The sequence below is a fragment of the Brassica napus genome, chromosome C3, assembly GCF_020379485.1.
Source record: "Brassica napus cultivar Da-Ae chromosome C3, Da-Ae, whole genome shotgun sequence".
NCBI classification, from domain to species: domain Eukaryota; kingdom Viridiplantae; phylum Streptophyta; class Magnoliopsida; order Brassicales; family Brassicaceae; genus Brassica; species Brassica napus.
In genome coordinates, this window is record NC_063446.1 from 54,239,804 (window position 1) to 54,311,892 (window position 72,089).

The 72,089-nt window shown below is 37.3% G+C and overlaps 2 protein-coding genes and 3 non-coding genes across 7 annotated transcripts; 4 read left to right on the plus strand and 1 right to left on the minus strand.

Annotated features, from left to right (window-relative positions):
- The first annotated feature begins 12,314 nt into the window (after nucleotides 1-12,314).
- LOC106451078 (transcription factor TCP14-like) lies at nucleotides 12,315-14,404 on the plus strand. Its single transcript, XM_013892938.3, has one exon. The coding sequence runs from the start codon at nucleotides 12,671-12,673 to the stop codon at nucleotides 14,090-14,092; it is 1,422 nt and encodes a 473-aa protein (XP_013748392.1). The 5' UTR covers nucleotides 12,315-12,670; the 3' UTR covers nucleotides 14,093-14,404.
- A 9,992-nt stretch (nucleotides 14,405-24,396) lies between these two features.
- On the plus strand, nucleotides 24,397-24,503 carry LOC125584811. The gene has a single exon (XR_007321719.1). It is a non-coding gene; the product is annotated as a small nucleolar RNA R71 (small nucleolar RNA).
- A 2,250-nt stretch (nucleotides 24,504-26,753) lies between these two features.
- On the plus strand, nucleotides 26,754-26,860 carry LOC125584688. Its single transcript, XR_007321598.1, has one exon. It is a non-coding gene; the product is annotated as a small nucleolar RNA R71 (small nucleolar RNA).
- Nucleotides 26,861-43,712: 16,852 nt separating this feature from the next.
- Nucleotides 43,713-46,100, minus strand: LOC106356105 (phosphatidate cytidylyltransferase, mitochondrial). Of its 3 annotated transcripts, none has more exons than XM_013795937.3 (11): nucleotides 45,971-46,100; nucleotides 45,625-45,746; nucleotides 45,492-45,548; nucleotides 45,343-45,405; nucleotides 45,202-45,270; nucleotides 44,933-45,025; nucleotides 44,759-44,863; nucleotides 44,605-44,682; nucleotides 44,361-44,480; nucleotides 44,159-44,264; nucleotides 43,713-44,086 (listed from the first exon to the last, which is right to left on the minus strand). In XM_013795937.3, the coding sequence occupies exons 2-11, from the start codon at nucleotides 45,730-45,732 to the stop codon at nucleotides 43,896-43,898; spliced, it is 990 nt and encodes a 329-aa protein (XP_013651391.1). In that variant the 5' UTR covers nucleotides 45,733-45,746; nucleotides 45,971-46,100; the 3' UTR covers nucleotides 43,713-43,895. The 3 variants fall into 3 exon arrangements, with proteins under 3 accessions (XP_013651391.1, XP_022553984.1, XP_048606742.1); XM_022698263.2 differs by having other exon boundaries at nucleotides 45,625-45,879; nucleotides 45,971-46,054; XM_048750785.1 differs by lacking the exon at nucleotides 45,971-46,100 and having other exon boundaries at nucleotides 45,625-45,939.
- A 13,128-nt stretch (nucleotides 46,101-59,228) lies between these two features.
- On the plus strand, nucleotides 59,229-59,335 carry LOC125584784. Its single transcript, XR_007321692.1, has one exon. It is a non-coding gene; the product is annotated as a small nucleolar RNA R71 (small nucleolar RNA).
- The last annotated feature ends 12,754 nt before the right edge of the window (nucleotides 59,336-72,089 follow it).

The window sequence follows — 72,089 nt, forward strand, 5'->3', positions numbered from 1 at the left end:
ATTTAAACTTAGTTTGATTCAAAATTTTAAAATTTGATAAAATTAAAAGAAAATATCTAACATCCGGAAACATAATAATATCCATAATATAAAACATTCAAAATACAAATTAATTAAAACCGAAAAAAACTAAGTGTTAAGGTTTATTTCGTCGAAGAGGTCGGAACTATGCTCATCCGCACGTCGCTCTAAATCCGCCTGCTCTTCCGGAGTGCGCTCGGGGATAAAGGTCGGACATAGAGACTGCCACCTAGAGGCAAGAGCCGGGTTAACGTTTGGGTTTGTCTCTATCATCATATCGAACATATTTGCCATAACCGCAAATTTGTCCCTGTGGTCGGCTATGGCTTCTTTGGCAGCTGTCAAATCCCTACCGAGAGAAGATTCTTCTTCCATTCTTGCAGCGTGTTCAGCTATCGCCCTCGGGACATCGTTCACAGACCCGATCCCGACAATACATCCCCTTTTCTTCGGGGCAAACTTCAATTAATAAATAGATATTAATTAGTACATATGTAAAACTAAGTAAAAGAATAAAAAATGTAAATAAACATATATTTAAAAGATCGAATTTTTTACCTACTCAAAAATTTTGTCTTGTTCGACGGTGGACAGCTGGACCGGTGCACCTTCCGGATTTTGTTGCGACAACTGAGTCTGGACCTCCTTGATCCAAGCCTCAACAGTGTTGTAGATCCTCTCTGCTCGAGGATGCGAAAAGGTGCCATCAGAATGCTGGTGTGTCGTCTTGTAAAGTCGGGCCAGAGATGGTGGTGCTCTTTCTTGGGCAGCCTGTATAAAAAAAATTTAAATTAAACTCACGCATTCAATAAATAATTAATTAATATATATTTAATAAAAATTAAGAAAAATCGAAGACTTACAATTTTTAGTGCCCTCCCAGTGTGTGGAATCTGTCCGAAAGTATGAGGTACTGGCAAGTTACCGTCATCATCGCGGGTCAACCAAACCGTAGAGCAAGTGAGAGACCTTTGAACTGACTTAGGAAAATTCCAATAAGCCGTCAAGCCCTTCCAACTGAGGTAGGCTTCTTTTGCGTCGTCCCCCAAAACCCTCCACTTCTCCTTCCAATCACCAACAATGTTCTTAGGCGAGCCATCGCCATTTTGTAGAACTCTGCCTTCACCGTTTCGTTGACTGCAATGGACCAATTCCAATTTTGCTACAAAAAATCATTAATAAAAAAATTGAATTGAATAAATTATTATATTTAAAATAAACAATAAACAAATTATATTCAAAACTAATCGCGAAGCACTTGAACCAAGTCCTCCGAACGTGGTCAGGTGTAAGAGACCAGTTCGGATGCGCTTACCGGAAGTTTGCCCTGATGATATCTTCAACGCTCTATCCCACACAATTGTCCGTCAAAAACCTACAAAATTTGAAAGAATACATATATTTAGACCAATATGTATAATTAGTATATTTAAATGCAATTAAAACTTTAATATATTAAAAATTACCAGTAAGTGTTGGGTGGTCGATCTGGATTGATGATCGGTAAACCTTCTCGTCCTGGCATCTGGAGAAGGTCTTCCACTGTATATCTTGCATATGGTGCATTCGGTGGCACCATCAAATCTGGATGAACATCTGCAGGAGCCGGAGCAGCTGCAGGAGCCGGAGCAGCTTCGGGAGCAGTGGACTGCTGCTGAGGATGGTGTGGAGGATAATGCTGCTCATACCGAGACTGCTGTGGAGGCTCATCGTACTGGGGAAAGAATTGAGCAGGGTCATCAAACTGCGGATAGTAAGCTTCAGGGTCATATGCATGTGGAGGCACATATGGAGCAGTAGGAACTTGGCTCTCAGGGACATTCTCTTGGCCGGATGCAGTGCTGGAAGTAGAAGCTGATGGATCTGGCTGTGGGAGAAAGGTACTCGTGTAAGAGTTTTTAGGCGGAAGGTTCCTAAGTCTCTGTCTACCGGCAGCCATAGCAATATCTTCACTCTGAAAAATAAAACCAAAAAAATAGATGGTTATAAACAATTCAAATTTTTTATATAAAAATAATCTTATAATTCGATCATAATCTAACTCCATCCTAATCTACTTCTATCCTAAACTAATTCCAAACCTAATCTAATCACCTAACTAACCACCTAAAACTAAAAAAAAAAAAATTACCTAGAGAGAGATGGAAAGTCGTTGTTAGAGATAAGGGAATGAGCAACCAAATAGCTTCGCGAGGTCTGTGTATATATAGAGTTTTGGTGTTAGTCGTAAATGAGTTGTAAATTTACGACCAATGAGAGACTAGCAGTCGTAAAGTAGTCGTAACTTTATGACTAATGGGGGACTAAATGCTATTACGACCAATTAGGAACTAATTAATTTTTCCATTTACGACCAGCGAGAGACTAGAAATCGTAAAAGAGACGTAAATTTACGACTAATGTGGGAAGAAAGAACTTTACGACCAACTAGGGACGAAGTACTTAACGACCAATTAGGGACTACCGTTGTAATATTTGAAAAAAAAAAAGATACTGGAATCACAGGTGGGAAGAAACAAGGCGAGACCTACGTAAATCTAGCCTTGTCTCCGCCCACATGTGTTCCAGTATCTTTCTTCTCCTTTTTTTTCAAATCTTTCTAATTTGAGAAGCAAACTGGTGAGTAATTATCTCTGATTTGAGAAGCAAATTGGTGAGTTTATCTTTGATTTGAGAAGCAAACTGGTAAGTATTTATAGGAAATTTCGTAAAGTTTTACGACCAATTAGCTTCGTCTCATTTTAGGTTAGTCGTAAATGAGTCGTATATTACGGCTAATTAGCTTCGATTCATTTTAGATTAGTCGTAACTGAGTCGTATTTTACGACTAATTAGCTTCGATGTATTTTATATTAGTCGTAACTTAGTCGTACCTAACGACTAATTAGCCTCGATACATTTGAGATTCCTCGTAACTGAATCGTATCTTACGACTAATTAGCTTCGGTTTTTGTTTATACCCTAAAACCGAAACCCCAAACCCCAAACCCCAAAACACAAACATCATAAATTTTATACACTTCTAAACCCCAAACCACAAACATCCTAATTGAGCAAACATGATCGGATAAGTTATATATATATTATTTGTAATACAAAGAGTTTAATAATACAATAAAACACAAACACTGTAACATAATCAAACTCGATCACTCATCATCAGAAACATCATCCACTTCATCATTTTCTTCAAATTCATCTTCGTGGGCTTCATTTGTTGCATCGTCTGGAAGTTCTTCATATCCCTGGTTGTGTGGATCAACAAGTAAGATATCATTTGTAGCTTGCTCAGGTACTTCTACTTTATTTACGACATCTTCTTGTAAAGGCGGTTGTTCATCAGTCAAGACTCGGCCCCGAGGTGTAACTTTTATAGCGGCTAACCAAGATATTCCAGATTGTCTGATCCTCGGATATGGAATAAAACAAACTTTGTCAGCTTGAGATGCCAATATGTAGGGTTTAAATTTGTTGTACCTCCGTGTAGCATTTATATCAACAACTCCAAACTTGCTATACCGAACACCTCTATTGACGGTGGGGTCAAACCAGTCACATTTGAAGAGAACGCATTTCAGCTTCACCAGGCCGGGGAACTCCACTTCGATGATCTCTTGTAAGATTCCATAGAAATCAGTTTCACCTTTCACACATACTCCATAGTTCATTGTTGCTCGCCGACTTCCATATTCGTAAGTGTGCAAAGTGTAGCCTCGTGTGAAATACATAGATGATGTGCTGACCTTAGCGACCTGACCTTGTATCATTCCGTGAAACCACTGAGGATAGAATGAATCATCATAATCAACATATATATATAAATATATAACTTCATTAATTATATAATAATATATAACTTTAATTAATTATATTGTGATGTATATATACCTGTGTTTTCAACCACTTCTCAAAATGTTGGTCTTTCCTTTCGTTGAGATCATTGGTTGATATCCCTGGTATAGCTTCTTCGACTTGGGTAACGAAATCGCTGTTTTATGCCAATATATATGATCATTAAAGAGTACTATATATATGTGTTGTAAAATGTAACGGCCAAATTAATTTTAATTACCTTTCAAATGACTCAATCTCCTTGCAGTTAAGGAGTATATATGTGTGGGCACTGTGAGCGTCATCTGTACTCGACCACCAAACTTCTTTCAGTTTCCCACATACGTTCAACCTGACAGAATATGTATGGAACATCTTCAACAATATATGTCGGCATAACACCACCATCATCATATCTGCTCGTAGTCATTTCCGTGTTCGGACTTGGGACCCAAAATAGTACGACGTGAAGTGAGATGTTTCATTATTCAAACTCCCAGCAACTATTGAACCTTCCACCCTAGCCAGATTTTTTGCTTTCCCTTTCAAATATTTCATGGCTCGCTTGTAAGGATACATCCATCCATAATGAACAGGTCCACGAAGCAATGCCTCGTACGGAAGGTGGACAACTAAATGTTCCATGACGTCAAAAAATGACGGAGGAAATTTTTTTTCCAAGCTGCACATCAAAATCGGGATATTCTCATCAAGTTGTCTGATGACATATACAGTTAAGGTGCGTGCGCTAAGATCTCTGAAAAAATTTCCGATGCCTACAAATGTACAAGCCAACGTAAGATACTTTTTATAAGTTTTTTTCCAACAAGAAGTAATAATAAAAACTTTATTTGTTACCTGCAAGTGCCTCGTGAACATTTTTTATATACAACTCCGCAAATGCAAATGATAGAAGTCGTTGCATAAACACATGACAGTCATGACTCTTCATCCCTGAAAACTTATGTCCCTGCTGATCAACACATCTTGATAGATTTGAAACATATCCATCAGAAAATGGGAACCGAAATTTTCCCATCGTTTCTAATACGCAGCTCAATCCTAGAACATAATGCATGCAAACCCAACCTTGAGTTCTTGTTATCTTTTGTCTTCCCGGGGACGTTCAACAATGTATTGATGATGTTGTCAAAGAAGTTCTTCTCTATATGCATCACATCAAGATTGTGGCGTAGAAGTAGATTTTTTCAGTATGGAAGTTCCCAAAAATATACTCTTCTTGTGCCAATTATGTTGTGTTCCGTAACCAGCATACATATTTGCAGTAGTATGCCAATTACCCCCTTTCTTGACTGTGTCTTGTCCACCATAGTAATCAATATCCTTCTCTATTTTCTCTCCAGATAAATATGGTGGAGCGGTGTCTCGTACAACCCTTTTTGACCGAAAAAATTTCTTGTTCCTTCGGTACGGATGGTTAATGGGAATAAATCTCCGATGATAATCAAACCAGGACGTCTTCCTACCATACTTCAGCTGAAATGCGTATGTGCTTCCCATACAATAAGGACAAGATAGCCTCCCATGCGTCGTCCAACCTGACAACATCCCGTATGCAGGAAAGTCACTAATGGTCCATAAAAGAACTGCTCGCATTGTAAAGTTTGTTCTCGTTGAACAATCATATGTCTGCACGCCTGTTGATCATAATTCCTTCAATTCTTCTATCAAAGGCTGTAGAAAAACATCAAGGGACCTCTTCGGATGCTTTGGCCCAGGTATCAATATACTCATAAAAGCAATTTCTTTTCCATACACATCTCTGGTGGAAGGTTGTATGGCGTCAAGAAGACTGGCCAAAGCGAATATTGTCTTCCAGACATTCCAAATGGACTAAAACCATATGTGCAGAGCCCAAGATAAACGTTGCGGGGAGGGGGGGGGGTTGCTTGCAAAATTAGGGTACACTGAATTCAAGTGTTTCCGCGCTTTTGCATCAGAGGGATGATTGATCTCGCCTTCTTTCTGAGTATGTTCTGCATGCCATCTCATCACTGCTGCCGTCTTTTCAGATTGATATAATCTCTTCAATCTATCCTTAATAGGTAAGTACCACATCCGCTGGTACGGCACCTTATTCCGCCCACGTCCTTGCGGTTTATATCGTGGCTTCTTGCAAAATTTACACTCTAACAATTCTGCATTTTCTCCCCAGTATATCATACAGTTGTCTATACACACATCAATCATCTCCGAAGGTAAGCCAAGGCTATGAACCAGTTTCTGAATCTCATAATAAGATTCAGCACACAGATTATCAGCACACAAATTATCTTCAGGCAAATAATCTTTAAACAACTGAGCCCATGCATCCATACAAACTTCAGGTAAGTTATGATCAGTTTTGATATTCATCATCCTAGCTGCCAATGATAATTTAGAAAGACCTTCTCTACAACCCTCATAAATTGGCTCATTAGCTGCTGCTAACATTTCATAAAATCTTTTTGCATCCAAGTTAGGCCCCTCTACATTTTCTACCTCCTCTATTACTGATCTTGTTTCACGAAATGTATATGTAACCATATCATGCATCATATCATGATCTAGCATATGATCCTCTTGAAGGTTACAACTTTCAGAAGGCAAATGTGGTTCATCTCTGTTACGAACATTTTCAACCTGATTACTACTACTAGCTTCATTCCTATTATCACATTCTCCGTGGCTAAACCAGATATAGTAATGTGGAGTAAATCCTCTATTTACTATATGTTTTCAAACCGTTTCATTAGCAGTAAACTTGGTATTGTTGCATTTAGGACAGAGACAAAACATTTTACCCGTTTCCAGTGTGAAAGACATCTGTCCGGCCTGGTACATGAACATCTCTGCTTCGTTGAGAAATTCTTCTGTTACTCTTCCCCTTGAATCTTTATGCGCATACATCCAACTCCGAAGCTCATAGATATTTCTAGGCATTTTTTTTTACTCTTTTTCGTTTTTTTTGTGCATCTTAAGAATGAGGGAGAAGATCATATTTATGGGGAAATTTCGATTTTTGTAGGTAACAATGTTACAACGAAATTATGTTTGATAATAACTTAACCACCAATGTGCAACTACGTTTCTTGTAAATTGGTCGTTAATCAGATGGTAGATCTTCGATGTCATTTAGTCGCAAATTTACGACTACCTGAAAGTGTAGTCGTAAATGCGAAGTTAATTTACGACCAATTTATGACTAACCCGATTAGTAGCAAAATTACGTCTAAGTTACGACGAACTTTACCATAGTCGTAATTTAGACGTAAAATCGAAGTTAATTTACGACTACACATTTGTAGTCGTAAATCGTAGTCGTTACTCCCACGTTCTCTTGTAATGTGTGTGTTTTATAAGATATGTTTCTTTTTAACCTCCTTGCATGTCTAAGAGTTATGGCTCGTTGAAGTAGTATAGCGACCCAGAGGCTTACTTTTCACGGGGATCGTCCTTTTGTCACCTATGAAAGGACAATATTTATAGATTTTATTAGGTATGGATATGGATGTCAGGTCATCCGACCCCAAAGTTAGTGGCTGTAGATGTAATACTGGTCAACTACACTATGTTTAGACAAGTTCCTGATTTTTTTTCCGACATGCTTATGCATTTAAAGCATGACTTCATACGGCTTAGTGGTCAGTAGCGTGTATTGGTTTCTACATATCCGCATGCGACGGTAACCCTCCATAGTCCGTAGATGAGATTAAAGGTTGAGCCATATCTATCCCATAGGAAAACTCACGTTTCGAGAAATTCCAAGTGGGAAAGCTCATACTCGCTCCTAATTCTTGATGTGAGGAAGCCTGCATGGAAGGAATTACCCATCCACATGCTTGTCAGTGTTGCATCTGTATTCGTCTGTTTCTGAAAAAGAGGAAAGTCACCTCTAACATAGTTTAATAATATACTTATACATCTTTCAAGGAAAAAAAACATAGTTTAACTATACTTATATATATATATATATATATGCTCTAAAAATGAATGAATAGTAAATTCAGAAAACGAATTTTGAATATTGTGGTTGCGTAATTTTTGTATAAAAATATGTTCAATTAGTGCAGTTGTAATCATTAATTCCTACAACATTTAAATCATATATCAACAATGAATACATATCCGCATTTTTTATCAAGAATACGAAATTATCCTTAAACATATAGTAACTGATTCATTTTAAGTTAATTTTTTTATTAATTAAATAAAGTATAGCAAAACAAAAGCTATTGCGATACTAAACAAATTAAACAAACAAAGAAACTGAAGAAACATAGGTGGACGAGTCATAAAATGTATCAATTGTTTGGGAAAATTTATGATATTATGAATTATAAGAGTACGTACATCGTTTGAGAAACTCACATAAGTATTGGATAGATAAAATTAATAGTTTAAACTTAAACTAGATTTTGACCCGCGCTTTCCAAGCGCGGGTTTATTTTTGAAATCAAATAATTATTTTTTGAAATCAAATAAATTATTTTAAAATAAATTTCTATATAAAGAGTGTACATGTCTGATACGACACCAAAATTTAACTATATTTCATAAATAACCGAGAAGATCATTTTTCTTTATAACCAAAAACTGAAACCAAACCTAAAATCAAATGGGTATCTGAATTTTTGAAATACAGATATATACCGAGAAAAAATAATTAATTTAATTTCTAATTACATTTACTTTGCTACTAAACAAAACCAAAATCCGAAATAACCTAACTGAAACCAAACTAATCTTTGTAAATACATGAACGGTTTCAAAATTTCTAGAAACAAAAAACCAAAATACCCTAACCAAAATTGAATATTGAGGACTAATAATGCATCTACATTTAAACGGTGCGAAGAAAGCTTTTTTTCAAATTATTTAACTCTTTTTAGTAGGATTACATACGTAGTTTATATACGAATTAAAATATAATCAATGTTTCATATCCAATCCAGATCTATGGTCACGAACCGGAAAACCCGTTAGCTATATATAAATTATAGAATGACTTATTTCATTCATGTAGCATTCTGTCAGATGTTCTACCAACTGATATGTTTCTATAAAAATTGGATTTAATTAAAACTTATTAATTAAAATCAGATAAACCCTAAAAATCCACCACTAACTCATGAACATACACTGGTTATCTCACTAAAAACCCAGAAATTTGATATGTTTTTAAAAGAAAATTAATTAAACTTCTTATATACTTTATATAAGTAAGTAAATGCATTGTATTTATGTTATGTATTTTAATATCAATACTATTACAGTCTTAATGTAGATATTTTTTTTTTTTGTTTAAATGTGTACAATGAGTCTAGGTTTACTAATAAAATTAAATTCGTGATTGCTGGAATGATTTTCAATAGTCATGTTTTGGTTTTATAATTTATCATTCACATTCTTGTATTGGGATTAATAAGGGACGTGATGGTAAGAAATGTTTTAATAAATTTGAACTAAGAATTATCGGGTGATGGTAAGAAGTGTTTTAATATATTTGAACTAATTAGAATTATCCGGGCTGTATCAAATGATGTTGAGTTTAAATGAGATTATTTAAATTAGATAGACTATAGAACAGTTAGAGAAATATAGGGTAAGACCAAAATATTGTTAGTTAATGATAGGGTGTAACAACCTTAAATAAGTAGATTTTTCAAGACTACTTCCCTTTTAATAGAATAGATTAAAATGAACTAATTATGAAGTGTCATGTGTTATGAGAGTATCTCCTAAAAATTTTTGTTAAGTTCTTAAACTATATCTTTTACTCTTTCTTCTTTCTCTTTTCAGTTTTAAAATTTTTGATGTTTTTTTTGAGAAAGAGCTTAAATTTTTTTTGATGTTTGATATTATTTTTAGATATTACTAGTTGCTCTAACATCGTCTGAGAGAATCTCCAATTCATTGTTATTTTCACCTCTATAATAACATTTAGAAGTGAAATTTCTCCAACCCACATATATTTCTTCCTCTATAATAGAGATATTTCTCTTTATTTGTAGAGAAAGAAATAACATTCCTCTATTTTTTACTCTATATTTTAGAGATTATTATTATAAGAAAAATATATTGGAACATGTATCAACTTTTGTTATAGAATTTTTCTATTTTATAAGTGAAAATAGCAGAATACATTGGAAATGGTGTGAGATTGATGTTAGGAACATTAAAGATGACCGATTGACCTCCCTCTCAGTATCATACATTTAGTTAATGAAACATGTCCAGCCTGTTTTGTACAATAAGCTAAGATATGTTAACATCAAAGGTACCAATCAATTTCTTTGTATTAATATAAAATGTTTCACAAAAATGAAACACATTTCTTTGAAATCCAAATCCTCAATTGATTTTCTTGTCTTTATGCCGTTGTACTTGTCTATCCAATTAAAACAATAACACGTAACTATAACAAAAGTTTAGTTTAACATTTTCAAATTTAAGATAGTTTTTAACTTAGCTAAGAATAAGAAATGGTCTAACTATTTGATTCCACCTACAGTGATCCCTTTCCCGTATTTTGGGTACATAGAGTATTTATCAAAGACAGATTGTCGTAGCACTAAGAGTTTTGCATTTGGATTCACCTCCGTCTATAGTATCCCGATGTATTTTATTCATTGATATTCAAATAATATATATCGTTTATAGAGAAATAATTATAATTTACACGACGCTAAATAATATTATTTAATTTAGACTAACCAGTTGTGTTTTTGTCATTTTACATTTATGCATATAATCAATCTATTTGATCCCGTCTTAGGTGGGCGTAGACTTCAGTCTACAATAGCTAACTAAGAGTACAAACCAATTGATTAGTGAATTAGTTAAGTAATAAACTAAAGGAAGTAATTATTCAAGGTTGAGGCGCCCTAGCTGTGCCAGGTTTTTGTTTTGTTATTAAACCCTAACCAAAAATATTAATTAAGATCCCATTAGACGAAAGCAAGTACCATCATCATCATATATAATCATTCATATTTATCACAGATTTTTGTACAAATAATAATTATAAGAGATGGAATCCCAAAGCTATCATCATCCACATTGATCTACGATACTTTTGATTCATTAGGTCTCCTTTTTAGTTTTTATATTGTTAACTAATGTAAAATAAATTGTAATTTATAGTGCTATATTTTGTTTAAACAGTTGAAATTATTTGCAAACGGAATACAGTAGAACCTCTATAAATTAATAATGTTATTACTACACCAAAACTATAATTTTTTTAATTAATTTATAGAAATATTAATTTATCGATATATTAATTGAACCAAAAACTCAATTTGAGACTATAAAATTATATTATTTTATAGAAATTTTTAGTGTATATTAATTTATAGACTATTAATTTAAAGAGGTTATATTGTATTTAATAATACAAAACGTCAAAAGAGTTTTATAATATGCATGTAAAACAAAACTATACCATTTCTTCGAATAATACCACATATATAGTTGACAATTCCAGCGAGGACCTGAATAAACATATTATTTGTATATATAGCAGTAATATAATTTTGAAGGATCTAATATTAAATATTATTTGTATATTCCAGCGAGGACCTGAATAAACATATCATTTATATACTTACATTTTAAAAATATTAAAACTCTGCATTCTGAAAACACGATTCAGCTTTTGCTAGTGGTGTTTACGTTTAGGTCATTGTATTGGAGATTTGATCTTTGATTAAAGTACCAAAGAGAATAAACTTGGTTAAACATTAATTAATATTTAAACATATGATGAATATGAATAATTATGATAATGTATTTCCGGCAAAAGTAGCAGGGGAAGAATGATTACGTGAATGATGTGGGACCCAATGTTTTGAAATATATTTCTAAATATTTGACCAAAGGAGGAGTTTTTAAGAGGAGTGTGGGGCCCATTACCTTCGCGTCGACCTCTTCATTGTCTTTATGGAATGAATGATAAAAGAGGACACCTCACGTGGACTCTGCAGCCACAACGACTCTCTCCAACCATATCTTTCATACACTATTATTATTATCAGAATTAATTCATATTTTCTGTATTTGATTTTTACTTATATATAGTAGTAAAGATTCTTATATATGTATATGTACAATTTTATCTCATTTATTAACGCAACGTTCTGATTTTCCCCTTTTAACTAGTCGTGAAAAAGTGTTTTCCTTGTACGGTGAATATTGTTGTCCACTTTTTTACGGTGTGGCTCTTATCTATTCATTTTAATTATTATACTGTGCATAGAAGTAACATAAAATGGAAAATAATTATATTAAATCGTATTATTTTCTATTTTTGTGATGTAATAATGACAATTTTTTTCTTAACTCTTAACGAATTGATTTGACATACAAGCTGGAAACTGACGTTGAAAGTTTCAAAGCTAGGGTTAGATTCAAACTATATTTGCTAATTACTTGAATCCATCGATCAGTCCATTTGCGTTGATAAAATGATACTTTTGTTTTCTTCAACTATTAAATGATACTCCCATTGTTGACGTTTCTCTTCTTATGTGTTTCTTTTAAATATTTTTATCTTATATAAAGAAGTGACGAACAATTTTTTTTGCTGCAAAAAAAATAAATAAATATGCAATGAGAGTTTTTTATTTTTATTTTAGTTCTTTATTTTATTTAAAAAATGTTTTGTAAAGCTCACCCATATAATTTCCACTCATGATCTTTGTTTCTTTAAGCTTTTCTTCACATTCCATATCTCTCTCTCTCTCTCTCTTATCCTCTCCTTCTCACTCAATTCCTTGGAACGTCTTTTCTATTATTTTCCTCACTTATATAATATATGCAAAAGCCATCATCTACTCTCTTAAATGTCATAATGGACGGCGGAGACAACGTTGGGGGAGGAGATGATCACAACCGTCACCTTCACCACCACCATCACCGGCCAACTTTCCCTTTCCAACTCCTCGGAAAGCGAGACCCCGACGACAACAATCAACAACAACAACAACAACCTTCCCCCTCTTCCTCATCTCTCTTCTCCCTCCACCAACACCAACAGTTATCCCAAACGCAACCCCAACCCCAGCAAAAGCCACAACCGCAGAAAGACTTGCAGGTAACGCAAGAGGAAACAGCGGTGGTCGTAGCTAAAAAGCCGCCGCTAAAACGAGCGTCGACGAAAGATAGACACACGAAAGTAGACGGAAGAGGAAGGAGGATAAGGATGCCGGCGTTGTGCGCAGCTAGGGTTTTCCAGCTCACAAGAGAGCTCGGCCATAAATCCGACGGTGAAACCATCGAGTGGCTTCTTCAACAAGCTGAGCCCTCAGTCATCGCCGCCACCGGAACAGGAACTATCCCGGCGAACTTCACTTCTCTCAACATCTCTCTCCGTTCTTCAGGCTCTTCCATGTCTCTCCCTTCTCATTACCGTAACGCAGCTTCCACTTTTAGCCCTAACAACATCTTCACTCCATCGTTACTTCAACAGCAACAGCAAAGAAGTGGTGGTGGTGGGTTTCTTCATCCTCACCATCATCTACAAGGACGTGCAACGACTTCGTCTCTCTTTCCTGGTATTGATAACTTCACCCCAACGACCTCGTTTTTGAACTTCCATAATCCGACAAAGCAAGAAGGAGATCAAGATTCGGAAGAGTTAAGTCCAGACAAGAAACGAAGACTCCAAACGACGTCGGATTTACATCATCAACATGATCAAATCGGTCCCCATACGCTTCAGTCTAGCAACAGTGGTTCTGCCGCTACAACCGCGCAAATACCAGGAAACTTCTGGATGGTTTCGGCTGCGGCGGGCGCAGGTGGTAATAATAACCAAACAGGAGGAGGAGGTTCTGTTGGTAGCGGTGGAGGCAGTGGCTGTGGAGAGCCTGTTTGGACGTTTCCGTCGATTAACACTGCCGCTGCTGCCTTATACAGAAGTAGCGTTTCGGGTGTTTCAGGCAGTGCGGTTTCAAGCGGTTTACATTTTATGAATTTTGCAGCGCCAATGGCATTTCTTACTGGACAACAGCTAGCAACCAGTAGTAATCATGAGATCAATGAAGATAATAATAATGAAGGAGGAAGAAGTGACGGTGGTGATCATCATAATACACAGAGACATCATCATCATCAACGACAACAACAACATCATCGTAATATTCTATCCGGTTTAAATCAGTACGGACAGCAACTTTCCGGCGAATCTCAGGCTAGTGATTCACTTCGAGGCGGTGAGGAAGATCCACAAGATTAAAAACACACACAAAGAAAACAAAACAACTAATCGTGGATGACCCGGCGGCGCCAGTGGTGGAGACGGCGTTCGGCGGCTGTGTAATACTTTTGTTTTGCCGTTATTTTTTATTTTTTACTTTCTGTATTACTCTTTTTTTTGCTAAGTTAAAAACAAAAATACGTGAGAACGTGAGATTTTTTTAGTTTGATTATTTTTACTTTGATTTAAATTTGAGTTTTTCTTGTGAGTGAGTGATTGATTAAATAGTACACGAGATTTTCTCTGTCAGGTTTTTTGGATTTTGAGGAGAATATGACACTTTTTTTATCATTATTGCTTTTAATGGTTTTATTTTTACTGTTAGTGTCACTGTCTCGATTCTCAATCATTATCCACAAGAAAATTAATCATGCATAAAAATAATTTAATTGTTCGCCTAATTACTTTGCTTACTCTCTCCGGTCTCCAATGAAACATTAATTTATAAATCAAAGTTTAACATTTTCATAAATTTGTCAGTAACTTAACGTTTTTAATGTAAAACAATATTGCCAAATTTTGAGAAATTATGATATCGAGGAACAAGATGGGCCTCTCTCTTGTCTTGGCCCACCAATCTCTCTCATTTGGCCCTTGAGGTTGCTGTTTTAAAGCGAATAGAAAACAGCAAAGTGTCTCGTTTGTTTTACATGGTCGAACAAAAACGATACACAAAACATAAAAATATCTCGTTTGATCGTATATGCTAGGAAACATATTAAATGTTTTAAGTATATGATTCATCTCTATTATTAAAAGAGAAGTACCCATTAAAAATACTCCTAAATTTTTTAACTTATTTACAATTCCATGCCGCTGAGAATTAAATTAAACTACCTATTTTAATGCTTGTTTTTCCCAGTTAAATTAATGAGTTTTCTTTAATCAAATTTAAACTTAATGTCATTAAATAAATATACATATTTTAATGCTTGTCTTTTCCAGTTAAATTAATGAGTTTCCTTAATCAAATTTAAACTTAATGTCATTAAATTAACCTAAAAATATATCATATTTAACGTAGCTTATTACGTACGAGTACGACCCAATAATAAACTTGAATTTTATTTTTACGAAAACGTGAATCACTTGACTTATGTAATATTTAAAATATATTAACTACAATATAACAAATGAATATAACCTACCTATACTTTAGTTTGAAATGATCATGTTCAAGTTTTATATAGTCAACTTACATCATGCATCGATCGATGTACAATATCCAAACCACCTATAGTTTTCGTTTTCTTTATAGGATGTATCAACCAACCAATCATCCCATTGATTTTCTAAGCTTTATTAAAAAAAATCAATAAATACAAACTCAAAATCCAATATCTTCTATTAATCAAAACATAATATCTTCAATGTCGTATCTTTAATGTACCTATTAATTATAGAAATTGTAACCATAATTACACTAATTATAAGAATAGATTTGATTCTAACCAATTGATCTATTACTTCGGTAATTGATTTGCTTGCAGAAGAGGAAACAATAAATTTAAAATTTATAAGAATATAAAGATATAGAGATTCCAACCAATTGCCTATATTTGCATATGATTTCCGCATAATAAGCTTCAAATTGAACATTGAAAAAGATGGAGAGGTTTTTTTTAATCTTTTACCGACACAAACTTAAACAAAACGAAGAGTTAAATGTAATTTTTTTTTGTTACACTTCCCGGAAAAAAACGGTTACAACATGAGTTTTCATAATATGGCCTTTTAACATATTAATGTTATGAACATTTAATAATTAGCTTGACGAAAAACAAAGACTATAAATAATTTATTATTAATAAAATTATGAAATTATTTACAATTTGATGACTAATTCATCGCCCTTTTTTATATGTTAAATTTTTCATAGAAGTTTAAAAATTATTTTATTTTCTTTAAACATGTATAACTAATTTATAATCTTTCATGCCATACTAAGTCATAATATAATATTTCTTTATATTTTACATTAATAACCATTGTTTTTATATATCGTCTACAATTATCTAATTACGTCTATTTGTTCAATTTTTTATATGATATCGAATATTCATCGTAAATAGATGGTTTAAGATGCGAAAAAAATTATTTACCTGATGAATATAATACATCAAATATTACAAATACATCTCTATTATTAAAAGAGAAGTACCCATTAAAAATACCCCTAAGTTTTTTAACTTATTTACACTTCCATGCCACTGAGAATTAAATTAAACTATCTATTTTAATGCTTGTCTTTTCCAGTTAAATTAATGAGTTTTCCTTAATCAAATTTAAACTTAATGTCATTAAATAAACCTACATATTTTAATGCTTGTGTTTTCCAGTTAAATTAATGAGTTTTCCTTAATCAAATTTAAACTTAATGTCATTAAATTAACCTAAAAATATATCATATTTAACGTAGCTTATTACGTACGAGTACAGCGCAATAATGAACTTGAATTTTATTTTTACGAAAACGTGAATCACTTGACTTATGTAATATTTAAAATATATTAACTACAATATAACAAATGCATATAACCTACCTATACTTTAGTTTGAAATGATCATGTTCAAGTTTTATATAGTCAACTTACATCATGCATCGATCGATGTACAATATTCAAACCACCTATAGTTTTCGTTTTCTTTATAGGATGTATCAACCAACCAATCATCCCATTGATTTTCTAAGCTTTATAAAAAAACAAATCAATAAATACAAATTCAAAATCCAATATCTTCTATTAATCAAAACAGAATATCTTCAATGTTGTACCTATTAAATATAGAAATTGTAACCATAATTACAATAATTATAAGAATAGATTTGATTCCAACCAATTGATCTATTACTTCGGTAATTGATTTGCTTGCAGAAGAGAAAACAATAAATTTAAAATTTATAAGAATATAAAGATATAGAGATTCCAACCAATTGCCTATATTTGCATATGATTTCCGCATAATAAACTTCAAATTGAACATTGAAAAAGATAGAGAAGTTTTTTTTAATCTTTACCGACACAAACTTAAACAAAACGAAGAGTTAAATGTAAATTTTTTTTATTACACTTCCCAGAAAAAAACGGTTACAACATGGACTTTCATAATATGACCTTTTAACATATTAATGTTATGAACATTTAATAATTATCTTGACGAAAAACAAAGACTATAAATAATTTATTATTAATAAAATTATGAAATTATTTACAATTTGATGACTAATTCATCGCCTTTTTTTTATATGTTAAATTTTTCATAGAAGTTTAAAAATTATTTATTTTTTTTAAACATGTATAACTAATTTATAATCTTTTATGCCATACTAAGTCATAATATAATATTTCTTCATATTTTACATTAATAACCATTGTTTTTATATATCGTCTACAATTATCTAATTATGTCTATTTGTTCAATTTTTTATATGATATCGAATATTCATCGTAAATAGATTGTTTAAGATGCCAAAAAAATTATTTAGTTGGTGAATATAATACATCAAATATTATAAATACATTATTTAGTTAAATAAATAACCCAAAACCGAAAATTCAAATCCGCGCTGGCGCGCGGATCAGAGTATAGTTTTATCTTTAATTCTTTGTCGTTTGTCCCCACTGAAAAATCGATCTGCTTTTTTATATATGATGTTCAGATATTCAAATCAAGACTAGGTTAAACTATGTATCCGAACTTAGCTCTGATCTTGTTTGAAAGACTTGTTCGACGTAAAATATGGTCTTTGTCTTTAGCAAACGTTACAACTTATAAAGAAAGAGTGACTGTTTCAGACATTCTTTTGCGCTCTTGCTTACCTTCAAAACGTAACATTTTTACTCATAACTTACTTTGCGAACAGATTATAAATTATAAGTAGTCATAATCAAGAAAAATAAATTTTGGATTGTTAGAATATTAATTAGAATTTATTCTGTAAATCTATTCTCTTGGATTTAAAGATTTATTCGCAAGAGCCTAAAATTTACAGAAAAATGGAGACAAGGAAATTTAAATAAATGTGAATTTGTATTATTGCAGGCTTATACAATATATAATTGAATTGTATAATAAAAACATTTATAAAAATTCAATAAGTAGAGAGAGAGAAAAATATTGATTGTGGTGGTGACACGAGAACTGTAGTGTTGTAAGGAGTGTAGGACCAAAACGTTTTCAGGTGCAGTGATTGTCGTGTGGACCCCAATCCATCTGATTATTCCTCCGTAACCAACGTCCATTTTTTTTTTTCGCAACGAAACCAACTCCAATGAAACTATAAAATATCAAATTTGGTATAATTTTTTGTTTAGTTTGGTATAATTTGTTTTCTAAAGAAACTCCAAAAATTACATAACTATATCAAATTTGGTATTTTATGAAGTGTTACACCAAATATTAAATAATTTTTAATATTTTAACTATAGTTACATCAATATTATTATTTAGTTTAAATTTATAGCTAAAAGTAAATAAGCACACTTTTTATATATTTCATGATTATTTTCAAATTAATAAACATTAAAATATTAGTTATTTATATTTTAAATAATATAAATAAATTGATATTATCTATAATATCAAACTGTAACCAAATAAAAATGATTTATTATGTACTTCTCATTTTAAAATGTATAATTTTTTCTATTTCAACTGATATTTTATATAAAATAAATAAATAGATATAAATTAACCAAAAAATTAAATAAACACTGAAAATATAGAATTACAAAATTTTACCAATTAAACATAAAATAAAAATGTAATAAAAGATAACTAGTCAATAACAAATAACTAATGTATTAAAATTAATAATATATAATATTATATTTTCTGTAGTGGGTGTAGAGAAAAATAAAATTAATATCAAAATACTAAATTTGATATTATTTCATCAGTAAATTTGATATTATGGTTGGAATTTACCTCACGAAAAATCTTTTTTTTTCTGGCTTCATCTTACAATAATTCTAATACCATGTACAATGACTATCATATTAAAAGCACTTCCAATAAATGTTTTAGTATTGGGATTCTAATATATATGTATATATAAATACTAGTATTTAATTATGGATATCTAAATTTTAGGGGGAGCGAAACCCGAATTACTTGAAAGTAAATACTTTGGATTGAGTTTACTGTAAAATTTAGATATCCATAATTAAATATTAATATTTATATACATACATATATATGTATTTTTGGAATTCAAATGCTAGAAACCCCCATAGGGAATGCTCTAACACCATTCTTTTAAACTTTTAGCTATCCACATCGTTTTTTCTTTCTTCCACTTAATAATTCAACAATTATTTAACTTTTTAACTTACAATAGATAATATTGTTAATTTTAATTCAACACCATCATTTTTATCTTATATAAGTATTACTCCATCCGTTGCAAAAATATGATTATTCTAGAGAAAAAAATTGTTTCAAAAAGTTACATATTTTATATTTCTAATACAATTTTTGCCAGTTAATAATGGGCATAGCAACCTGAGCTTCAGGAACTTGTTGTATTGAGGAATCAACATGAAAGCATCGATGATGGGCATAGCAACCTGAGCTTCACTCATTTGCTTCTCAAACAAAGTCTTGTACTTCTCTAGCAGCTGCCTCTTGAATCTACCAGAGAATGGTAGTTTGGGTTCATAGGGAGAAGGAACAAAAGAATTCTCACTTGCTGGAGCAAGAACTTCACCATCTTTCACTGTTTTCTTCTCTTCCCCAACCTTTCCTTTACCTTTGGCTTCCACAATCTTCTCCAAGATTTCATCATTGATTTTCTCATCAACAATCACCACTTCATCATCTAAGTTGATGGCCACCTCCTCACCTAGTTTCTCAGCCTCCCTGGTGAGGGTTATAGGAGGTAATTGCTTACCACTCCTAAGGGTGATAGCTTTGGCCTCCTTGGGGTTTTGGTCAGATTTTCCAAGTAGAGATCCTTGCTGGCGAGTCTGGTGAGTGTTCATGGAAGCAAACTAATTCTCTAAATTCTTGACTGTAGAAGCAAGATGTGAGAACTTGTTGTTGAGCTCATTGTAGCTCCCATCAATCTTGGAATGAAGGTTCTTCAACTCATAACCAACATGCTTCTCACTTCTAGTCTAAGACTCCAAGATTTGTTTCAGCAGGGTGTCAGTGCTGCTCTCTTGAGGAGCAGAGAAACCAGATGAGGGGTTTTGCTGAGGTTGATAGCTGCCTTGCTGGTTGTTTCTAGGAGGATAACCACTCTGTTGGTTGTTGGGGTAGGATTTCTGTTGGAAGTTGTTGTACTGAGAGTTGGGCTCTTTTTTGTACCAGCTACCATTGTTGTTGATGAAACACAACTCTTCCTGACCTTCCAAACTCTCAACCTCATTGATATTACATGTATACGCACACCAATTAACCTAATGTGCACACTACCGCAATCGAATGGTATGTCGATGTAGCACTTTAGGATCGAATCCACAGAGACCAACTATTACACTTTATCTTTATGGGATCAATATCAAGCTAAAACAATATGAGGGTTTAAAGATTTGAGGGTTTCGTGAGAAACAAGTAACAAGATTAATTAAAGTATTCAGATAACTAAAATGCTAGCCTAGGGTGGTTTGATCGGGTCTTAAGCAAGTGTGAGCCAAACAATTATTCAAGTTTAATTAAGAGCAAGTCTAGAACTCGGATCACTCAAGTAGAACAGTCCACTGTCGTGGTACTGCTCCCTATGCTGATCGATCTTGATACCTAAACTCTCGTTTGGATCAAGATGCGACAGCAAGCAATAGAGGTCAAGTCCGATATGTTCACAAAACACCCTAACATCTACTTTCGCTGGTTAGGGATGCAATGCTCAGTCAAGTTATGTCTAGCAACCTATAACACTTTTGATGAATAGATTAAACCTAGAATCAGGCACTAAGTGGTTAACTTGATGCAAGCCTTAAGAACAACAGTGAATGAAGACAATCGATTTATAACTTATTTATGTCAAGCTCACGGATCTAACACCCTAACACCCTAGACTACGCAAGCTGACTACTCAGCCATAGCTACAGAGAACACACAGATAACAGATGAAGAAAACATGCTGAATCAATAAAATAAAAGAGATAGGGTTCAGGATTCTTCTCAAGAGTGTAGAGATCCTTCTCCCTTTACAATAAGCAAATCCAACAATGGAGTTTTCGGGTCTGGTTCCTCTCTGTAAACTAGCGTAGAATGATAAAGAGAAACAGAAAATATGATATATCAAAGCCACAGGCGGCTGGGAGAGAAAATATGGATAATTAGGGAAAATCCCGTAATGATTGTAGTTTCCTTAAAAATCTCTGCCGCTGGAACACTCACTCGGAACAGTCACTCGGGTTGCTCCGCTATCTGACTGTTCTGCGTGAAAACCACCAATTTGCATTGTTTTCTGCCTCTTTTGTTCCAGCTGGTCCATCTCCCATCCAATGCAACTCCAGACATGTAATGACTCCAAAAGGACTAGAAAGACTCGATAAAGACTTGAAAACCAATTTAAAAGCATATATACAAGATGTATAAAACACCATATATCAATTCCCCCAGACTTAGATCCTTGTTTGTCCTCAAACAATGTCAAGTATCAAGAACAGGGAGAAAAGTTTGAAAGTGTGGGAACTCTCCTATTCTCAGCAACCATACTTTAACCACGGATCTCTGAACCATACAAGCAGTAAAACTAGGACAACACACCCTTACCGGAACCCCACTGACTGCTGTTCAAAAATCGGCTCCATAATCTTCATCTCAAACCTGAAAAAGCAACACTATCGAGACAGAACTCTCTACATTCATTTAAGAGTAGCGTGAGCTTCTCATCACAGGCATCATTCAGGGTAGACGGTCTAGGTGGGGAACAGGCTATTTAATGGTGGATTTAAAAGTGTTTAGGGGCTACCATTTCATTGAAGAGGATGCAGGATATCACACAAAATGACAAGAGAGGATAGATCCATTGATGTCCACAGCCTCTACTCGTTTTTGCTCTATTTGGTGCGACTGTTCTGATGACGGAACAGGCAACTGATTGTTCTGTGTTCCACTTTCCTTTTGGTACCCACTCCTTTGCTCGATCTTTCCAGTGGCTCATATTTCTTTGATCTCATCCCCTTCTCCATCACCTTATTTTGGGTTTTTTTTTTTTTTTTTTTTTTTTTTTTTGGGTTGAGATACTTACCTGAGTGGAGCAGGCGCTCCATGAAAATTCTGGGTGTTCTATCGTCAGATGATCGCCTGGAACAACCGCTCTTTTCAGGGGGTAGGTTGTTCCGTTTCTGCAACCCAGAATTTTTGAAGTATCTCAGATTTTTTTTTTGCTTTTTGACCTGAGACTCAATAAACTAAAACGAAAATAAGTAAACAAAAACAAAACCAAGTTATATTTACACGTACCAGTGGGTTGCCTCCCACCAAGCGCTTGGTTTAAGTCTCTAGCTTTACTTGGTGACTGGGATCAGTCGGGTTGAGCAGGAGGACTTGTTCCAAAACAAGCTCCACAATCAGACATGTTCAACTTCAAAACTCTGCTCAGCAACCCTTTCACAGCAGCTTCTCCTTTCTCTTTCAGCTCATGTGTGAGCATTACTCTGACTTTAGAGAAAGGTTGAAAGGTACCCTTGCACTTTACCTCATACTCAATGGATTTCTCATCACGCAAGCGAGGTATCAAAGTCGTCATAGGATCACCCTTGACCCTTTTCTTATGAACTTTCTGTTTCACCCTTGAATTCTCTCTGAATTTAGTAGGATCAGTGTTAGGATCTTCATCAGATAACAGTCTGCTCTCACCCTTATCACCATGCTCCTTCTCTGGAACAACCTTCAGCTTTTCTACATCAAACACTGAGATGCGAGAGGCGTGTGATGAGGAAGATCTGGTGGGTACAGCCTTGTAGAAAACTTTCTTGTTGATGTTGGAGAAGCAGACTCTCTTGTTGGACATATCGATGGTTGCTCCAACAGTAGCCATGAATGTCCTTCCAAATATCAAAGGCATCTCATGATCCTTGTTCATCTCAACAACTTGAAACTCAGCAGGAACAATGCATTCCCCTACTTGAACATGAAGGTTGCGGATGGTTCCATATGGGACTGCTCTAGAAGAGTTTGCAAAGGTCAGGGTCAGCTGAGAGCGCTCAACATCAGCAATACCCAAATCGTCTACAATAGCCTTTGAGACGAGATTCACACAAGAACCAGAGTCACAAAAAGCATCCTTGAAGGTTGTTTCTGCGATGGAACATGGGAAAACAAACTTTCCAGGATCATCAACCTTAGGCAATACCTTCAGTGCTGGTGTAGACAGAGCTTTGGCATAGAGGACCTTGATCTCCTCTTGAGTCTCTCTACAGTTTCTAAAAAACTTGAGCAATGGACGAATCTGCAGAGCATCTTCAAATGCAAGTTCTTTAGGAAGCCTTCTCACCATCTTGTTAAAACCTATCAGCTGCTCTTCACTAATGGGATCCATCAGATGTCTAGGTGGAATTGGATAGGGAACCTTGGGAACATAGACTCGAGATGGTGGAGTCTCAGCAGGTTCGCTAGGAGTAGCCACTCCAGAGCTAGCAGACTGCTCTGCTCTCTCTTCTGCGCCTGGAGCAGTCTCAGCGAACAGCTGCTCTATTGCATTACAGTGCTCAGTCCTAGGATTTTTATCTGTTCTTTCAGGGAGCGTCTCTTGTTGCCTCTTGACACTCTCAACTGTTTGAGCAAGCTGAACATCGATCTTTCTTATATGGATCTCAAGATTGTCATACTTGTTATTCAGCTTAGTGAACATGTTGCCCATCTTGGTGTCTATTTCCGTGGTTACCTGATTCAACGCCTTGGCCTGAACCTGCTGACCCTGCAACAGCTGTTGCATCATCACACCTAGACCCTTCAGCTCATCTGGTTGACTGTTCCCGTTAGCTGGAACAGCTTGCTGATTGCTCTGCGGTTGTCGCTTGTTCTGGTTCTGAATATGCCCGGCCGTAGCTTGCTCCATGTTGAAGACGTGCCTTTGGTTGTTTTTCAGTAGCTGATCAACCTTGGCAGTCAGCTCATCTATTTTCTGGGTGTCAGAACTGTTCCCTTTCTTGGAGCAATCACTCTCCTCTTTCTTATTAGCTGAGCTAGCAGCCATGTTCTCAATCAGCTTAAACGCTCCATCAGTGGTTTGAGTCATGAAGTCTCCATTGCTCGCAGAGTTTAGAGCACCTTGGTATTTCCAGTCCACTCCATCATAGAAAATGTCCAGGAGGTAATCATCATCAAATCCATGGTGAGGACATTCTCTGCGATAGTCATTGAAGCGCTCCCATGTGTCGCAGAAAGGCTCATCAGTGAGCTGTCTGAATGAGGTGATCTTGTTCCTCAATGCAGCTGTTCTTGCCTTAGAGTAGAAATGGCTGAGGAACGCTGATCGGACTTGTTCCCATGAAGTGAGAGAGCCGGTAGGGAGAGAGTTCAACCACCGTGCAGCTTTTCCATCAAGAGAGAATGGGAATAACATGCACGTGATGTAGTCTGGTGGAACACCATTCACGCGAGTGAAACTGCAGACTTTTTCGAAGCTCTCAATATGCTCCATTGGAATTTCTGTAGAGAGACCAGAGAACACCTTTCTCTGTACTAGACCGATCAAAGTAGGCTTGATCTCGAAGTCCTGCCTGGTGCAGAGTGGAGGAACAATGGCAGAGCGCGTAGTAGGGATGTTGCAAGGAATGTTTCTCTGCCCGATTGGAACAGTCTGCGCTTGTTGTTCCTGCCGCGCGAGAGCAGCCTGTTCAGCAGCATCCTGCTGAGCTTGGATGGTCTGCTGCATTTGTTGCATCTGCTGCTGCATGAGTGCCATAGCCGCAGTGAGATCATCCTGATTGGCATGATCACCCATAGTGGTGTCGGTTTGCCTTGGTTGTTGACGATTTGTTCTTTCTAACCTTGCTAGCTCCTGGTTGGTAAATGTAACTAACTCTCCTTGTGCGTTTCTCCGAGTATGTCTACTGGTAATGCACTTGAAAAATTAGCTGCAACAAAAATGATAGAGCAAGTTAGAGGTCTTAGACTAAATAAATAACCAAAAAATAAAGGTAAAAAGATGGTCTCCGGCAACGGCGCCAAATCGATATTATGTGTATACGCACACCAATTAACCTAATGTGCACAATACCACAATCGAATGGTATGTCGATGTAGCACTTTAGGATCGAATCCACAGAGACCAACTATTACACTTTATCTTTATGGGATCAATATCAAACTAAAAAAATATGGGAGTTTAAAGATTTGAGGGTTTCGTGAGAAACAAGTAACAAGATTAATTAAAGTATTCAGATAACTAAAATGCTAGCCTAGGGTGGTTTGATCGGGTGTTAAGCAAGTGTGAGCCAAACAATTATTCAAGTTTAATTAAGAGCAAGTCTAGAACTCGGATCACTCAAGTAGAACAGTCCACTGTCGTGGTACTGCTCCCTATGCTGATCGATCCTGATACCTAAACTCTCGTTTGGATCAAGATGCGACAGCAAGCAATAGAGGTCAAGTCCGATATGTTCACAAAACACCCTAACATCTACTTTCGGTGGTTAGGGATGCAATGCTCATTCAAGTTATGTCTAGCAACCTATAACACTTTTGATGAATAGATTAAACCTAGAATCAGGCACTAAGTGGTTAACCTGATGCAAGCCTTAAGAACAACAGTGAATGAAGACAATCGATTTATAACTTATTTATGTCAAGCTCACGGATCTAACACCCTAACACCCTAGACTAAGCAAGCTGACTACTCAGCCATAACTACATAGAACACAGAGATAACAGATGAAGAAAACATGCTGAATCAATAAAATAAAAGAGATAGGGTTCAGGATTCTTCTCAAGAGTGTAGAGATCCTTCTCCCTTTACAATAAGCAAATCCAACAATGGAGTTCTCAGGTCTGGTTCCTCTCTGTAAACTAGCGTAGAATGATAAAGAGAAACAGAAAATATGATATATCAAAGCCACAGGCGGCTGGGAGAGAAAATAGGGATAATTAGGGCAAATCACGTAATGATTGTAGTTTCCTTAAAAATCTCTGCCGCTGGAACACTCACTCGGAACAGTCACTCGGGTTGCTCCACTATCTGACTGTTCTGCGTGAAAACCACCAAATTGCATTGTTTTCTGCCTCTTTTGTTCCAGCTGGTCCATCTCCCATCCAATGCAACTCCAGACCTGTAATGACTCCAAAAGGACTAGAAAGACTCGATAAAGACTTGAAAACCAATTTAAAAGCATATATACAAGATGCATAAAACACCATATATCACTCATGGACAACAGGTGGATCGTCCTGCTTGGAGTTACCAACAAACTTCAGCTGCTCTTGGGTGGCTTTTTCAGCAATGAGTAGGTCGATCTTGTCTTCCAGAGCTTTGATCTCTTTCCTCGTCCGCTTATCATCACCCCTACTGCCTCTGTCGTGATCTGCACTGTAGACAGCATCACTCTTCACCATGTTGTCAACCAACTCTTCTGCATCATCTTCAGTTCTTCCCAAGAAGAACCCATTGCTAGTTGTATCCAATCTGGCTCTGTACTTAGGAAGGACACCTCTGTTGAAGGTACTGAGCAAGCTCTCCTTAGAGAAACCATGATGTGGGCATTTGGTTTGATAGCTTTTGAATCTCTCCCAGGCTTCACTGAATCCTTCCAAGTTCTTCTGTTGGAAACTGGAGATCTCATTTCTCAGCTTAGCAGTTCTTGAGGATGAGAAGAATTTCTCCAAGAATGCTCTCTTGCACTCATCCCAAGTAGTGATAGAGTCGCTGGGTAGAGACTTCTCCCACTGACGTGCCTTATCCCCCAAAGAGAAAGGGAATAGCTTGAGCTTTAAGGCATCTTCAGACACACCGATGGTTTTTGACAACCCACGGTAGCTGTTGAACTTGTCCAAGTGATCGAATGGGTCCTCTAAAGCCAAGCCATGATATTTGTTGTTCTCGATCACGTTGAGGAGTCCTGACTTGACCTCAAAGTTGTTTGCTGCCATAGCCGGTGCTCGGATTCTCAGTCTATGACCATGAATGTTGGGCCGGTCATAAGTACCAATGGGTCGAGCTGCCCGCGGTTGGTGTTCTGCCCCTTGCGGTTGATCTTCCATATCAATATTGAATCTCTGCAAGTGGGCTTGTTGTTCTTCTTCTCTTCTAGCTCTAGCACACTCCCTCTCGAAAGCTCTGATTTCTGCTACTATTGGAACTAGGTTTGATGGATCCCTGCTCCTTAAGTTCATACACCTGAAAGTGAAAGGTAGGTGAAGAAGAAGAATCAGTAACAAAACAAAATTAAAATGACTTAGTCTCAAGCAAGTGACTAAGTCTCAATATTTAAATATACTCAGAATTTGGCAACGGCGCCAATTTGATGTTAGGAGTTTTCAAGCTCCTAAGACAAATGTTGTAGTATAGTGAATGTCGAACCAGTTCTGAGGGAATTCGAAGCAATGAGAATGAAAGTACTCACTTAATCTAAGTGCAACCATTGATTTAAGAGGTTTCTAAACTAATGATTAATGATAAATGAAATGACTTTCTTTACTAAGGGAAAAGAGAACTCACGGGCCTAGGGATTAGACCTTGGGTGATCAAGTTTCGAACTAAAGATGGCAAACGATCAATCAAACTATCAACCTTAAGCGTAGACACAATCTTAAACAAACTCTATGTCTAGATGAATGTTCATTTACTAACATATCTCAAACATCAAATGTCTTTGGTTGAATAATATGAAAGCAATCATTACTAACAAGTCTATTGGCTATCTTAACACCTTTAACAACAAATGTCTTTGGTAAAGTATGTTAAAAGCTTAGGAGAGTTGTCTCAGGCATTTCATCAAACACCTTGTGGGTGGGAAATGCCTAAAGATCAACTTTTGAGTGGCCAACTCAGAAGATGCATTTTGAATACTCTACTAGCAAGGAACAAGAATGATCTACACTAAAACATCCTAGAACTAACCTAATCACCCTTGATCTCCCTAACCCATGAATTCAAAAGGTGATTACTCACTAATCTCCATGATTCCTCTTAAACCCATATTGGATTTCAGATTAATCATGTAAAGAAATAAATAAGAAATCAACAAGAACACAAGATGAAAGCAATCAAATCTGAATCAAAAGAGGTTTTACTAGTTGCTCTTCCGAAAAAGATTGTCTCCTTCGTGTCTTACAAAAGTACTTAAAAGCATAGGTTTTCAGAAGTAAAAGCGTGCATAATGAAATGACCAAAAGGCCCTTGAGTAGAAATGAATTCGAGCAAACAGAAGGCGCGCAACGACCTACAGTAGTCGCTCCGAGAGGTCGCTCCAGGCTTCGGGAGCGACCTGGAGGGGTCGCTGCGAGACGTCGCCCTGGGTCGCTCTTCGCGAGCGACCTCGCTGTGTCGCTCCGGTCACGTCGCTCAGGGTGATGGAGACGCGAGTGACCTCGCTGTGTCGCTCCGGGTGATGGAGGCGCGAGCGACCTCGCTGTGTCGCTCCAGGTCGCGTCGCTCCGGGTGATGGAGACGCGAGCGACCTCGCTGTGTCGCTCCGGTCAAGTCGCTCTGAGATGTGTGTCACGGCGACTTCATGTAGTCGCTCCAGGCAGTGCTCGTCCAAAAATCATTCTAATCACCTCCCTTGAGCTCCAAATGTACCCAAATGTCTTCAGGAACTCCATGTGGTACTCCAATACCTAATAGAGACATATGTATGCAAAATGTAACCTAAACATGGTAAAATCCTAATCTATATGATGAAAATGCACATGAATAAATGGATAAAACAATGTGAATATGCAAGATATCAATATTTCAGTTTGAGTAATTTGGACTAAAGATATCATAATTTTTTTAACAACCAATAAAAACATATCATTAAGTTTCTATCAATATCATATAATCTCACAATTTGACATGTGGCAAAGTTGAGCCAATTTCATCCTTTTTAATCTGTTGAAAATATTTAACAAAGTTTAATACACCTGTATTATCACAAAATCCAACAGCTTTATTGTAGCATCTAAACAGCTGAAATTTCTTTTTCACAATCCCATTGCTTATGATGTAAGGTGAATAACATGAGATTCATCACTCCATATAAAGCTTAAGGTAATTTTTTGTTACCAGAAAATTCTGAACCAAAACTTGTAAGTTTTTAAGCCAAAAACACCATTATATATTTTGTCACAAACATTACTAGCTAGCTAGAGATTTGTTTTGTCTCTGTAAATTTATAAATTTTTAACATTGTCCTTATGAAATAGAAAAAATACATCTAATTTTTTTTCCTTTTATTAATCTAGAGTATCCAGCACAAGCATGGGCATTATCATCAACACCGTCAAGCTCTCAAACTTTCCCTATCTCGAGTATCTACACCATCATGGACTATTTTTTTGGAGGAAGAATAGTAGTATTGAGCCAGAAGATGATAAATACCTTTATCCTTAGATAATCTGGTACATTTGGAAAGCTAGGAATGATAAATTTTTCAGAGGAATAGACAGGGACCCACTGGAGCTAGTCAGATATGTAGAGAGTGAGTGTCAAGCATGGCACAATGCAAAAGATACTATACTTGTTCCTCCACATACACAAATTGTTGAAGAAATACAAAGCCTTAAGCTTGGGTAATATTTGCATGGTGGATGGTTCATGGACCTCCACAAATCAATTTTAGTTTGGAAGGATAGCATGGGAAATATCAACTAATGGGGACACAGAACTTAAGGAGGCGAGAGACAGCACTACACTCGGAACTGGAAGCGCTAAGATGGGCAATGAAAAGCATGCTACAACATTCGACCTGTCAGAGATTTGAGACAGATTGCAAGGACCTGATTGTTAACGGACCCACAAGCTTGGCCAAACTTTTCAACTGAACTAGATGGCATTCAAATTCTCCAGATGTGTTCTCCGGACTTTAAGATCAGCTACTTCCCAAGGGCGCAAAATGAAATTGCTGATTCGCTAGCTAGGAATGCTCGTTCTTTTCATAGATCTCTTTGTTTTGTTGGTTGTTCTATTCCGGTGTGTTTACCCAGACCACCTCAAGTTTGTGTAATAAAATAGCCGTTTGTTGAAAAAAATAAAAAAAAATCTAGAGTATCCAGCAAGCCAAGACTAAACCGAATAACTCTTGGGAGTTTGTTCATTGGCATAAGATAGATCTGGTTGCTCGCAATGAGAATTTGATACCTATATAGTTTTGCCACACAAACGGATAAATCTAAGTTAGATAAGTTTCAAACCCAGACTGCTTACAACAATTGTTTACCGCATTTCTAAACTCACCGTATCACTCGACCACGTTTGGGTGCTTTCCACATCTAATGTTTATACTGGTGATTTGATTAACATATTGCAATATTTTTAAAAATTTACATTTGTATTTAAGCAGATGTATAATATAAAACATATTTGCTCAATCTCATTTATGTTTATTTGCTAAGAAGTTGATACCATGTATCTATACGGATCAACCAACTACAAATTGATAGTAAGTTGCAGTCAATATATTTGTTTTGTTACTATTTATGCTCCAAATGATAATATATAAAACTGCATTTCACTTTAGTTAACAATAACAATTTTTTTAGAGAGAATTAGATCAATATACATAATTGGTGGTCAAATTAGCAATCTACACATGATTTGACATATGTGTAAATTTCTCTGTCTTTCTTACCTTAAATTTCCAAAAATGTCATTCTTTACACATTTTTACACTCTATTTCTTCTTATACATTCTTACACTATCTTTTTTCTTACTTACTATTTCTTCTTACACGCTCTTTCCTTTTAAAATTTCATACTTTCTTTCTTCCTAATTCTCACATTCTCTTTCCTCTTTCATATTTTTTCCCACAACTCTTACTTTTATGTTACACTCTCCTTCGTCTTATTCTCTTTCTTTTTCCTCCAACAAAATAAGTAAAACAAAAAAAATGTAAAATTTGATAAAATTGAACATGACTATTATCGTGTAAAAGTAAATAACAACTAACATAAAATGTTAACAAAATATGTATTAGCTAACAAACAATGTATCATCTAACAAAACATGTATCTGTTACTTACAATTATTTTATAACAAACTTATGTACCAGAGGAGAGTCCAAGGATGAGCACAGATTTCCTCAACACGGGAAGTATCAACATAGACCAGACGATGATCTAGGACAACCATTTAACTACATAGATAACAAATTTTTTTTAAAAAAATTACTACACCGATAATGAATTATTTATCAGATAAATCTCATTTACCAAAGAACAATTAACTCATAAATGATGTATCAACCAATTTTCCAGCTACCAAATCAAGTTTCAAATATTGTACAAACCGACAAATAATTTATTAAATCATTAATGAGTTATACAAACAATGCATCAATTAACAACAAGTCTTTGGTAACATCATACACAAATTTATCAATTTTTTGATACTGAAGTATGTATCAGTTAACAAAACATGTAACAAGAAACAAATCATTTATCATATAAAAAACTATTTTTCAAATAACATATTAACTCACTTATCAAACCATTTATAAAGTACACAATTCATATATCAATTAACTACAAGTATTTTGTAAGATCATACATACCATTTTATCATTTATTTGTTATGCAACTATGTATCTGCTAACATAACATGTACCATATAACGAATCATTTATCATATAACAAATCATTTTGCGAGAAAAATGTATCAAGTCAAAACCACGTTTCAACTAATTTATCAGCTAAAAATCATATGTGAAACAAATGTGTAAATTGAAAAACCATTTATCAAAATATTTATCAGCTAATAAATTATATATAAATTAATAATAAATATTTTAAAACATTTTACTTACTTCAACCTTTTGTCGTCTAGATAAATTTGTGTTGGAGGTATTTCCCTTTTCCACATGAATTTCTTTTCATTTGAAAGAGGCTCTAGTCTCCATATCTGCCCAACACAACACTTTTAAAATAGAATTTTGAGAAACTTGATTCCAATATAAAGATAGTATTTTACCAAACAACTCTGGTGTTGGTGTTGGAGATAATTAAAATACAAAGTGAATTGAGTTTAGAATGAAAGAAACTGAAATAATAATTGGAAACTAAAGTTAAGGAAAATGAAATGCATATCGTGTTTGTGAGAGAAAAGGAAAGAAAACTAGAAAAAGATGAAAAAGAGCTAAGAGAAATGATGAGAAAGAGCTAAAAATAATAATTTTTCTGACAAAAAGCTTACACATCTTACACACCTACACATTTTACACATCTTACGCACCTACATAAAATTATTGGATTAGATCGGTAGGGCAAAATTGGAACTGAAATTATTTTCTGTTGATGAAAGGATGATCGCAAATATAATGTATCTTTAAGGCTATGTACGCCAAATTAACTCTTTTTTTACATATATTTATATATTTTTATTAATAGTACAATCGTGCCGCAATTACTTTTTATATTACAGTTTAAAGCCTTACTATTTTATTTATCCTCAATTTAGTTTTTTTTCATATATAAATTTCTCTTTTGATGTGACCAAAAGTTTATTTTATTTTTTTTGAAAAAGGGCTAAAAAAGTTTATATTTGATATTTTATAATACTTATGGGTTTTAGATGTGTGACCATATAAAGTGTAAATGTGGAAACTTGTTCCTATTGAGTACGTGAATGTACAATATATACAGAGTACAACTTATGATTAGGTCTAAGATATTTACATAAGAAGTCCCTATAGTCTTTATCTCTTACATGCCCCCTCAAGATGGAGGCAGGTGTGTGACTCCAATCTTGGACGATAGCTCCGTGAATTTCAGTCGTGATAGAGGCTTGGTCAAAGCGTCAGCAAGTTGATCCTTTGTGGAGATGTGACTGACTCGTAGGATGCCGGACTGGACTTTGTCCCGGATGAAGTGGTAGTAGCTGTGACCAAGCTAGATGTTTCATACGCGAGTGGAAGATAGGGTTGGCGGAGAGGTAAGTAGCTCCCACATTGTCGCAATACACCACTGGAACAGTAGGTAATGGAATTCCAAGATCAGTGAAGAGGGAGCAGACCCAACGGAGTTCAGAAGCAGTGTTAGCAACAACTCGATATTCTGCTTCTGTTGATGACCTCGAAACACCTTTTGTTTCTTGGAAGACTAGGAGATAGGATTGTTGCCAATGTAGACAATGTAGGCATTGGTAGAGACGAAGTCATCTGAGTCTCCTGCCTAGTCAGCATCAGAGTAAGCATGGAGAGTCAATGGCCAACCCCGGCGAATAAGAATTCGATGTGTTGTCGTGCATGCTAGATAACGCATCACTCGCTTGACTGCTTGCCAGTGAAGCTCAGTTGGTTGATGCATGAACTGGGATAAGAGATTGACTGCAAAGGCAACATCCGGTAGGATTAGGGAGACGTGCGCCGGCGTTTAGTGAGAGTTTGGGTGTCGGGGACATAGGCGTTGAGGCCAGCTTCGCATGCAGCATTTTTGTTTTCTCAAGCAGTTCAGTGATGTACTGTCGCTGCATGAGATGCAAGCCAGACTTTTTCTGAGTAGCCTCGATGCCGAGGAAGTACCGAAGTTCTCGAAGATCCTTGATGGAGAAACGCGATGCGAGACAGGAGACGCAGGTCTGAATAATTTTAGCAGAGCTCCCGGTGATGAGCATATCAACAACGTAAACCAGAACGTAGGCACAGTCAGGACCAGCTCGCAGCGTAAATAGAGAGGTATCAGCGGTGCTATTAGCGAAGCCAAGGCCAAGCAAATGGTTGCGGAGCATCCTGATACCAAGCTCGCGGGGCTTGACAGAGGCCGTACAACGCTTTCTTTAATTTGCAGACATATTGTGGCCTGTCCTGATCAACAAAGCCTTGAGGTTGGGCTACATAAACTTCATCATGTAGGGTGCCTTGGAGGAATGCGTTGTTGACGTCGAGCTATCGAATAGGCCATGATTTGTTGACTGCAACATTCAGTACATAACGTATCGTAGTGGCTTTGATGACAGGACTGAAAGTCTCGGTGAAGTTGTGTCCTTGACGTTGGTGGAAGCCTTTGGCGACGAACCTAGCTTTGTACCTATCAATCTCACCATTTGGTAAATATTTGATAGTAAATACCCATTTTCCGCCGACGATATTCTACCAAGTCTCCGGTGGTACAAGAACATACGTACCATTTTTAATAATATCATTGATCTCATCGCACATAGCCTGTCTCCAGCGAGGATCTTTAAGGGCCTCTGCAACAGAAGTGGGAATTTTTGGTTTGGTGGTGGCAATAGAAGCCGTGAGGGTAAGCTTTTGAGTTGGTTTCTTGATTTGATTTTTTGCACGAGTTCTCATCGGGTGTATATTTTGAGGAGGTGGGGGTTGAGGTTGGACAGGTTGAGAGGGTGGAGAAGGAGCGGGTGGAGGTGAAGGAGCGGGTAGAGGAGAAGTAGTTTCCGGTGTGGGAGTTTGATTCACGGGTGAAGGACCAGCAATGGTGGTGTAGTTTGTGTTGCAGAGACCTGTGGAGAAGGTGAAACAAAGTTGTTTGAAGAGTTCATACATGTCACTGGAGATGAAGGACCAGAGCATGTAGGCAACTCTGAAGGAGCTATACGAGGTGGTGTTATCGGTATAGGTGTGGCCATAGGGAAGGGTTGTGGTGTGGATTCGTCGGTTTGGGTTGGTTGGCGGGAGGGAGTAGGGATGGAGAAGGGGAACTCTGTTTCCACGAAGTGAACGTGTCTTGATGTGTAGACGCGTCCTGTGTCTTTGTGTAGACAGAGATATGCGCTTTGAGTTTGCGAGTAACCAATAAAGACGCAACGTAGAGATGGTGATTGGAGCTTGTGTTTGTTGTAAGGATGGAGCCAGGGGAAGCATAGACAACCGTAGACTCGAAGTTTGTTGTAGTTGGGCTGCTGATTGAAAAGTTTGCGGTAAGGGGAGTCACCATTGAGCACCGGCGTTGTCATGCGGTAAATAAGGTATGTGGCCATGGAAAGGGCATAGCTCAAGTAGGTTTTGGGCATCGATGACTTGGTGAGTAAGGTAGGACCAGTTTCTACGATATGGCAGTGTTTGCGCTCAGAGATTCCATTGAGTTGAGGTGTATGCGGAGGAGTGGTGTAGTGAGCGATTCTGTGGGTAGTGAGGAAGGGTTGGAGGGCTATGTACTCGCCACCATTATCCGAGTAGAGAGTTCCAATTCTCTGCTTCAGTTTGTTTTCAACCATGGAGGTAAATGCAATGAAGGTCTCTTTGACTTGGGATTTTAGTTTGAAAGGGTAGAGCCAGGTGTATCGAGTATAGTGATCGACGATAACAAGATAGTATTTGTAGTTATCTATCGATACGATAGGTGAGGTCCAAACATCACTGTAAAGGTATTCAAGAGGGTATGAAGAGGAGATAGTATTTGTATAAAAGGGAAGTTGATGACTTTTATTAAGCAAACAATCGGTGCAGGAAACATGTTCTTTGAAAGAGTTTGAAACTGGTAAAGAAAAATTTGCAACAAGAGATTTTAACACAGCAAGGGACGGATGGCCAAGTCTCTAGTGCCATGAGTTGAGGGATTTTTTGGGTGTAGGTGAGGCGAACTAGGTGGAGGCGAGATGAGGTGAAACTGGCCACTCGTATAGCTCATTCCTAGTCTTGCCTTAGAGAAACGGGGTTCCCGTGCTGAGGTCCTTCACCTGAAAATGAGCAGGAAAGAATTCAACAGACACTTTTTTAGTGTTGCAAAGCCGGTAAACTGAGATTAAGTTCTTTTTGACATCAGGAACACATAGAACTTCAGTAAGGGCTAAGTGACGTAAAGGAGTAGTAAGAGTAGTAAAGACAGAGTGAGTTATGTTCAAACCAGAACCATCTGCGATGGTGACGTCTTCACCACCTTGGTAAGGCTGATGCATGGCCAAGTTGTTGAGGTCTTAAGTGAGATGATGTGTGGCGTCACTGTCAAGGAGCCAGTTGGCTGCATTGTAAGGCGCTGGAGCTGTGACCATATTGGCACGAGGCTGCCATGGTGCGTAGGAAGACGAAGACGAGGCCATTGAGTTCTGGTAGTCGGGTGAAGGTTGCTGGAGTTGCGGGCACCGGCGAGCACTGTGGCCAAAAACAGAGCAAATTTGACACTTACCTTGGTAGCCACGCGGAGTGTGTTGCTGATTACGTGGAGTGAAGTGTTGCTGTTGTTGCCATGTCTGTTGGGAGCCACGGTTGTTGTTGCAACGATTGTTGTAGGAGTTGTTGTTGGCTCAATGAGTGACGGCATTCGCAGTGACAGGGACTGATGGCACAGCAGTTGAAATCTGGATCGTAGCCTCTCTGTTTCGGAGTTTTTCATGAACTTCAGAGAGAGATGGTGCTAGATCGCGACCCTCGATCTGATCAACAACAGTTTTGTATTCTTCGGGTAGACCAGCAAGGATAAACTCAATTTGATCCTCATGATCATATGGTTTACCGAGGAGTGCGAGGTGATCGAAGCGGGTTGTGAGTCCTTGGAAGTACTCATCCATGGATTTGTTGCCCTTGGTCCAGTCCTTGATTTGTTGTTTGATTTGTTTGACATGACCGTGGCTTGGCTTTGCGTATGTCTCAGACAGAAGATACCAGATCTCGGCGGAGGTTTGAGCGGTTGACAAGATGGGCTGGATCGTGGTGGTGATCGCGCCTAGGAGGACACTGAAGATGAGACTGTCTTGTCTCTTCCAGAGCGAGTAGGCCGGGTTTGAGACAGTGCTTCCGTCGGCTGTGATGGTAGGCGACAGAGGAGGAATATATCCATCGAGGTATGACACAAGATCATAACCATAGAGAAGAAAAGTGACTTGGTGGCTCCACATCAAGAAGTTGGAAGTAGTGAGTTTGGTAACATTTGTCATATTGACATTGAGTATGGTGGAGTTTTCAGTGATGGTAATGGTTTCGTTTGATGTTGCTGGAGAAGACGACATCTTTGTCGTGAAAAATTTTTTGAAAAAGAGCTTGGGCGGCTGAAGGTTTTTAGGTCTAGGTATCGTATTGCTCTGATATCATGTAAATGTGGAAACTTGATCCTATTGAACACATGAATGTACAATATATACAGAGTATAACTTATGATTAGGTCTAAGATATTTACATAAGAAGTCCCTATAGTCTATTAAGTCTAAGATATGTAAAGTCCCTGTAGTGTTTATCTCTTGCATAAAGTTATGTTACTACAATAAAAATCACAGACTTTAAAATAATTGTAAAACTAAATGATTAATTTCCGAACCATTTCTGTCAAAAATTTTGAGCCATAAGAATAAATAATATATATACCAATATATCTTGTAATTATCTTCAATCGAATCCCACTCAACAAGTCAACTGATTTTTAGAACAGAGATTCAAACAGTTAAAATAGTATTGTTGAGGTAAGTTCTAGAGCACATGGGTTTAGATTCGAAAACCATCGTACGGAAACGTTAAAAATTGGTCCCCGCAGTAAAAACGACAATAAAGAAGCAAAAGTACGATTAAAAGTGTAAACCTTCAACTAGTCACGGGGTCAAATGAAATCCAAGTGTTTGTCTGTTTTTGAAATATGAATATTTGAAACGAATATATAATTATAAACTATACATACAAATATTTGCCTTACACATTCTTAAAAAGATGAGTATTATTTTTATTTTGATTTCATGATTTCAATTTTTGAGCCAGATCGGATACCCAAATGCTTGAATACTTGGCTACCAAGCCTACCATTAATCCCTTCCTAATTTCACTGCGAAAAAAAAAAGAAAAAGTTATGGAAAGAATTAGATCAGCATAAATCACAATCCATGTTAAGATTGTATTAATTACCCTTTAACACTATACATGAGTCTTATATATACAAAGCTCATAGGTCATCCCATAACTATACATTCCTAAAACAGAGGAACTCAAATCATAGAAGATATTCTCGAGATATATGGGATATCTCTTACACGCTCCCTCAAGATAGAGGCGGTGAAACCACTCCAATCTTGTCTCTTAGCTCCACGAATCTTGACCGTGGTAGCGGTTTAGTTAGCGCATCAGCCAGTTGGTCGCGAGTATGAATATGAGCAACCGATAGCGCGCCATGTTGAACCTGATTCCTCACAAAATGATAATCGAAGGCTATGTGTTTCATGCGCGAGTGAAACACAGGATTTGCACAGAGGAATGTGGCACCTACATTGTCACAAAAGATTACTGGGGCAGATGGTAGAGATACGCCAAGTTCAGAGAGTACACTGCATATCCAGTTTATTTCAGAAGTCGCATTCGCCACAGCTCGATACTCAGCTTCGGTGGAAGATCTCGCAACACCATTTTGTTTCCTTGAGGACCAAGAAACAGGGTGTTTGCCAAGGTAGATGATGTATGAGTTGGTGGAGACGTAATCATCGGAGTCACCAGCCCAGTCCGAGTCTGAGTATGCCCGAAGAACCATGTTGTTATGTGCAGAGAAGAAGATGTCGTGCGTTGGTGTGCCAGCTAGGTACCGGAGTATTCTTTTTGCAGCCTGCCAGTGATCTTCCGTGGGCATGTGCATGAACTGTGAGAGTTTGTTGACCGCGAAGGCAATGTCGAGGCGGGTAAATTGAAGGTACTGAAGACTTCCTATCAGTCGACGATACTTTGTCGCGTCAGAGAGAGTAGTGCCTGAGCGGAGATGCAGTTTCGGTGAAGAGGCCATCGGGGATGTAACAGGTTTGGCATTCATCATGTCGTATCGTTGCAGAAGGTCTAGTATGTACTTCCTTTGATTGAGATGAAGACCACTTGCAGACCTATGTGCCTCAATATCAAGAAAGTAGTTTAGATCTTCTGGGTCTTTGATTGAGAACCTTTCGGCTATCAGTCCCAAAAACCGTTTGATGCCTTCAGCAGAGTTGCCGGTGACTAGGATATCATCAACGTAGATAAGAACATAGAGGGACTGATTTCCCGAGCAAAGGATGAACAGAGAAGTGTCCGCTAATGAGTTGCGAAACCCCAGGCTGAGTAGAAAGGTGCGTAGTTCTACATACCAAGCTCGCGGTGCTTGTTTAAGACCATACACTGCTTTGTGGAGGCGCCAGACATGATCCGGTTTGTCAACATCAACGTAGCCTGGGGGTTGATCCATGTATACCTCATCAGTTAACGTCCCTTGCAAGAAAGCATTGTTGACGTCTAGCTGCTTTATAGGCCATGAATTGCTGACGGCAATATCCAGGACAAGACGCAGTGTAGTAGCCTTGATCACAGGGCTGAAGGTCTGAACATAGCCTCGACCAAACTGTTGATTGTATCCCTTTGAAACTAGGCGCGATTTGCAACAGCGGTGAGTGCCGTTGGCATGATACTTATTCGTATAAAGCCATCTGCAACCAACAACACTTTGGTGAGGTTGTCGCGGTACAAGCTCGAATGTACCATTGCGTGTAAAGGCATCAATTTCAGTTGACATCGACCCTCTCCATTGTTTGTCTTTCAAAGCTTGAGCTACGGTTCGTGGTTCAGCAGAAGCAGATGAGGAGAGAGCTGCGGAATAGTTGTAGCGAGGATTAGGTCGTGTGATCTGATTCTTCCTGCGAGAGACCATGGGATGGTTATTTTCAGGTTGCGGAGCTGCAGCAGGGGCAGGAGGAGCTGCAGCAGGGGCAGGAGGCGGTTGAGATGATGATGTTGTGGACGCATCAGAGGTGGCACCTGGTATAAGATCTGCACTCACACTATCACTGTTAGTAATACTAGGCAAAGAATTTGAAGAATTAACCTGTTCCGTCGAGTGAGAATCAGAACTCGAGGTGCCCGTTTGCTCCATGAGTGACGGTTGTGGTGTGGTTTGAGGTGGGTTCGGTGGGTGAGGAGTGAAAGGAATCGTGGTTACGAGAGGCGTTGGGTATGAAGAGGAGGTTGGTGGTGGTTGTGTACTTTGAGGAGAAGGTGTGGTCTTTTTGAAAGGAAAAACATGCTCATCAAACCGGACATGGCGAGACACATAAATGCGACCAGTGTTCTGTTGAAGACAAAGATATGCGCTTTGTGTCTGAGAGTATCCGATGAAGGCACAGGAAGTAGATCGATCCTCAAGCTTGTGACTCGTATACGGCCGTAGCCAAGGGAAGCAGAGGCTCCCGAAGACGCAAGTCTTATTGTAGTTTGGGTGATTCCCGAAAATCTTATGTATCGGAGTATCCATGTGAAGGACTGGAGTTGGTTGACGATTGATGAGGTAAGTGGCTGTTGAGAACGCATAGGACCAGTATGTTTTTGGCATGTGGGCGTGGGTGAGTAAGGTGAGACCGGTCTCGACGATATGCCGGTGCTTTCGTTCAGAGACCCTGTTGTGTTCGGGAGTGTGCGGAGGAGAGGTGAGATGTGAGATGCCTGCTTCAGTTAGGAGTTGACGGAGAGCAATAAATTCCCCGCCGTTATCTGAGTACAGCGTGCCTATCTTTGTCGAGAATTGGTTTTCCACTATAGGTTTGAACCCTGTGAAAGTTTCCTTGACTTGTGACTTCAGTTTGAGAGGATATAGCCAGGTGTAGCGGCTGTAATGATCCACAAGAACAAGGTAATACTTAAAGCCATCAACTGAGATTATCGGAGAACTCCATAAGTCTGTGAATATATATTGTAGGGGTCGGGAGGAAAGAATAGAGCTTTGGTGAAAAGGCAATTTATGAGTTTTATTGATGGCACAATCTGAACACAAAGTAGTTTGAGATACAGATTGAGTAAAAGGTAAAGAGAATTTTGAAATAATAGTTTTAAGAATAGAAGCAGACGGATGTCCTAGGCGGTAATGCCAATCAGACAGTTTGTTTTTGGGTGCAGGAGAAGTAAAGAAGGCTTGAAGGGTTGGCTGGCCACTCATAGAGCTCATCCTTGGTCTTGCCTTGGATTAACGGGCCCCCGAGCTGAGATCCTTCACCTGAAAGGATGCAGGAAAAAATTCAACAGATACTTGGCTAGCATTACATAAGCGATAGACTGAAATGAGATTTTTTTTAATATTTGGCACACAGAGAACATTGTTCAGAGATAAGTTTCTTGTAGCTGAGGGCAGAGTAATAGAACCAGAGTGTGTTATGGCGAGACCAGAGCCATCTCCTATCAGCACAGAGTCATACCCATAGTATGGTTGAGTGAGCGACATGTTGTGGAGATCACTAGTTAGGTGGTGTGTCGCACCTGAATCCATAAGCCATGCTGTAGAGGGGTGTGGAGCCGAGAGAGCAAGGTTAGCTCGTGGCTGCCAGGGACGGAAGGGAGAAGTGCTGACGTTGTTGTATTGAAGTTGAGACGTCTGTGGCATCTGGGGACAACGCCTGGCACTGTGACCGAAGACACTACAAATTTGGCAGCGACCTTGGTATCCTTTCGACGGCTTGTACTCCTGCTTCTGGAACTGGTTTGGCTTGTTGTTGTTATTGTTGTTCCAGTTGGAGTTGTTGCCTCGTTGTTGATGTGGCTTTGAGCGAGTTGTCGCCATGTTCGCTGTAACTGGAACCACCGGGTTGACAGAAGGAGTGGAGGTCGCCAATATCTTTGCTTCCTTGTTGATCAGCTTCTCATGGATCTCGACGATAGAAGGCGAGATCTCACGACCCTCGACTTGATCAGTGACTGTTTTATACTCTTCGGGCAGACCATCAACAATGAATTCAATCTTATCCTCAAGATCTAGAGGCTTGCCAAGGAGAGCCAACTGATCAAACCTTGTAGTAAGACCACGCATGTAGTCGTCAATGGTCTTGTCTCCTTTGGTGTAGTGCTTGAGTTGGAGACGAAGCTGTTGGATATGACCTCGAGTTGGCGTGGCGTAGGTGGTGCTGAGTGACTTCCAGACATCGTTAGATGTCTTGGTGTTGGTTACCATTGCTTGAATCGATGGAGGCAAGGTACCAATCAGGGCACTGTAGATGAGGCGGTCTTGACGACGCCACTTGGTGAAGGCTGGATTCACAGTAGTTTCGTCATTGACGGTGATGGTTTCTTCCGGTGCCGGCGTGGATCCGTCAAGATGTCCTACGAGGTCGTAACCATCGAGGAGAGCAGTGACTTGGAGATTCCAGGTCATGAAGTTTGTTGTCGTGAGCTTAGTGATATTCACCATATTGATGTTGAGTAGATTCTGGTTGTTTTGAACAGTTTCGGCAAGAGGAGCGGCCATTGTTAAAGCTTAACGAAGGAGACGAAGTTTGAAGGTGGCGGCCGAGAGAAAAAAAAAAAAAAAAAAATTCTAGGGTAATCTTATGCTTTTGATACCATGTTAAGATTGTATTAATTACCCTTTAACACTATACATGAGGACTTATATATACAAAGCTCATAGGTCATCCCATAACTATACATTCCTAAAACAGAGGAACTCAAATCATAGAAGATATTCTCGAGATATATGGGATATCTCTTACAATCCATACCAACAAATAACAATCCATATTAACTTAAGATGGTATAGTGAAACATAAACCAACATAAACATTTCTTTCGTTCAAAAAAAAACCCAACATAATATTCGTTGTATAACCTGAAAAATTCATTTAAGCAAAAAAAAAAAACCCTGAAAATTCCAAACGAAATATAACGAGGCAAACTGAAATACATGTATCAAAAAGTTTATTGGAAAAGAAAATTTCGATTAAAATGTTCTTAACTCCAAAATTAATCTTGTACACACTTCTTTTGATCGCCTTTTTGGTCTTTAACCGCTTCTTTCTATCTTTAGGACCTTTCAGTATAATCTCCAGCTTTCGCATGAGCTTCAAATCTCTTTCAAACCTTTCTTACTTAGTCTTCAAGGTAAGGTCTAAAGTGTACAGCTCTTCCAATCCTTTTCATTATCTACATTGATCATGCCATAGGCTTGGGATGAAGTTCTTCAAACTAGCGAGTATCGCAAATCATATAAATCAAATCATAACACAAGCAGCTGAATTCCTTGCATGTCTTTATAGTTAATTGGTATGTTTTTTTTGTCAGCCAATTATAAATACCAATGAAGTTAATTGGTATGTAATCAAATTAAATCATGATTTAAATCCAATGTATATAATCTTGAATTGGTTTAAGTATATTGGTTTTTGAATCATATGCACATAGGAATATATAATCGAATCATTAATTGTGATTGCCACATGTATAAAAGTTCTTGTAGTGTTTGTAATTGAACGTTGGTTATAAGAAAGTATATATATATATATATATATATATATATATGTGAAGGGTTGTGATAATATGTATATGAAAGATCTTGTAGTAGTGTTTATGATTGATTATTGGTTTTAAGAAAGTGTACCATGCATCTTAATTAATGTCATTCTTATAATATTTTGAAGTCTCACCACAATAAGATCAGTATAATTCACTTCCTTTGTGCATGCAATTGGTGTTAACGCCTGACTTAGTCCTAAGCAAGCAAACAGTTTGTTTTCTCCACTAGAAGAGATACTTGGCTATATTTGGCAGGTGAAGAGCTGAAAAAAGAACAGCTGCAAATTTTTAAGGTCTTTGACGACGACTGAATGCATTTTGGGGAAATAATAAAATTGGGGAAATAATAAAATGATAGGGAGATTGATGTGTGTTGCTTCTATAATTCTCTCATCTATATCGGAAGACATAACCATCAAAACAAAAAAAGAAAAGTTGTTACTTAGAAACCAAAAAAAGAAAGAAAGAAGAAAGAATGATGAACTAATAGTGGCAAGATCTACTTTCTTCAACTAACAGTTCATCTAAAACTCTTTCATGACCGAGAATTCCAAGCTTTGCGCATTTTCTGTGAAAGATACACTGTTGCATTAATAGCACCAGCAGCCAAGAAACCAGACACAGCCTGTCTTGCACTTGAAACCATTACCCTTCGCTTCATTACCTTCTCCATACATTTCGCTGCTGCTTCTCTTGAACCTATACAAACTTCCCCTGAAACTCTACCTATACCATTTCAAACATCAATTACTATCCCTCCATTTCCTTTTATATAACTAGATAGAGAAGAGTTGATACCGGTCTCACTAATGATTTTCTTTTCCCCAAGTAACTTCCCCATCTGGCTTCTTACTGATGCAGGAAGAGAAGAGACCAGTGAGCGTGATGATGTAAGGCTAGAGTCCTGTCCACAAGTTGGTAAGGATCAATATCAGAACAATGACTGAAAGAATCTCAAGACTGAGCCAACAATGACTGAAAGAATCTCAACTGTGTGTACCTGAACTAAATTAGTTTCAGCAGATGAGAATCTCAGTAAGTTTTTGGTCTCGCACTCTTGAAGAAAAGGCTTATACATTGTCTGGAAAAGATCAAACTGCCCCCTTACAATCTTCTTCACCTAAAAGACAGGAGATTGAACTAATGGATCAGAAATCTTTTCATCCGAACAAGTTATATTAACATGTTATGAGAACAATTTCACAATGTGATGTACTCAAGAGCAGGACTAGGTTTTCTCTCACTTTATTAGTGTCCTCTGCAAAAAGCATTCGTAAGTCTCCCATGTAAGAAAGGCTGCATATTTTGGCGTATAGATCTTCCTGCATAAGAGTTCTGTGAGTTATATAGTGTACAGTCTCATAGAACTTGATTTGAGCACTGAACAAAAAATCTAACCTCGGTGAATTTTGAAGGCAAGAGAAGAAGGGCTGCAGATAGTGCGGCTCTCTTGTTAACAGAGTTCACGTCTTCTATGTCCAGATTATCAACAAGCAAATGAACCTGCAACCAAAGGTAGCATCTCAAAATCCAGCTACGGTTAGCAGTGAGAAGACCAAACAACTGACATACCGGTTTTTGTAAACGGCCACTCAAGTAGAATCTGTTCCAGTCCAGTATGTCCTGTACTAGGTCATTCATCCGGACAACTCCATACTTTAGCTTCTGCAAAGAGCTTCACAAGGAAATTAAATCATGCAAGAAAAAAGGAATTCAAGTTACATACAGCATGATCAAATTGAGCAGAGCGTAAACATATGAAATACACAAGCTTGGATCAACAAAACTAGATTGTTCCATTAGGTTATAAAGAATGCTACTGTTTCTCTGGGAGTTATTACCCTGTCGTTCCAACTGACAAATGGGTTGAAGTGAACTCCAACACCTACTTTATCTGCAACTTTCGTAATCTGCGAAAAGAGTGTGTACTTAAGACGTATAAGCGATGGAAGACTATGTGGGTATAGAGAGAAATAGCATACAAGCCTGGCTCCACCAAGGTGAACCATCCATGAAGCATAGTGATCCGAATTCATTTTCAGATTCTTGATTCACACAATGACAAACAATAGTTAAAATCCGCTAAGCTTAAAATAAGCTTCTAAGTTTGTGGCTTTCTTCAGAAAGTAACCTGAGAGTGCCATTGCAAGGGATCAGAGACTCCAAGGATGTAGTCCACCATTTTAGACTACAAAAGCAAAAGTGGCCAACCAGTGAAGTGATCAGAAACAGGAGAGTTACTTCCACGATATGGAAATAAATACCTTATCATGGTTATTTGGGTGCAGCGTTGAACCATAAACACAGCAGAAATCCACAGGGGGAAGAACAGTTAAGAAGCTAGCAAGCTCATCTCTTTGGCTAGTTTCCATTTCCAAACTAATTCCTAGTAGAAAAAGTAGAGAGTTTTTGAATACTGTTGCCAATTCGATGAACAGGTCATCACTTGCACAATCTTTTACTACTTTTCACAAGATCACGATTTCAATTGCGCAAATGTGGTTCTGTAGCATACGAAACTAAAGGAGGTTTATCAATCAATTGTGCTCTGAGATCAAACAAGAGGAAGAAGTACGCGAAAGCGATTTATGACAAGTGAAGAAGCTATACCTGCAAGCGACTGAAGGCGGCGTAGAGCTAAGATGAACAACTAACTAATGCCGTCCAAAGCTTCCTTAAACAGCTTTCCTCTTTGCCCCCCAAGTGCAGCTTTTTTTCCCCTTTAGTTTGGGCCCAAAAGATCGCTTTTTTAATACAAAATGTGTATAATTAATTTCTTTTGACAACTCAAATTAATTAAACTTAACAAGATTATTGGAAAATGAATTTGCGTAGAATTTGTGAATTTTGGATGGATTTTCAATAGTTACTAAAAATTTATATATATTGACTTATGAAATTTGATCATAACTTTTTTAGATTGGTATAGATTTTAACGAATTTGTATTAGGGAAAATTTCATGTTTACTATTTTCATGGTACCACTTTTCATCTTTACCACCACTAAATGAACATTTTTAAAAATATATTTTCATTAAGTGGCAAAAGACTCTTATACACTTGTTTTCTATATATATGATAAATTATTATTTAAATAAATAAAAAATATTTTTTTTTTATGTTTTCGAATTATACTTTTTCAAATTCAAACTTTTTTATAATTTTCTTATTTTGAACTTTTTTTCAAAATTTCTTTTTAGTTTTTTTTCAAATTTTCTTTTTGAAAATCGAAAATTATGTTTGAAACTAGTTTTAAATATTTTTATGTATTTATTAATATATTTATTAGAATCCTAAATTTCATATTCTAAAAAGGGGAAATTTTACTTTTACACTTTTTTTGGTACCACAATTCAATTTTATCACCAACCAAAGAACATTTTAATATATACCACATTCATTAATGTGTAAAAGACTAAAGTAACATTGCTTTATCTTCAACTCATCATCGTCTTTCTCTCTCCCGTCGAGATCCACCGTCTCTCTCGCTCATGATCCACCGTCTCTCTCCGTCGAGATCCATTGTCTCTATCCGTCGAGTTCCATTGTCTCTATCCGTCGAGTTCCATCGTCTCTCTCCGTCGAGATCCATCGTCTCTCTAACGCAGCCTGCGACAAAGCGAATACAAAGAACCGAGATTCAAAATCTCCAAAATGTCGACTCATGTACGAGATTCACAACTTTTAAGTCTCTGATTTTTGTATTTTTCTTTATTTTCTTATTTCTGTTGTCAAAAAATCAATGACGGTTGGTTCAATAATGAACATTGAGTTCTTAAAATTCTGAGTTCAAGTAATTTTAGGATTTGCTTCCTTCTGTTATCCAAAAAATAAATAAGGTTGATTTGCACTTGTCATTTGAATAGTTTTGGTTAAAATTAAGATTTTCAGATAGTGCAACATTGCATTTTACAGAATTATAATCCCTTATAAATCTGGATTTCAGGATATTGTTAAAAGAAGCGTATGTTCAAGCTTATATGAGAGCCACAACCCTTCCATCACACATTTGCTTCAATGTACAATGGTAATCACCAAATTCATCATTGGCTCTTGTTTTTTTCTTAAGTCTTAGTGACCGATCATTGACATTTTCTTTAGTTTCTTCTTATGTCTTAGATTGCAGAGTCTGTTCCCTTTAGCAGTGATAAAAGGTATGCTACAACGCATGCCAAGGCTCCACTTCAGCTGCAAAAAACGGTGTGTTAAATAACTCAGTTTATGTTGCTCTTTCTTGCATTTTTGTCTCATATGTCAGTTGTTTCCTATGATTTGATGTCTCACATCAACTATTTATGAGTGTAGGGTGTTGTTAGAATGTTGACGGTAAGCCATGAATTTGTTTACGAACCTTATGCACTTCATGGGAAAATCGCGTGGTGGCGAAGGTAAGTTTGGCATTATACTTACCTTTATTACTTATATGTTTTGAGAAATGATGTTTCTAATGCCAGGAGTCAACATGTCTGCATTTCTTTCACTAGTAATCACTTTTAAACTCCCAAGTATAATCTAGTCTTTCGACATTGAAAGGCAGAGCATAGTTTTTTTCCTAGAATTGAGTTTTTTTTTTTTAAATTGCAAGTGAGTTAATAGTTCATTGCTTCTGCAGGTGCTTGTATGTGGCATATGGGTCTTTGAGAAGTCTCTATTCCACAAAGGAGCTTGTTGGGGTCTCTGTGGCCGTATTGAATTTCCTTCAAAGGATATAATCCAGCTTGCCCTCTGATTTTTTTGTTTTGCTGAGTCAGTATCTCTACATAATTTGCATTCTTCTAGTCTCTGTTGCAACTAAAGGATGTTGTCTGATTAGGTTCTAGGTAATTTTATAAAAAATTTATAAAGACTTATAAATTTTTTTTGTAAAGTTAATAAACAATTTATAAATGTTTATGAAAACATTAAAGTTAATAAACAATTTATAAGGTTTATATAGGTTTAGAATCAATTATAAAGTCCCTAAATCATTCATAAGAATCTATAACCATTTATGAAGGTTTATAAAACAATTTATAAGAGTTTGTAACATAATTTATAAGGGTTTACAAGAATATGTAAATAATCAATAAGAGTTTATAAATCTTTTATAAAGTTTATAAAAACAGTTTATAAAGTTTGTAAATCATTTATAAAGTTTGTAAATAATTTATAAATGTTTATAAATTATTTTGAAGAATATATTAATAATTTATTAAGGCTTATAAAGAAATTTATAAAGTCTATAAACCGTTTATAAAAGAAATCAGTTAAAAGGTCTTTAAATCATTTATAAGAGTCTATAACCATTTAGAAAAGCTTATAAGATAATTGATAAGGTTTGAAAAATAATTTATAACGTTTATAAAGGTATGTAAATAATTTATAAGGGTTTATGAAACATGTATAAAGTTCATAAAAGTTTTTATAAAGTTTAGAAACTATTTATAACAACTTATTAATCATTTATAAAGAGTCTATAAATATTTTATAAAGGGTACGTAAACAATTTGTTTCTTATTACTACTTTCAGGAATAGGCAAATCTGTGTACTAGAAACTTCATCTCGAGGTTCTATCATATTTGGTACTACCACTGGTGACTTTATGTTTCTATCTGCAACATAAAAGCATGAAGTTAATAAGATGGAAAATACTCTAGGATAGCTCCAAAAAAGTTTTTGTCACAAATATAGACTCTAAAGATCAAAATGACCAAAATGTTTCATTAAAGAGGTAAATATACACTTATACCATAGGATTAATTAATCCAAATCTTAGGGTTTAGAGTTAAGGGATGAAAATTTGAGATTGAGGTTTAAAATTTTATAAAACAAAAACTAAATATAAAAATTTTGAAATTAAAAATTTTAAAAATAGTTTCAAGTATTTTTGAATTACAAAAAGAAAATTTGGAAAAAACTAAAAAACAATTTTCGAAAAAAAGATTTTCAAAAATTTTTTTTAAAAAAATTTTGAATTTGAAAAAATATAATCTAAAACTATAAATTTTATTTTTTTTATTTTTTATTTTTTTATTTTTATTTTTTATATATCTAGGGTATTAGAGTCTTTTTACCTATTAAATGAAACATTTTGGTCATTTTCTTCCTTGTGGTCTATTTTTGTGACAAAAACTTGAAAATTGTCTATTTATGAGAATTGTCCTAATAAGATTGTACAATTGATGACAAAAAAAAAGATTGTACAATTATTTTATAAGTCTTTATAAATGTAAACAATGTAATAAAATCTCAGACATTGAATGAATAAGTTTTGACTATTATTTTATAAGTCTTTGAAAGTATTAAATTGTAATAAACACCTCAAAGATTTTGTTACTTCCAGCAATGAGGAAATCTTGAGTATTAGAAACGTCATTTCGTGTATGTATCATGTTTGACATAATTAATTGTGATCTATGTCTTTCCATTTGCAACATAAAAACATGAACTCAATAATCTCTATACAATAATTTTTTAAGTCCTTATGAAAATGTAAAAGGAGTTTTTAATATCTCAAGGGCATTACCATAGACAACCTTGTTTCGCACAGTTAAAGAGAGTGCGTACATATATTTTTAAAAAAATTCTAAGGGTTATAAGTTGATTTATAAGAGCTTATAATCTGATTTATAAGTTAATTTCTAAAAATTTAAAACTTTATAAATTTATGTATCATCATTAATGAACTTTTAACAGATTTATAAAGTCTTATAAAACTGATTTAATTTATAAGGGTTCAAAAATTGATTTATGAAAACTTATAAACTAGTCTATAAAATATTTTATTTTGATTTACAAGAATGTATAAATTGATTCATACAGGTTTATAAATTGATTTATAATACTTTATAAAATATCTACTGCAGTCTATAAGTTAATTATAAATATTTATAAACTAATTTATAAAGCTTTGTAAATCATTTGAATCTAGCTCCAACAAAGTTTGTACTTGCAAAAATCAGTTCTTGTTAGTTTTATAAACTTTAAATATATTTATAAAGTCTTATAAAACTGATTTAATTTATAAGGGTTCAAAAACTGATTTATGAAATCTTATAAACTAGTCTATAAGATAATTTATTTTGATTTACAAGAATGTATAAATTGATTCATACAGGTTTATAAATCGATTTATAATACTTTATAAAATATCTACTGCAGTCTATAAGTTAATTATAAATATTTATAAACTAATTTATAAAGCTTTGTAAATCATTTGAATCTAGCTCCAACAAAGTTTGTACTTGCAAAACTCAGTTCTTGTTAGTTTTATAAACTTTAAAGAGATTTATAAAGTTTTATAAAACTGATTTAATTTATAAAATCATGTAAAACCTTTGAAAAGTTTATAAAACATTATAATTATATTTATAGAAAATTAAAAATCATTTGTAAGAGTTTACAAATACCCTAGGTGGAATTCATAAGAATTTATATAAATAATTTATAGGGGATTATAAAATTATTTATATGAACCTATAAAACATCAATAAATATAAACTTATAGAAAACTTGTAAAATTGACTTAATAAAAATGTTTATAAGGAACTACAAATAATTTATAAAACCTTATAAAATCCAAAAAATTTATAAATCTTATAGAATGTTGACAAACTTTTTGAAATAGATTTAAAAGTCATTTAAAAGGACAAAAGATTATTTTACCCCTTGCTCTATAGATATATAAGAAATAAAAATAAACAAAAAAAAGTTTCTTTTATAATTTCGGATTATATGTTTTCAAATTCGAACTTTTTATAGTTTTTATAAATTGTTTCGATTTTTTTTCAAAATATTATGTTTTGAATTTTCTTTTTGAAATTCGAATTTTTTTTTTGAAATTATTTGAAAATTTTTAATATTAAAATAGTTAATATTTATAAATGTAATTATTAATATTTAGGGGGCCTATTGGAAATAGAATTTTCAAAAATGATAATGATAATAATTATAAAGATAATTATATATTTAAAACTGTATAAGTATATTAATGTAATGAATTATAGGTTTGGACATATAATTTGGATTTAAGGTGCAATAGATGTATGGTAAGAATAATTATTTTGTTTTCTAGTTTTTTTATTACATGGATTTTGAAAATCTCATGGATACATATAATATTTTGAAAGTTGAGTCTTATGAGTAAAAATGAATAGAATTCATCTCCCAATAACGCTAAATTTAGTTAGAATCAAAGAATCAATAATAACTAAACTTTTTGAATAACAAGGGGTTTGAATGGACTTTGAAAATTCTTAAACTAATAACAATGGATTTTAAAAGACTTTTGAAATCTAAAAACTAATAACAACGAGATCTCAAAATTTTCAAAATTCATTAGATTCACTTACCAATAACCCCCCTAAACAGAAACTTCAGTTTTCTTTAAGAAGGTAATTTATTTCTATAATTTATCTAAAAATGAACCCACATGAAGAAGGCAAGAAATTTTTCATTTTTGGCGTATGATATGACGTGGCATTATGGAGCTTGTCTATTCGTTAATTTTTAAGACCACATGGCCAGGTTGAGAGTTGATTATATTGGCCTTTTATCATAAGGTTAGTTTTTAATTCACATCTTTATCACCTTAAATAGATGTCAATTTATTTTTTTCTTTTAAATATTTAACTATTTTTCTCGGGATTATAATGTGCCCGTAGGTACTAGTTTGTGGGAGCAACGACAGACTACGAGTGTTTTGAAAACTGGACCGGACCGATCCGACCATAAATCATTGAAGAAGCCGAGTCTGATCCAGTTTAAAACATTGATCTGAGAAAAATCTGTAAAACTGAATAAAAACAGGTAAAACCGGTGATCCGGGTCAACTTCAAAACCTGATTCTAAAATATCAAACATATAATTAATATGTTTTCAGTTGTAACTAAAATTTCATATTTCATAATTGATGTTTCGAATATCATTATTTAATTTTTTTTATGTAGTTATTTTCTTAAGAAAGAGTGTAAAATATTCTCATAAACTATTATGGTCATATTCACAAAATTTAAAACTTTAGTTGTAAGAATATATAAATATAGTAATTTGAATGGTCAATCATTTGATTTCTATCAATTTTAATTTACACAATATTCGCTTGTTTACTGTATATATAGTTGGATTTATGTTTATTTATTGAAGAACAGACGACTTAGAATGAAAGGATAAGCAATGAAGAAATATGAGGATTAGGAAAGCTAACCTCGCAACTTCAGTTGCATTCACGTTATCACATTTTGGACACATCAATGAGGTCATCCCTCTGTTCACTTTAGTTTGGCAATCACTACATGCAATTTTATAACATCTAGAGTCCCACACAACGTTATTAATGGTGGCTATGCAGAGTTAAAAAGTCTGCCTACAATTAGAAAAGAGTAAGCATTGTACGTACTCCGCCCTTTTTTCTCCTCCTCTTGAATGTTCGAGGTACTGTTTATATAGTCTTACAAAGTCGGTCATGTTGCCCTTTCCTCCGTAGATTCATATCTTCTTCTTCTATCCGATCTTTCCTTATCCATTCAGATTCAAGTTTTTCTCTTTATCTGAAATCTCCTATTACCCTATTTTCTTCCTTATTCTTCCCCAAGTAAACAGTCACTAAGATTTGGATGCTTCATGCTTTGCGTCATAAATGGGCTGCATCATGTTTTAGACCATTTTCTTTCTATATTCTGTTTTTATGACTTCTTCCGGGCAAAATAAAAATGAAAACAAGATGAGTAGAAGCGCGGCGTTGAGGACCGATGATGAAAAGGTGGCGATTAAAGCCGAGAGAGAGAGTTTCATGGCGATAAAGAGTGGGAGAGGGCTTCATAGCAATGAAGAGGTGGCGATGAAGATTGAGAAAGAGCTTCATGGTGATGCAGAGAGGGAGAGGGCTTGATGGCGATAAAGACAGAGAGAGAGAGAGAGAGAGAGAGAGAGAGAGAGAGAGAGAGAGAGAGAGAGAGAGAGAGAGAGAGAGAGAGAGAGAGAGAGAGAGAGAGAGAGATCAAGGGCGATGAGGCTTGAGGTGGGGCCACCAGGAGATGAAGAGATGGAGATGAAGAGAGGGAGCGACCTCAAAGGCTATGAAAGAATGAGGTGTGAGGAGAGAGAATGGTGATGAAGCCTTTCCCTTTGCTTGTCTCATATCACTCATTTCCGTTGATTGTTCTCGCTTAGTTTTTTGACAGAATGTTTTTTCGGATAACCGTTGTTCGGATAGGAATTGCTTTGTTCCTATTCCGGGAAGAGGTGTACAGAGCTTATTCTATTTGTTTCTGAGTTGGCATGGCATATTTGGATTAGTTATCTCAGCATTTCCGACCCTTAGAATTTAGTGGATTTTCCTTTGTTGATATATCGTAATCTTGGCTGCTGATCTCGAAATGACCGATTTTGAACCCAATAGCTTCTGAAGCAGAAGAAATCTATCCACCCTCTGCGATTTTATCACTAGAAATAGCAGCTTCACAACTTGTTTCTTATAGCTCTTTATCTATTTCAAGTCCAACATCATCTAAGATTGCTCAATTACCACTTCAGGATGCACTAGAGTCTTTTCAGTTGTTGATTTCCTTGCAGACCTTCCTGACCTCGACTGCCTCTTGAAACTTTTATCTCTGTTTTTTGACATCCTTGAAGTCCTAGTCTGTTGAGCGGAGTTGAGAGGTTTAGCAGAGAACTCCTAGACACATTTCCCAATTTACTACAATAATTACATTTCATCGGGAGCCATGGATGGGCAACAGAGATATCCATTTTCGTCCATTTGAAAAACCAAAGACGATCCTATTTGGTAGCTCGATTGGAGATCCACACGAACCCACATAATAGAAACCTCAAAGTTTATCTATTTATTTTAGTCTCAGGTGCAACAGACACTGGTTGTCCAGCTGCTGTGGCAAGTGGATTTAGACTTATTGAAGAGGATATAAGGTACCCCTCAAAGCTCCACTGGCACCACAATTGAGGTTATTTGTGGTGTTTTGGTGAGAATTCAGGGGACCATTGTGCTATTTACATTGTAATTCCGGCTATGATCCAAAAACTTCTCGCTAACACCTGAGCTTGAGTTCATAGGCTACTAACTATGAGTAGAAGACGATGTAAAATATTATCGTACCTGGGCGACTCCAAATGGCATTAACAATGCCAATATTCCTGCCCATATCCGGAGCTTCACCATGAAACCTTGCAAACAAAATGTCTCGAAACTTGATATTACGTGTATACGCACACCAATTAACCTAATGTGCACACTACCACAATCGAATGGTATGTCGACATAGCACTTTAGGATCGAATTCACAGAGACCAACAATTACATTTTATCTTTATGGGATTAATACTTAGCTAAAACAATATGGGGGTTTTAAGATTTGAGGGTTTCGTGAGAAACAAGTAACAAGATTAATTAAAGTATTCAAATAATTAAAATGCTATCCTAGGGTGGTTTGATCGGGTGTTAAGCAAGTGTGAGCCAAACAATTATTCAAGTTCAATTAAGAGCAAGTCTAGAACTCATATCACTCGAATAGAACAGTCCACTGTCGTGGTATTGCTCCCTATGCTGATCGATCTTGAAACCTAAACTCTCGTTTGGATCAAGACGCGACAGCAAGCAATAGAGATCAAGTCCGATATGTTCACAAAACACCCTAACATCTACTTTCGCTGGTTAGGGATGCAATGCTCATTCATAACAGATCTAGCAACCTATTACATGGTTAATGAACATGTTAAACCTAGGATCTAACATTAAGCAGCCAGTTTAATGCAAGCATTAAGAACAATTATGAGTGAAGACAATCAATGGTTTGACTTATCTATGTTTAACTCACGGATCTAACACCCAAACACCCTAGACTAAGCAAGTTGACTACTCAGCCATGAACAGAGAAAATACAGAGACAAAGACTGAATAAAACATGTGTAGATAAAATAGAATAAGGGTTCAGGGGGTTCTTCTCTATGGTGAGAGAGATGGAGCCTTCTCCCTTTACAAAGTATCAAATCACAAATCTCTAAAAGCTCAAGTCTGGTTCCTTGTGTAAAAAGTAGCGTAGAAGGTAAAAAGAAAGAGAAAAATATGATATATCAAAGCCACAGGCGGCTGAGACAAAAAGATGGGATAATTAGGGCAAATCTCGTATTGACTTGTAGTTTCCTGAAAAATCTCTGCCGTATGAACAGGCACTCGGGTGCTCCGCTCGATCAGGAACAGTCACTCGGGTTGCTCTGCTATTGGGAACAGTCACTCAGACTGTTCCGAGTGAAAATCTCCAGATTGCATTCTGTTATGTCCTTTTTGTTCCAGCTGGTCTATCTCCAATCCAATGCAACTCCAGACCTGTAATGACTCGAAAAGGACTAGGAAGACTCGATAAAGACTTGAAAACCAATTAGAAAACATATATACAAGATGCCAAAAACACCATATATCAATTCCCCCAGACTTAGATCTTTGTTTGTCCTCAAACAATGTCAAGTATCAAGAACAGAGAGAAAGGTTTGAAAGTGTGGGAACTCTCTTATTCTCAGCAACCATACTTTAACCACGAATCTCTGAACCATACAAGCAGTCAAACTAGGACAACACACTCTTACCAGAACCCCACTGACTGCTGTTCAAAAATCGGCTCCATACTCTACATCTCAAACCTGAAAAAGCAACACTATCGAGATATAACTCCCTATATTAATTTAAGAGTAGCGTGAGCTTCTCATCACATGCACTATTCAGGGTAGACGGTCTAGGTGTGGAACAAGCTATCTAATGGGGGAGTTAAGAGTGTTTAGGGGCTACCATTTCATTGTAGAGGATGCAGGATATCGCATAAAATGGCAAGAGATGATAGATCCATTGATGTCCACAGCCTCTACTCGTTTTTGCTCTATTTGGTGCGACTGTTCTGATGATGGAACAGGCGACTGATTGTTCTGCTTTCCACTTTCCTCTATTCACTCTTCAATACTTGGTACCAACTTCTTGCTCGACCTTCCCAGTGGCTCCATGTTTCTTTTCTTTCTTCCCCTGCTCCATCACCTTATTTTCGGTTTTTTTTTTTTTTGCTGACTGATATGGTGATGTGACGAAGAAGAAGGTAATACATGATGGTTCTGAGTGCCGCTGGTGGTTTTGATTTTGCAACCATTCTGGTTCTCTACCCCTGCTCTTGCGCAGTTCATTGGTTATGGAGCGGTTGCTCCCTTAATATGCTTGTTCTCCTTTCTAACTGAATTTCTGCAGCAGTAACGAGTAAGAGGCTGCGTTGATCCTTTTCTCTCCGATCTTTTTGCACATATCTGCACATATGACACTGAAAAACAAATGCATGAAGGTGGAATAAAGGCTAAGGTGCAGGGTGGGAATTAGCTAAAGATGAGCTAACCACTCAGGATCAACAAGATGGATAAAAAGGATAAGAAGTCCTGAGTGTGTTCTCGTTTCTCTGATCTAATGCCCATAACAAGAAGAATTTAAGTCAAGATTAAGTTCAAGTTAGGTGGAGTTAAGTCTACACATTGTAACCTGATCGGCTGAGAACTTCTGGAGAATCAAGTGAGATATGTCAGGGTGTTCCACGTCCACATGTGTGTCTTTCGCCACAGCTAAGGTCACTGAATAAGATAACTAAAGCATGAGGTGGTTAGTGATCAACACGGAATAAGGTCCTAATTCCCACAAAATTTTGACTGACTCGATCTTAAAAACTGACTCAAAAGAAAGAAACGAGTTAGTAAACGACGAAAACCCTCCCCCAGACTTACTTCACAACATCCCTGGTGTGAAAATAAATCAGAGAGAATGTGAAAACAAGAATAAACATGTTTTTTTTTTGTGAGATACTTACCTGAGTGGAGCGGGCGCTCCGAAAATTCTGAGTGTTCCAGCACAAGATCTCCGCCTGGAGCAGTCGCTCCTTCAGCAACCCAGAATTTTTAAGTATCTCGGATTTTTCTGCTATTTGACCTGAAACTCAATAAACTAAAACGAAAAATCAGCAAACAAAAACAATACCAAGTTATATTTACACTTACCAGTGGGTTGCCTCCCACCAAGCGCTTGGTTTAAGTCATTAGCTTGACTTGGTGACTGGGATCAGTCGGGTTGAGCATGAGGGCTTGTTCCAAAACAAGCTCCACAATCAGACATGTTCAGATTCACAACTCTGCTCAACAACCCTTTCACAGCAGCTTCTCATTTCTCTTTCAGCTCATGTGTGAAAATTACTCTGACTTTAGAGAAAGGTTTAGAGGTACCCTTGCACTTTACCTCATACTCAATGGATTTCTCATCACACAAGTGAGGTATCAAAGTCATCATAGAGTCACCCTTGACACTTTTCTTCTGGACTTTTTCATTCACTTTTACATTTCCACTGAGTTTCTTGGTATCAGTGTGAGGATCTCCATCCAGGACTTCTTTGATCTCACCTTTTTTACCGAGCTCCTTCTTAGGAAAAATTTCCAGTTGTTCTCCACTAACCACTGAGATGCAAGAGGCGTAGCGGATTTGTGATCTGGTTGGGACAGCCTTGTAGAAAACCTTCTTGTTGATGTTGGAGAAGGAGATTCTCTTATTAGGCATATCGACGATTGCTCCCACTGTAGCCATAAATGACCTTCCAAAGATCAAAGGCATCTCATGATCGTTCCTCATCTCAACAACTTGAAATTCGGTATGGAGCACACAGTCCCCAACCTCGACAGGAAGATTGTGAATGGTTCCATAAGGGACTGCCATGGAAGAGTTTTCAAAAGCCAGCTTCACCTGAGAAGGCTCAACATGAACAATGCCCAGCTCGTCTACAATCGCTTTTGAGATAAGGTTCACACTAGACCCAGAATCACAAAGAGCTTCCTTGAACTCCACTCCAGCAATGAAACAAGGAAAAACAAACTTTCCAGGGTCATCAACCTTAGGCAGTACCTTCAGCGATGGTGTCAGTGCTTCAGTAAAGAGAGCCTTAATTTCCTCTTGAGTCTCTCTGCAATTTTTGAAGAACAGACGCAATGGCTGAATTTCCCAAGCATGTTAAAATGAGATCTCTTTAGGAAATCTGCTCACCATCTTCCTAAACCCAGCCAGATGCTCTGCACTAATGGGATCCATCAAATGTTTAGGTGGAATAGGGAACCTTAGGAACATAGACTTGCACTGGTGCAGTTTCAGCAGGTTCGCTAGGAGCGGTCGCTCCAGAGCTAGCAGACTGCTCTGTGTTCTCTTCTGCGACTAGAACAGTCTCAGCGAACGGCTGCTCTATTGCATTACAGTGCTCATTCCTAGGATTTTTATCAGTTTTTCCAGGGAGCATACCTTGCTGCCTCTTAACACTCTTAGCTGTTTGAGTGAGCTGAACATCGATCTTTCTTATGTGGCTCGCAACAGCGTCATACTTGGCATTCAGCTCAGTGAACATGTTGCCCATCCTAGTGTCGATTTTCGTGGTTACCTGATTCAATGCCTTGGCCTGAACCTGCTGACCCTGCAACAGTTGTTACATCATCATACCCAGACCCTTCAGCTCATCTGGTTGACTGTTCCCGGTAGCTGGAACGGCTTGCCTATTGTTATGCGGTTGTCGCTGGTTCTGGTTCTAAATCTGCCTGGCCGTAGCTTGCTCCATCCTGAAGACGTGCCTTTGATTGTTTTTCAGTAGCTGATCAACCTTGGCAGTCAGCTCATCTATCTTCTGGGTGACAGAACTGTTCCCTTTCTTGGAGCATTCACTCTCCTCATTCTTATTGGCTGAGGTAACAGCCATGTTCTCAATTAGCTCAAACGCTCTATGAGTGGTCTGAGTCATGAAGTCTCCATTGCTGGCAGAGTTCATAGCACTCTGAAATTTCCAGTCAACTCCATCATAGAAAATTTCCAAGAGGTAGTCATCATCAAATCCATGGTGAGGACATTCTTTGCAATAGTCATTGAAGCGCTCCCATGCGTCGCAGAAAGGCTCATCGGTGAGCTGTCTGAAGGAGGTGATCTTGTTTCTCAATGCAGATGTTCTCGCCTTAGAGTAGAAATGGCTGAGGAACGCTGATCGGACCTGTTCCCATGAAGTGAGAGAGCCGGTAGGGAGAGAGTTCAACCACCGTGCAGCTTTTCCATCAAGAGAGAATGAGAATAACATGCACCTGATGTAGTCTGGTGGAACACCATTCGCGCGAGTGAAACTGCAGACTTTTTCAAAGCTTTCAATATGCTCCATTGGAATTTCTGTAGAGAGACCAGAGAACACCTTTCTCTGTACTAGACCGATCAAAGCTGGCTTGATCTCGAAGTCCTGCCTGGTGCAGGGTGGAGGAACTATGGCAGAACGAGTTGTAGGGATGTTGCAAGGAAGGTTTCTCTGCCCGATTGAAGCAGCCTGCTCCGACTGTTCCTACTGATGTTGGGCAGCTTGTTCATGCGCTTGAATGGTCTGCTGCAACTGTTGCATCTGCTGCTGCATGAGTGCCATAGCCGCAGCGAGATCATCCTGATTGGCGTGATCACCCATAGTGGTGCCGGTTTGCCTAGGCTGTTGACGATTTGTTCTTTCTAACCTTGCTAGCTCCTAGTTGGTAAGTGTAACCAATTCTCCTTGTGCGTTTCTCCGAGTATGTCTACTGATCATGCACCTGGAACATTAGTTACAACAAAAAACAACAAAAAGGATAGAGCAAGTTAGAGGTCATAGACTAAATAAATAACCGAAAAATAAAGGTAAAAAGATGGTCCCCGGCAACGGCGCCAAATTGATATTACGTGTATACGCACACCAATTAACCTAATGTGCACACTACCACAATCGACTGGTATGTCGATGTAGCACTTTAGGATCGAATCCACAGAGACCAACGATTACACTTTATCTTTATGGGATCAATACTTAGCTAAAACAATATGGGGGTTTTAAGATTTGAGGGTTTCGTGAGAAACAAGTAACAAGATTAATTAAAGTATTCAGATAATTAAAATGCTAGCCTAGGGTGGTTTGATCGGGTGTTAAGCAACTGTGAGTCAAAAAATTATTCATGTTCAATTAAGAGCAAGTCTAGAACTCGGATCACTCAAATAGAACAGTCCACTGTCGTGGTACTGCTCCCTATGCTGGTCGATCTTGATACCTAAACTCTCGTTTGGAACAAGACACGACATCAGGCAATAGAGATCAAGTCCGATATGTTCATAAAACACCCTAACATCTACTTTCGCTGGTTAGGGATGCAATGCTCATTCATAACAGATCTAGCAACCTATTACACGGTTAATGAACAGTTAAACCTAGGATCTAACATTAAGCGGCCAGTGTAATGCAAGCATTAAGAACAATTATGAATGAAGACAATCAATGGTTTCACATATCTATGTTTAACTCACAGATCTAACACCCAAACACCCTAGACTAAGCAAATTGACTACTCAGCCATGAACAGAGAAAACACAGAAACAGAGACTGAATAAAACATGTTTAGATAAAATAGAATAAGGGTTCAGGGGGTTCTTCTCTATGGTGAGTGAGATGGAGCCTTCTCCCTTTACAAAGTATCAAATCACAAATCTCTAAAATCTCAAGTCTGGTTCCTTGTGTAAAAAGTAGCGTAGAAGGTAAAAAGAAAGAGAAAAATATGATATATCAAAGCCACAGGCGGCTGGGAGAAAAAGATGGGATAATTAGGGCAAATCCCGTATTGACTTGTAATTTCCTTAAAAATCTCTGCCGCATGAACAGGCACTCGGGTGCTCCGCTCGATCAGGAACAGTCGCTCGGGTTGCTCTGTTGTCGGGAACAGTCACTCAAACTGTTCCGCGTAAAAATCTCCATATTGCATTATGTTCTGTCTTTTTTGCTCCAGCTGATCTATCTCCAATCCAATGCAACTCCTGACCTGTAATGACTCAAAAAGGACTAGGAAGACTCGATAAAGACTTGAAAACCAATTAGAAAACATATATACAAGATGCCAAAAACACCATATATCAAAACCCTTCCTTTGCTTCCTCTAAATTTTCTTCAGTGATTAGAACAAAAGCCCCCCCCCCCCCCCGAGATATGCCGAGAAGGGGTCCCAATTTCCTCCAATAATAATGATTCATTGATTACTTCAGAATACTTCAAAATTCTAGGAGCAGTAGACGAATGTTGGTTTACCACCAGAAGAGTCGACTCCAATTTGCGAGTCATTTGGAGGAACTCTAGTAGGAGCTGAGGTTGAGCCGAAGCAACTCCAGGCGAAGCTGAGGTATATGGTTATACAGGAAAGTTACTGATGGTAGCATCACAGTTTAGATACCAAAGGGGAAACCCAAGGAGAAGATATTCCTTCCGTAGGAGGAGAAGATACTCCTTCCGTAGGAGGAGAAGAAACAGTAGGACCCACCTCCACTGAACTCGGAGGCCCAGATCCTGCCACGCCTGATGACCTATGCACCGATTTTGAAACTGACAATCCATCACAAAGAGAAGACACACAAAGGGCAGCCATAACATGAGAGAACTTTGAAGAGAGGGGGGGGGGAGATGAGAGGATGCACACACCATTGGTCGGTGGCGACCAAACCATAATCCTCTTAAGAGTCGTCTTTTACCAAGGAGAAAGAAAATTCGTTATTAACAGAAATTAAATTGGTGCACTGAGAGAGATATCTAAAGAAAAAAAGTGTACTAAAAAATTGTTTTAAATAAAAAATTTCTGGCTTCCCACTGTTTCTTAAGATTCCTCTCTTTAAACAGTCTGCGTGTAAAATTATATCTTCTATCATACTTGGGTAAGAACACATAATACTTAACATGTCAACAAAATATTAAAAACAAAAACAAAAGATTTTTGTTTCATTTAAAAAACTTAAACCGCCAGATAAAATATCAATCATCAGATGCCAAGAAACTCCATAATATACTTTTAAGTTTTAAGTTACTCACATTTCCAAATCTTATCTTTAATTATTACAAAAATAAGTAATTTTTACTTTATAAAACCAAAGCTCTCTTTAATTAATTGTTGTTGACATCTGGTGGTAAGATTGTTGTTCTTAATGTTGGGTGACCTTTGGAGAATTTGTTATCTGCATCACCTATCTTGGCATCGTTTTTTGAACATATGAATATTTCCTTTGCCGTATTGCAAAATTTGCTACATAAAGATAAATATACTCATTAAAAATCCAAAGTAATAAGAAAAAAAATAGAAAGCAAAAAAACTTACAGCCACGGGTCGTCTCCAAGAAGCATCATATCTCCATCAGCATTTATGAAAACGATTTTCCATTGATTGTGCATATGCAACTTGCCTTTGATATCAAAGAGTCTTTCGAGTTCATCGGTCAATTGATTGTATCCATCAAAAACAGATAAATCCACAGTTCTTTCCACGGACCCTTCCATACGAACCTGATCAATAACCATATCAAAAGAATATGAACTTTATAGTCATCTAAATCTATTAAAAATATTCAATTTTTATTTAAATTCTAATATCAGAATAAAGTTATGGATGCAAACACACACACACATGTTTTTTTTATGAACCCATGTTTTAGTTGTACCTAATAAATAGTTTAAACTTGACTAATAAGTAAAAAATAAGAAAAGATGGTGATATATTTCATACCTTAGTATGACTTCTAGTTTGGTTGTGATCAACCTTTTCTTCGTCAAAGAATTTAGAAATCTTAGATTTTTTATATGAGTTAATTGGTTCTATGCTATCCTTTGTTACCGCGGGAATTTTCAGATCAACTCCAAACAGTCTGTAGCTAGTAGTTGCGGTGGTGGTTGACGTTTCTTTCATTACTTGAACCATTTGCTCATTGTAATTTGGTTTGGACATGGTAGTAGGGAATGAGTAGCTCATTGAAGATTGTATGCTTGAATGTCCAACTTCTTGGCCTTGGGTCAATGTAGGAACCCACATATTTGAACCTATAAGAAGAAATAGATAGATAAATAATTCACAAAGAAGTTTTAACTTATTGAGAAACATTAACTTACCAAACTCTTGTATTTCGATTTGACGTTTACCTGATTTGAGAATGTCTGATGAATGTGTTAAAGGTTCGATCTCCCATGGAGATACCTTATCAGGTCTTGGAATTGTTGCAGCTTCATCCCATTGTACCTATAAAATAAAGTTAGTGGATATTGTTTATTACTTTTTAAAATGTATATTCTAAAAAAATATAGTTAAAGTAAACGAGTACTTATCTTACTTCTAAACATCGCCATTCTGAATCCTTCCAATTAGTGGAGAAATCTCTCACTTTTAATATTGATCCATAGTATCTAGTGTAGTAGAATCATTTGTGTAAGTAACACTATTTTGAAAAGGTAAATATGTTCAAAATTTACCTTATTTCATTAAAATCTTTCCCTTCAAACTTCATCAAAAATCTGGAGCCTATACCAAATTTCTTATTCACTCCATCTATAAATTTATCGATGTTGACAACGAATTGGCTCGACCTGATATCATTGCATCAATAATAAATAAAAGTGTATAATTTGTTGAATAAACTATTTTCATAATGTTTAATTCAGTAACAAAATGTTTCTCTTTACCCTAGCTTATAGAAGACAACGAACATACATTTCCTTTTAATAGCATTCAATGCAGTAGCAACTACACCATGGTGCATACTCTCCGTTGAAATTACAGATGATGGTATGTTCTCTTGTTGATGATGAGCTGCTTTTCTGATTCCAACTCGTGATTCCCCATTCTCTTCTCTATAATAAAAAAATATTTAAAATGCAAATTTCAAGAATCAAATGAGAAGTGAAATGAAAAAAATATACCGAAAGAATACGAAGGAGTCCCCAACAACCAATTTTTTTGCTTTTGCAAACTCGTTCCAACCAGATGTGAAAAGATGTCTTTGTGGTGTACCTATTTGATTGTTTGTAAGAAAATAAATATCAGTAATCACTACTTGCAGATTTTGAGATTAAAAAAAAATTGTTACCTTTTAAAGCGTGTTTAAATTTCCATTCATGACCATGAATATCTGTAGCATTTATCTCTTGACTTTGCGTTAGGTGAGACGTATCCTGAAAATATTTGATACAAAATGTTATATAGAAATTTAAAATTTGAGTCAATGTAAGTCAGTGTTAATACCAGTGGAGGAAGACATTCAATGGCATGTCTTTTATTTAAAACAAAACCACCTTTTTTACTGGTATCAGAAGCACTTAAGACCTTAGTAAAACATTTAATGTTTTGTATGTGGTTTTCACATTTAGGAATTGGGATTTCAACTTCCTAAAAATAAAAATCCATAATATTAATTAAATTGTTATTAAGAAGACCTGAAAATATGTTATTAAATAAAATCTTATTTTGCAACTCACAGATGTATCCGGCAACAAAGAAATTTCTGCATAAATTTCATCTGTAGTAGTCTCTGCCTAAGACCATACATAAGAATGAACCCAAAGCGATATCATTTACATCAAGTTGATATCGCTCATGTGAATTCACTAAATAGGAAACGTAAATAATCAATGAAACATACCTTAAGCTTGATACTAAAAACATTGCAGCGAATTTTTGAAGGAATATTAAAAACTGGTTTTAGTTGACATAGTTCGTCGTTTATATATGTAACTAGCTGGTAATACCATCAAATATTTTAGTAAGTTGTGAAAATCAAAACATATGTGAAAGTATATAATAATTTTGTAAAAAAAAAATTATTGCCTGCTCTATATGCCCTTGAGGAAAATAATATACTTCTTCTCCAATTTTTGGAAGATCAAATAGATGACCAGCACATAATTTCCATAATTGATCATACATATAGTTATTGGTTTCATCAGTAGCTACACAAACATACAAAATATAATTATAGACAAATATTTTTCATCAATCAAAAACCAAACTCAAACCCAAGAATTATTCACTTATACCTAAAAATTCAGGTTGCGCATGCATGATTTGATCACTTGCCATCAGCTCTTATAAAAACACTGATCTATTGCCACTTGCACAAAAAGTTACCAAATCATGAATAACTTTTTATTAATATGGTATTATATCTTAAACAAAATACAACTTTTCAATGAATTGGTGAGAACTTTTGATCTTTATTTATTTTTGTTCGAACAAGTTTGTTTTCTTATACTATCTTTGTTTAATTTTTACATTTACATAAATCTGATATGTATAAGTATTTATAGGTGAAAATATTAATATAGTACATTAATATTAATTCGGATATGATTTTTGACTAATAAATTGTACATTAATATTTATTCGGAAATGAGTTTTGACTAATAATTTTAACAAGTTACATGAAAGTGTCGGGTCAAAGGTGTATCTTCTAAAAATACCAAAAGACTTTAATATCAATAAATTATGTTTCTAAATATATTTTTTAATATTGTTATATAGAGGACATGGATGTTGGAATCGAAAACGGTTACGACGAAGTTAACGTCCAAATCCCCGCAGAATACAAGTATGTCTTTCCGCAACAAATCATGCTCTGTCAAGAAAACGTCGCAACGTATGTTCCCGAGATAAAGCTTCGTTCGAATTCTATTTAGATCAAACATAAGCCATCGGAAACATACCCAGACCAGCTACGGATAGGTTCGAGTATGACGATCAGAACACGGACGAACCAAGCTCGGTCATTACGCAATTACCGCACATGCACGCTGTCCGGTCGCTACGTCCGTCCCGCTCGGTCGCTACGTAGCGACCGAGCTCTTTCGAAACGTCGATACGACATTAGTCCATGCATTCTCGTCTACCCTTCGATGCTATCTCCCGAAGACCGTAGCGAACCCATTTCATGTTTCCCGCCATTCTAAGTCATCGATCAAACTTTACGGTAAAAACCGCTGAAAGTTCGTTCTTTATCGAAAGAAGTCGTAATAAACGCTTCGAGTCAGAAGACGGCCCAAAGGGACCTAAGACATGACTCGAGGTCCAACTTACGATTTTTTAACCAACAGCCCGTAAGCCGCATGACGGTTTACGCTTGGTTCGTAAGGAAAGATAAATGTCAAGTTTCCATGGATAAATACGAAATTTTGAAGATAATTACGAAGATAGGAAAAAATGGAATATCTCCATTTTTATGCTATGACGGCTTAAGGGCAGAAGAGGAAAAACGTAAACCAACCTAGGAGCCAGTATATAAGGGGTCCTAGGCGAGAGGCATGGGGAGAGACTTTTTTTGGAGCAAATTTAGCACTTAGAGCGATTTAGGCATATTTCCGTTTTTGTTATTTCGAGCTGCGATTCAATTAGGTTTACTCGTCTTAGGGTTGCTAGAACTAGGAATCTCGCCGACAGCTCTCGAGCCTAGGCTTATAACTTGTTGCAACGCTCAAACACGGATTCGAAATAAGATCTATTTTGCTCTCTTTTTACGATTTTTGTACTTTGTCGTTGATATCTCGTGTTGTGATTGCTTAGCGTGTGGTATTAACAGATCTCCAGGACCTCTGGGAAATTAGGGTTTTCCTATTTTTCTAATTTAAATGGAAATCGTCAGTGCGAATTTCGGTTCCCACAGTTTGGCGCTAGAAGGAGGAGGGGTACGGATCAATCTAACTCTCAACCACATCACGCTCAATCAGACATGTCAACTGACGACGCGGATAACGTGCAGACTCCTCTTAATGGAAGCAGTGGCACTGATCTCCACACTTCCGCAGCGGACGTATCCGCGACCAACGCACCAGCCAACGCCGCGGCGCTCGAGGAGTTTAAAAAGATGTTCACCACCTACGAAAAAAGGTCGGAAGAACAGGACAGGCTCGTGAGCACCTTGACCAAACAGGTTGAAACCTTAACAGCAAGGACCAGAGCAATCCGTCCTCTCGGAACCACTAAAGTCTGCGGGAAAAGACTCAACTTTGCTACCCCACTCGATAGGCCAGGAGCCGCGCGGGAACAACCTTCGGGTCAAAACCTTAGCGAAAAATCTCCCATCGAAAAGGGGAACCCTGAATGTCCTCTGCCTCCCGCGAAAGATTTGGAGGATAACGAAGTCGAGCACGTCGACCTGGATCCTAGCGATGTCTCCAACGATACCGATGAGGACGTCGACAGACATCCAAGAAGGACCAGAAGCCGATCTGCTCGGGAAAGCTCTCCGTTCGACAAACCGATGACGGAAGAGGAGGAAGGAGGAAGTCCTCTATTGGAACGAACAAGAAGAACTGGCTGAAAAGCAAACCGAGCTCACTCGCAGTAAACGCCGACATGCTCGGAAATCTGCTGGCGAGACGTCGGATATCCGCGATCTTCGCGACTATATCACCAAGACTGCGGCAGAAGTAAGAGCCGTGAAATCCCAAATCCATCATGCTACCAGCGCTGCACCCGAGATCAACAAGCTGCTGGAAGGGGCTCGGAAGACCCCCTTCACCACTCGCATCTCAGATATGAGGGTATCCGATCCGGGAAAAATCATAGTATCGAAGTATGATGGTACGACCAATCCGAAGGCGCACCTTCAGGCTTTCTACATCACGATGAGAAGAGCGAGACTGAAGGACGGCGAAAATGACGCCGGCTACTGCCGCCTGTTCGTCGAGAATCTGGAAGGAGCAGCCCTCGAACAGTTCGCACGCCTTAAGCAAAACTCTATCATGAGTTTCCGACAGCTCGCATCGGAATTTCTCAAGCAATACTCTATGTTCATAGATAGAGAAACTTCCGATGTCGATCTCTGGAGTCTGTCCCAGACGGAAGACAAACCCCTCCGCGAGTTCATCAGCCGATTCAAGCTGGTAATGTCCAGGGTTAGCGGGATAAGCGACAAGGTGGCCTTTGATGCGCTCAGAAAGACGCTCTGGTACAAGTCGAAATTCAGAAAATGGATAACCCTCGACAAACCGCGGACGATCCAGGACGCCCTCCATAAGGCGACGGACTACATCATAATCGAGGAAGAAACGAAAGTCTTATCGCAAAAACATAAGTCTGCAAGACCATCCTCGAAAGATGTAGATCCAAAAACGAAGAAGAAGAACTCTCGTAACGTCAAGTATATCCATCACGAGGGGGAAGATCTCCAAGGAGCGCACAATTACGCGATCAGTTTGGACCAGGACCGAACCACAGGTAATACGTGGACTCGCAATCAAGGATATGAGGAAAACACCTTCTGCGAGTTCCACCAGTCCCGAAGACACTCCACGACTAACTGCAAAGTCTTGGGAGTAAGGCTGGCCGCGAAGCTACTAGCTGGAGAGCTCTCGGACGTGACCAGCGTGAAAGATCTCATCCTCGAGACCGATCGCCCCCCGAAGACGGACAGAAATCCGCCCGCGGAGAAATCTCCTCAAAGAAACCAATCCGGGGATAAACGCGGCAGAAGGCCGGACGACAAGGGGAATGATAACAATCGTCGCAGAGTCAACATGATCATTGGAGGATCGCAATTCTGCAACGATACGGTTTCGGCCATCAAGGCTTACCAGCGGAAAGCAGAATCGAGCGCAAACTGGCCTACATGGTCTCTTACCCGAGATGGTCAAAATTGCTCAATCACCTTCAGGAAGGAGGAAGCTGGCGGGATCGACCAACCTCACTGCGATCCGCTCGTCATAGATCTCGTCATACGAGATCTGGAAGTCGGAAGAGTACTCATTGACACGGGAAGCACATTCAATGTAATCTTCCGCGACACTCTCAATCGGATGAGCATCAAAATCGGAGAAGTAACTCCAACGCCGAAACCGCTCACGGATTTTTTAGGAGAAGTATCGATGACCCTCGGGTCAATTCAGCTGCCAGTCATGGCCAAGGAGATCACGGAAATCGTCGAATTCGCGGTGGGTAGGCAGCTCGACCAACTAAACCAGCTCGTCGACCAGAACGGCAGCTTAATGAGCTGAGGCGGTTGGGTTTCGTAGAGTTGAAATAGCCACAAAATAATTTGTAGCTATTTCAAGTTTTTCTTGTAGTGTCGATCATCCTGCCATCTACAACGTGATCATGGGAACCCCATTGATCAACGCCATGCAAGCAGTTCCATCGACATACCACCTAGGTGTCAAATTCCGATCCCAAACGGAGTCACAGCTATCTGGGGATGTCAGAAACAGTCGCGACTATGCTTCCTCGCGGAGCACAAGTTAAGGCAAATGACGAGAAACAGTCGTGACTATGCTTCTTCGCGGAGCACAAGTTAAGGCAAATGACGACTTCTGTAATGGCAAATCGCAAGCGCACGAAGATAGATCAATCTTCGGCCAAAAACGCTTCAAGAAATTGAGGCAGCTCGTCGAAAGACGAGTTCAGCTATCCCCCTCTCTAAAAAGGGGGGGGGGGGAGTGGGTGCGTATACTCGTACACTCCCACATAGGAAAAGACGCGTTATTGTAATCGAGTTTCTAGAGATTTAAAAAAAATAAAAATAAAAAAAAAACTCTCTTTACAATATGCATTGCTCCTTTTTAATTAAAACGCTTACGCTTCAGTTAAACGCAAAAGTCTCAGGACACGCCTAGAAAATCTACGAACGTTAAGACTCTTGTTAGCGGCCTCACCCTGCCCAAAATCAGAAAATAATCTTTCTTCAGCACCGAAAATATTTTGTATAGTCTTCGAAACAACCGCGAGATGTGACCAAGTTAAAATTCGAGACGATGCGAACAAATTATCCGACCACGACCACAAAAACCTTACACCCCGTTCGTCGATTGGCCCCGACGAACGCGTCCGCCATCTTAAACAAACGCAACTTGATCACTCTTTTGATCTTCGAACGTCCAACACAAGGACGAAAGCGCGCTACAAAAAAAAATCCAAAATTTTGGTCTAGCACTTCCAGTTGGCTTAAAAAATTTCTCTGGAAAGATGCTCGATCATACCATACAAGTCATACAAGCCGAGAACCTATCGCGGACTTTAAATCGGTACGAATCAGGTAGAAATCACAACAGAAAAATCGATAGCCGGCTAGTCACCGCACAAACCTTAAAACCGAGAGTAAACCTAGGTCTTGCCCTAAACCCATCGCATTGGTCTCAGACGTCTCAAGACATGATATTTAAACGATACGAGATCCTAAACCATGTCTCTCCGTTCACATCTCAACGTTCCCGAAAGTTGTAAGAATAAGAAATTTTTATGAAAAGTCACGAACGAACCAACAGATTGAACGTCCCAACGGAATTAAATATGAGACGACAACTCAAATTTACTTCAAATTTACTCGAAAAAATTTGAAATAAAACGCCCATCATATATAAAGACCGCATAAAGCGGTGGGAAATCAAAGCCACACTCGGCAAAAAAAGACAAATAAAAGCCATACTCGGCAACAAACGCAGAATAAATAAACAACCTCCTCCCTCCACCTCTCAAGGTTCAAAGTAAAAGTTCCCAGACAACGAAGCTCCAAACGCATCCGCGGGACGATCCACCTCCCCGAAATCACTGGAAAACTCGGTTGTGGTCTCTACGGTATCAGGAGAAACCGGGATGGGATCCCAAAATCCCTGAATCCTCTCGTCGATCAGAGGAATGAGCGCCTCAGCGCGAGCATGATCCTTCATGCCACCCTTCATTAACTCCATCTCCTTCTCGAAAACGTAATCGTCCGCCCGCGTCTTCCAAAGGCTCCCGACTGAATCGCGACCCTCACGGAAATCGCCTAGCGAAGTGAAAGCATCCTTGAGGTTCCTGTACTCGACCTGGAATTGAGAGGCGCGAGTCTTCATCACCTCGACAATCTCCCTGTTGCCCTTCCGTTCCGGCTTACGAACAGCCCTCGCATAATCATGAGCGAGTTGCGCATCTCGCGCCAACATCTCGTCTCGCATGCGAGCAAGATCCTTTTCCGCTTTCTCCGCTTTAAAGCGATAGATCTTGGCTTCTCTATGGCTCGCCTCAATGGTCGATCCAAGCAAGTTCAAGCCCTGCAAAACCGATTAATACGTTATAAGCAAAAAAATATATATACTTGAAACGATCGTCAAAATCCTTAAAGCCAATACCCCATTGATGATACGAGATCCTTCCACGACGAATTTCGGCCTCCCCGACTCGTTTGTAGCCGGAGGAGCATCGAATCCCGAGGGAAGACCAGCAGATAAATCATCGAAGTCCGGAATAGGGACCTCGCTCGTACCGCTTCCATCACCGAAAGCAAGGTCTGAATCCCATCCTGGAAGCATGGAATCGTCCACCGAAAACTCTATGTCACCAAGGTCAATATCTTTCCCCTTCGAAGAATTCATCCCCGTCGCAGCCGTGGGAGCCGCATCGGGACCTTGGTCATCGGGCTCAGAGTCACTCCCTGTTTCCCCGCCCAAAGCAGAGCTAGGATGCACAAACCTTAATGCCTTTTGAACTCTCTTCGGCGTAAAGGAAGTCCAGAAAAAAGGACCGTTCCTGAGAAGATCCCTCACCGCGATAATATCCTCAGGGAACGAAGCAAGAGGATTGATGAAGGGACGATCGTTCGGCAACCTCCGGAACAATGGGATACAACTCTTTTCAACAGACGCAGCGTCTATACGAACGAAGAAGAAAAATTTCTTCCACGAGTTGAAGTTGGAAGTAAACCCTTTAACCACTGACATGAAGTTCCGAGGGACCAGCCTATACTTGTCCGTATCCTTGACGATCTGTAACCTAAGAAGCGCTTCAAAGTGATCGACGGTAAGGGAGAGACCATGCTCGTAGCTCAGGATCAGGACTCCAATGAGGTGCTGAATGCCAAGGGGATTCAGTTGGCTTATCGCCACCTCGAAACGATCCAACACACGGATGATAATTTCGGGAATCGGGAACCACAAG

Bases quoted from the DNA above. Each gene is read 5' to 3' on its own strand.
- LOC106451078 (XM_013892938.3), top strand. From the start codon at position 12,671: ATGCAAAAGCCATCATCTACTCTCTTAAATGTCATAATGGACGGCGGA.
- LOC106356105 (XM_013795937.3), bottom strand. From the start codon at position 45,732: ATGGAAACTAGCCAAAGAGATGAGCTTGCTAGCTTCTTAACTGTTCTT. The intron at 45,026-45,201 runs GTAATAACTCCC...AGCTCTTTGCAG, and splicing joins TTGTCAGTTGGAACGACAGG to AAGCTAAAGTATGGAGTTGT. The intron at 44,265-44,360 runs GTACACACAGTT...ACTTGTGGACAG, and splicing joins CTGAAACTAATTTAGTTCAG to GACTCTAGCCTTACATCATC.